The sequence below is a fragment of the Temnothorax longispinosus genome, chromosome 11, assembly GCF_030848805.1.
Source record: "Temnothorax longispinosus isolate EJ_2023e chromosome 11, Tlon_JGU_v1, whole genome shotgun sequence".
Classification (NCBI taxonomy): Eukaryota; Metazoa; Arthropoda; class Insecta; order Hymenoptera; family Formicidae; genus Temnothorax; species Temnothorax longispinosus.
Window position 1 is genome coordinate 6,727,644 of NC_092368.1, and position 70,742 is coordinate 6,798,385.

Here is a 70,742-nt window from a genome sequence, read left to right on the forward strand (position 1 = left end):
ATCCATGCGTTCGGAAAAAGGACGTTGGAACGCGATTCGGCTCCCCCCCAAGTAATCTCGGGGTGGGAAGTGGGTTTTCAAAAAATTTAATATCTCGAGAATTACGTTAGCTGGAGCGAGCCGCGGGTGTTCGTTGGACGCGGAAAGAAAAAATACGTAGATGGGGGTGGTGACCCCCTTCCCTCTCCCCCCTCGATACGGTAAATTTGGTATCTCGGAAACGGAACGAGATATGGGGAAGGAGAAACGCCATTCTCTTTGTCTTGTCGAGCCCGACAAAAAAGTATTTCACCTCCGAAGCTCTATCTCTAACCGTTTAGGAGTTATGAATTTTTTTACTTACAAACGTTTAAATTTTTTCACATCTTAAGGGGTGGCCTTTGAAAAATTGACTCCCAGTGTCTATGCCATGTGATTCCAAATGTCGAGAGATGCGTTTTAGACTCTACTTTTTTTGACATTTTTTTTTAAATTTTTTGTTCCAAGGGTTGGCCTTTGAAAAATTGGTCTCCCAGTGTTTACGCCAAACGACTTAAAACGTTGAGAGACGCGTTTTGGACCCCACTTTTTTTTACGTTTTTGGAAATTTTTTCAAAATTAAGCCCGCGCGGCGTGTTGCTTATGCGGCGTGTTGAAATCAATGTAACCGTGGCCGCTCTTAATCGGTGCGTCAAGGTGGGGACGCACGTACAAGCCCCGCCACCGCGAGATCGCCAGAGTCTGTTAGCTTTAAAGTATGCCCGAAAACAATATTTTGAACGAATGTTATAGGATATTCGATGTGACAGTGGTCTCGCATCTGTTTAAGAAACAAAAAGTTATATTCTTAAAAACTTGAAAGAAAATTCAAGATTACTTTTTGTTTGCGCGCCGCTCGATATATCGATGGAGAGAGACGATCGAGACGCTGGCGCTTTTCGGGAGTAGGGCGTATAGAAAGTGGGGAGCGTGACGAGCCGTTCCGAGAGAACAGTGGGAGCGTGTACAGTATGAGTTGGAGATCGAACACCGTAACGACAAGATGTAAATCGAGAATTAGTCTGTATATATAGAATAAACTTTATAAGAATTCGCAAGTATAATAGAACACACTCGAGTATAATTAACGAAGAATTGCGAGACCCTAATTATCCTGAGAATTGTCTCTAAACGAGAGACTCGACCTAACGGCGGAGCGGGACGGACACCAGCGGCCGGAACGCCCGGACGAGATATCATACACTTTTCTATTAAAGTTTTTAGGTTAAATTAAATTATTGTTGCGTCGAATCATTAAGTTGTCAATTAAAAGGATGCCTAATTATCTGAGAAACATTTATGTAACTTTAGTCATCGAATAGTCGAGTATTTCATACGGATTGCTGTACAAGACCTGTGCTTTTCTTAATTTTTCCGCTTCTTTTTTTTTCTCTGCTTTGATATCTATCTGTAGTAAAAATATGATAATCAGAGCGCAAGATGGAACATGAAGCATTGTTTTTTTAATGTTTAGGGTGTCGCGTTGTTGTGAAAATTAAATCGAGAAAGAACGACAGAAAACGTGGACGTTAAGGTTGAGAGACTCGTGAATTATCGGTAGAGGCTCGCTTTTACCCTTGGAGGTTCACGCGATTTACGTTTGATGGTGCCACGCGGCCGATGCTGCTGCCCCCGCGAAACTCGGCGAAACGCGAAACTCCTCCCGAGTTTTCCGCCACTGGTGGGCCATAAAGCATAAAATCGGCCATTACTCGCAAGCATTTTTGTCGTGCACGAGGGGCCACGAGCGGTAATGAGGAGGTCGCGATTGAGTCTTTCAGCCGGTGAGTAAACGTGATACGCGACGTGCTCTCGCGCGCGTGTGCTCCGCATTGGCGGGGGGGGGGGAAGGGGAGAGGGAATGGAAATGGAAAGGAAAGAGATATTGAAGTAGAAAAGGAATAGGAAAGGAATACAATGTAAATAATTGAAATTTATTTAAACCACCAATACTACCATCTACCGCACCGCCGCCGCGGCGCCGGCGCCGGCACCTTCAACGCGCGCGCGTGCGTGCATGCGTGCATTAGTTTATAGGTAAAATGTTTGATATATTTTGCTGCCGTGGCCACGTCCACCGCGATGCCAGTCGCTGCCACGTCTATAGAATTTCCGCTTCTTGCTCTTCTGCCATCTCCTTGCTGAAACAAAAAGAGAAATTTATTTTTTAATAAATATTTATTAAGAAACACAGTATTGTGACTAAAAACTATATTTATTTAATTAAAAATATGATTTAATGTAACACTACCATGTCTCGTGCCAAGTGCACGCGCAGCGCGAGACGCTCCGTGTATATTTACGCGAGCGAAGTTGCAAATATTTATTATATACTTACGTCTTTCGGATAGGGACGAAGTTAAAACCGGCGAAGCCGCCGGAGTTGCCGCAGCCGCAGCCGCCGAAGTCGTCGCCAAAGCCGATGGTGATTGTGATAGTGATGGTAATGGTGGTGGTGGGTGGTGATTGCGGTGCTGATTTTTTTTGGTGAAAAACTTTTAATTTATATAAAAATTTGTTATGAACAGGTAATCTCTTTTTAATTTTTTCGGCAGCAGTGATTTAAAACTGCAAACAATTTTGTCGAATAGTTATAACATCTCCATGTCCTTCCTCCACTAACTTACAAAGATAATCTTCGCGATCTGATCTCAAAGTTATATTATCAAGAGATTTTTTATTCTTCTTTTCACGAAATGAAATATTTGTAAGCAAATCTTTTAATAATTTTGGTTTTAAGAAATTTTCGGAGATTTGCTTAAGGAAATTAACTGATTTAGATTGTAAAAATGAATCCTTGTGTCGCGAGCTTGAAAATGGGCATTAAATGTATTAAAGAAATTTAAAACATGTTTTAAAAATGAAAAGTACGCTTTTATATCTACATTTCCCATCAAAGACAATAAGTATTTCCCAGACTTTTTTTTTTTGCTCGCATTTCATTAAGGAAATGACAAATTGTGACTAGTACTTTTAGATAATGTTTACTAGTACCAAAAACAGAAAGAAAAAAATTTTTTTTTAAATAATTATATATATATATATGACGGCGGTACAGTTTTCTGATACATATAGGCGGTTTTTCTGGTGCCGTTGTGGTTTTGCAGTGATCCTGGCCATAAAAAATTGAATTGTACATTTTTTCTGGAAAATTTGGCATTCTATAAGACCCCATTCTGCACTGAACCTATTTAAAAAAGAAAAAAATCAAAATTAAAGAAATGGCAACTGCGAATGTAAAAAAACGTGATTTTTCATTGAAAAGAAGGAGCTATTTTATTTTATTTATTTATTTTGTCAAAACAGAAGTTTTTACAGACTTATGCGTAGGTTCAGACCTTAACTAGACATGTTTTACATATGCTCAATTTTTTTTAAATCGATTTGAACCTCCGTCTTTTTGCAATTACTGCAAAACGAAGAGAAAAAAAGATTTCGAGAAAAACGCGTTTAAAGTTTCGTTCGCCGCGCACGCTAGCGCTCGACCTTTTTGGCTGTCAAATCCTAAATTTTGCGAATTTTAACACGAACCAAACGGCATTTTACTCGGAAAGGATAGTACTTTCGAAAAATGCAATTAAAAAATCGATTTTTTGACTGCTTAGTCCCCTTAAAGTTTCGTTCGCCGCGCACGTTGCCTATGGAGCGCTCGACCTTTTTGGCTGCCAAATCCTTAATTTTGCGAATTTTAACATGAACCGAACGGCATTTTACTCGGGAAGGATAGTACTTTCGAAACAAAAAATCGATTTTCTGACTGCCTAGTTTCCTTAAATAATTTTTCTGCACTACTATTGTTACGTCCTGCGGACTCCACGATATCCCTTTTTCGCGGGAATTCTTATGCGCCTAAGATAGCCCTAAGATTAGGATAAACAAGCCGAGTACGGACGGTTATCGATCGGGGTGAGGTTAGATCTCCTCGCAGTCCTTTTTTTTTATGATCAAACTACCTATTTGCTTGGGCAACTAAAAGCAACCTCTCAGATGACAAATTACTAACAGACGGGGGATATGGTGACCAGATTCTCGTCAACCTCGTCTGGCCCATAACTATAAATCCAGCGACACGACGCGCAGAAAGGAGTCTTAACTCCAGACGGGGGATGATGGGGATCTGTATTATATTGCGCGACTCACTCAAAACTGGCCGTGCGATGTTCCGACAAACAGAAACGAAACCTAATACGTGCTTTTAGAAATCTTAAGAGCACGTGGCGGAAGTTTCTGTTTGCAATAAAACTGCACTTAAAATTGAGAAGTATGGATCGTCTGTCAACATAAAAACAGGGTCGCGAGATAAGTAAGAAACCCCAATAAAAAAGAAATCGGCGATAGCCGAAAAACAAATGCGTCACTGGAAAGAACCGATGGGTTACACCCCCAATAAGACAGTGGGGCTTTAAGAGGGGGCTCACCAATGGAAAACCGGAAAAATCGATAACCGTCTCTAGCTTTCTAGGATAGGCGTAAACTCAAAATCTACCCCCTTGGGCAAGAAACATCTCGCCCAATAAGAATTCCCTTAAATAATAATTAGAAACATCCCGCCAACCAGAAATCCTTTAAACGAAAACCAGACACATCCCACACGAAATCCACCCCTTCCATCCTTCGAACCTTCCTATTTAAATCGCGACGTCGCAGGACTCGCTCTCAGAGAAATTTCCTCAGTTTCAGTCTGCATTGCTCGGTATTATAATCTGAATCTCATTCGTTTCGAGTCTCGACTCTACGTTTAGAGTCAGTGCAACAGATCCGACGGACCATCAGTCGCCCGGACTCAGCCACCGACGAGTCCAACGTCCATTTCAGAGAGAAGGTCACTCGTTTGAACTCATCAAGTAGTAAGTCCCGTAATTCTCTTGATCCTTCTTTTTCCGCGTTATCGCCCCCCCTTCTTAAACGGTCTATCGATTGTCGGATCCCCGGAAGCTTATTATTTTGGGGTCGGTCAGTGTAGGCATCAGGTTCCCAGCGGTCGTTGGCGTTGTCGTGGGCCTGACTTGCCTCCCGGCGTCTTCATCGCTGTCGTGGACTCAGCTGGTCCACTGACCTCCCTGAGCTTATGCTCGTGGGTCGGTCAGTGTAGGCATCGAGTTCCCAGCGGTCGTTGGCGTTGAGGTAGGCCTGACTTAGCTCCCGGCGTCTCGTCGCTGTCGTGGACCCAGCCTGTCCACTGACTTCTCCCCCCCTTTAAGCTCGACAATTTCCTTTTGTTCGCTTCCGACCGGGTCCGAGAGAGATCGACTAAATAAGTAAATAATTTTAGTGGACCCGAAAGTCCTACCCCCTCGAGGACAGAATCTCCGCACGATCAGGCGACAGAGAAATCGCCAGAACAAGCGGGCGCGACGGGAGGTCGAACTCCCCCGGGAGCAGCTCAACGCCGGTCCTCCGCGACTCGCCATCCCACCGCCCCTACCAGCTTTTACGGAGGAACCCGGTTGTTCGCATCAGAATCGTCCCGCTATCATCCTGCCCTATCGCCCAGTCGTCCTACTCTCTCGCCCAATTGTCGAACATCGCCCTATTTGCCGCGTGGCTCCGTTTCGCCTGGTCCCGCCTTGCGTGGTCCCCGTTAACCCCGATCCAGCCCGCTTCCTAGAACCTCCCGATTCCCCCTCCTCTTCCCGAAGTCCGTCCCCAACCTCCTCGACCGCCTCGACTCTCGATCTTGAGGAAGTAGGCGATCCTGAGATCGTAACCTTAGATTAATAAATATAGAATACATTTTAATTTTTAATTCTCATATGTTTTAACTTAATTAATTTACACACATACACAACACTTCACTAAATTCATGTAATCTCACTACTGATTCCGATTGTAATAATAGCGGGCAGGATGTTCATTATCAAGTAGGTTTTTCCTTAAAGATCTTGCCCGATCACCCCCGCACCTATGTAACACCCGCGAGAAATACACACACATGTTACACCTACATTTAATACATTTACCCTTCATCTGGATTTATTTATTATTTGTACGATTGGCTGATTTTCTTTACTCAATGTCATTAGTAAATTCTATGTTAATTTGTAATAAATGTTCTATTTATTTCTAAGATAAACTCAAATGTTTCTTTCATTAAATTGAGACCTCATCCTCAGTACCATCCACCTCTCAAAATTGCACGAGGTCCGATCCTGAGTTAAAGGGATTAAATTCTCTGACTCGAAAAGGGACCGACGATCGCACCGCTCACGAAAGGCGTCCTAACGTCTTTACAGACGTTGACCCTTTCTGAGTCATAAAAGTGCGTTCGGCTCGCGCCACGCGTCTCTGAGCGCGTACCTGTGAGCGACATTTGTAAGTATCTAGCTGCGTCCTCCCTTCCCCCGACTCCTCTGGCTAGCCTTTCCCTTGCTTCCCAGATTTTCATATCCTAATCCCGGGGTTGGACGTAACACTATCTTTAGCATCAATATTAATTAACTTTATTAATTGCGAACGAATGTCTAAAAAGTTTCGGAATCTACATATCGAACAAAAAATGTCATCCATTTTTCATTCGTTATATCAGATGTTTCATCGATAAAAATAAAAAATTTTGAATTTTTTACGTTATTTATAGATACATGATCTGTTGCAACCGGACACAAAACATTTTTGATGATATTTGTACATTTCGTTCGACCTACATTTAAGCTTCTAAAGACCTTAGGATCTTTTCCTATGTCTTGACAAAGTTTGACAGGCCCTTCTGACTCTTGAAAAGGAAGATTGTGTTCAGCAATGTATGCGGCTACTCGTATCTTCGCAAGTTTTTTTTTCTTATCAAATGTTAAGTGCTTGGTTATTTTGCGTATTCAAATCTTCGTTCGATTTGTTCGCCATGTCACTTTTTTTAGATTTTTCTTTGTGCATTTTGGATTCTGTGTCGCTGTATTTGTGTTAGACCGCCAGTAATAATAATTGTTCTATCACAGTTAGGGATGGGATATCGATAGGAAAGTATCAATATGTCGTATCGATACGTATCGTAGAACAAAGTATCGATACACCAAAAATATCGACCGTAGCGTATCGATACAGTAAATATCGAACGTATTAATATTAAAAAAAGGAAATAACCACGTAATAAATACAAAAGAAAGGAATCGCGTCGATTTAATTCCGGGGAGGAAAGGGTATTAATTGTTCAACGATAGCTGTGTTTCAAGTCCGACAAATAATCGGCGCGCAGTCTATTAGTTTCGAATATATGTATATGTATATTATATACATTTTAATTTGTTACTCTGTAACTATTAATTCCTGTACTTGCGCACGACGTACCGCGCCTGACTCTTATAGCCGTCTATTAATTCAAAAGAGGAATTTATTGAACGAAATAATTGATATTGGCGATGGGGAATTCGAATTTTATCTCTTTTATGTCTCTTTCCGCGTTTGTAGGAAGGAATCGGTTACGTAATGAAAGGAAAGCGAATGCCCGCGACATTAACACAACAGCTTTTGCGACGTGTGTATATTTATTTATAAAATTAGCGGATCTCTCCCGTCCTTATACAAAATCCTCCTCTCCTTATACACAATTTAAACCATCGATTATAAACAGCGAGCCGGGCGATTGTTGCATAATCGAAACGAGCGATTTACACAATGCGTCGTCTTCGTTCACTTTGCAATTGTAAGAGAAACTCGCGCCACAGCCAGTTGCTACATTTCTTTCCTTTTTCCTTTCCTTTATTTATTTTTTTTCTTAGCGAAGATAATTTGCCCGTTAATTATTAAACCCCGTAAAAATTCCTTATCACGCCAAACATGAAATCGTCTTACAATCGCAAGCTTCCCGTTTGATACGCCAATTTTAATACTGCACTTATACTGATAGCCGTCCTTTAAACTTTATCACTCTTACGACAAGTATACCCATGTACCGGAGTGTATTCGCTGCTCACGCAATGTCCAAAATACTATGACTAAATACAATAACTGCGGTAACACATTATACAAATATAGTATAACGTTGCGCCGATAAGTAAATATATATTATGTAAATAAAATAAGAGTTATCCACTGGTTTCGACGGAGTATACAGTTTAATATATTGCATGAACACACAAAACGAAGCTGAATTTACGAGTATATCGCAGGAATACCGCTCGATTTAAAAATACAGTTTAATAAATTGCATACACACACAAAACAAAGTTGAATTTACGGGTATATCGCAGGAATACCGCTTGATTTAAAAAAAAAGTTTAATATTTTGCATAAACACAAAACGAAGCTGAATTTACGGGTATATCGCAGGAATACCGCTCGATTTAAAAATACAATTTAATATATTGCAGAAACACACAAAACAAAGCTGAATTTACGGGTATATCGCAGGAATACCGCTTGATTAAAAAAAAAAGTTTAATATTTTGCATAAACACAAAACGAAGCTGAATTTACGGGTATATCGCAGGAATACCGCTCGATTTAAAAATACAGTTTAATATATTGCAGAAACACACAAAACAAAGCTGAATTTACGGGTATATTGCAGGAATACCGCTCAATTAAAAAAAAAAGTTTAATATATTGCATAAACACACAAAACGAAGCTGAATTTACGGGTATATCGCAGGAATACCGCTCGATTTAAAAATACAGTTTAATATATTGCATAAACACACAAAACAAAATTGAATTTACGGGTATAACCCAGGAAACCGCTCAATTAAAAAAAAAGATTAATATATTGCATAAACACACAGAACGAAGCTGAATTTACGGGTACATCGCAGGAATACCGCTCGATTTAAAAAAAAAGTTTAACATATTGCATAAACACACAAAACGAAGCTGAATTTACGGGTACATCGCAGGAATACCGCTCGATTTAAAAAAAAAGTTTAATATAGTGCATAAACACAGAAAACGAAGCTGAATTTACGGGTATATCGCAGGAATACCGCTCGATTAAAAAAAAAAGTAAGCTATATTATATTATGCACTCCAGTGGAAGACATTTTCATTTCACGAATCGTTTGCCATTACTCTTTGGTCTGTCGTCAAATTCCTTCCGTCTAATGCCTCTCTCGTATTGTCGTCTATTCAAAGGACGCGTCCCGAAAGGCAAGAACAGTAATATTACCACACTATATGAATATTTGGAACATTCACAGCCCATATCATTTATCATAAACATCATAAACAATATATTTTTATATTGTTGCGCTCACCGCGTCGCACTAGCACTCGCTCGCACTCACGCACTCGCACTCCCGAAGCTCGCGGGAATAAAAGAAACACCGCGGTTTTAAGGAAACAAACAATCTCAATGTTTATTATCTCGATACAGAAGAGTGCGGACACACGTCCGAACAGTCCAGCAACTCCAGACAAAATCTGACAATTGACAATTGATTCGTCGATTAATACATCCCGTCGTCAGGGAACGCGCTTCGGCTTGAAGCTACTCGCGAGCGAAGCAACGGGTGTCTCAGCGCGAAGGCGCAGTGCCGCAACACTATTATAAACACATGCGTGTACAGATACCCATATAGTGTGGTAGTATATGAATATTACCACACTATATGAGAATATTTGGAACATTCACAGCCCATATCATTTATCATAAACATCATAAACAATATATTTTTATATTATAAACACATGCGTGTACAGATACCCATATAGTGTGGTAGTATATGAATATTACCACACTATATGAGAATATTTGGAACATTCACAGCCCATATCCCATATAATCATACTCTGCTGCATTCGAATTTAGATACCCAGTCCGCGTAAAATAAAAGAAATTGATTGGCTAAATGTAGTAGGTCTTTTGAAACTTACATGAACCAATCTTCTAGTGGGAGGGAATTCAAAAATAGTAAATGTTGCAAATGGTCACCTGTTAATCTACTCCTATTGTCAGTCATTATATTTCCAGCTTTGGAAAATAATCGTTCGCTGGGAACGGAAGTGGCGATAATACTTAAGTATTTCATCGCTGTCTTGTAGGGCCGAATGTGGGTGCATGCTCCAGTATTTTAGTGGACTCTCATTCAGAGTAATCGTTGGTTGGTTCAGGTAACATTTGAGGTCATCGGGCATCGCATCATTGTCACGATTGGCAATCCGTTTTGATTGATCGTCAGCCGCAAGATTTTCATGAAACGCCCAAAAGTCGTCTCGTTTGGCAGTGGACAATTCAGCACACACGTTTTGCTCATTTGATTGTTGTCTAGTCGCATTAATCATTCTTGTGATTTTGTTTACAGCCTGAGAACACGCAACTTTATCAGAGAAGTCAATATTTTTGAATCGTGGATCGCAAATAGTGGTTATGGCTAAAGGCGTAACCTTTTCCATATACTCAAATTGTTTCAATAACTGTTTCATTAATTCTTGTTTGAAATGGATACCTATTTTTGTATCCGGGTTTGACGATGTCAATTTGTTTTTAATGGTGTGTACAATAGGTATAGCTTTACTTGCGGTCAGGTACATTTCGCCACATATAATATGTGTCGCATCTTCAAATGGTTTTAATAATTCCGCGAACTCTTTTGTCGTCTGCAATTCCGAAGCACTTAGCATTGGTAGTGCTAATGGTGATTGTAATAAAATTGGACTGATTATATCAGCCAATTTGATAAATCGATCAAGCATGTTCTTCGTTGAATTCCATCGCGTATCTACGTTCTGGATCAATTTAAGGGTTGATTTCATCCGTAATTCATCTGCAGCGGGCACTGAATGTTTGAAATATGTTACGATTGTTTTGATCTTCTTGCATAGATCTTTCACAATAGCGTCATCCTTAATAATATTTCCCGGTACTAAATTTAACGTATGAGCAAAACATGCCAAATATTTTTCAGCGCCAAATCCATCCACAATCGCTTTTTTCATGTTAGCTGCGTTGTCAGAAATCACTATAATTATATTTTCTTTATTTATTCGCCAGTCTGCAATAATCTGCAATAGTCATTTTTCGATATTTTCAGCTGTGTGTCTCTCTGTCAGTTCGGTCACACCGATTGTAACAGATTTATGCTGTTCGCTATTCACATAATGGGCTGTTACGCCCAAAAAACTTTTGGTGTTCAGCGTGTCCGTCCATATGTCTGTAGTAAGGAATAAATTTCGAACTTCCGAAAGACGAGTTTTCATCATGTCTGATAAAAACTCATACTTTCCCTCCATAAGAGTCGTTATTGTTTTCCTACAAGGGATTTTGTACAATCGTGAGACGGTTTGCATGAATTTTTGGAAGCCTTCTTTTTCCACCGTAGACAATGGTAAGTTATCCTTTGCGATCATATATAAGAGTTTATTAGTAATATCAGAAGCCTTCGATCCCCCGTCTAGAAGAGAAATAGAAGAGAAACGTAGTTTGCTTTGATATTTAGAATCAAACGGAACTAATTAAAAGGTGAGATTAAAATTAAAGTGTATTGCAAAAAAAATATCCTCTATGGTGAATATACGCTTAGATAAGTAGAATAAAAATAAAAATGTCTATATTTAATGTACCCAGTGAAAACAATCTAGTCAATGTTTCTGTACCATGAGTCGCAATAAAGCTTTAAAAACCAAATAGTCTGTCAATGCTGTCTGTCTCAGGAAACTCCGGATCCCAAAAGCCTTAAAAAATTTATTATTTATATTATGTAACAAAAAGTGATAATAAAATAAAATATTATACCGTCTGGTGTATTTGGTCGCTCATATTTGTATTGATGTCGCGAGCATTGATTCTTTCGTTTTTGTTCTTCTTCTTTCGATAATGACGAACTTTTATAATACTAAAAATGAAATATTATAATTACTTTTTTATGAGAAAAATATATTTACTTATTTATATTTATATTTATTTTATTTATATTTATATTTATTTTATTTATATTTATTTTATTTATATTTATTTATTTATATCCCATAACTATATTGTTAACTAGATTTTTCGCCCGCGCTTCGCGCGGGCTCAAAATCTATTCCCCTTTCCCCAAACTCACTCATTAATTAGGAGCACCTTTGATATTCTTTCTCCTCAAACCCTAACCTACATCTCTTTGAATTTTTTTTTTTAAATAAAAAATAATAGATAATATAATAGATGCAGATTAGCATATTGTCAAATATTTCAAAAACGTATAATCCCTTATATTAAAGTCTTTAAATTTTATTTTTGCTCGTGCCTCGCGCGTTTTTACCCTCCGTTGATCCACCATTATTAACTCTCTTTTATTTTCTTTTCTTTTATTTTCTTTTTTTGAAATCATCGAAAAATTAGAAAAATTTGGCACTGGTTTCAAGAAAATCAATTCTTAATAAAAAATTATCCATTAATAAAAAAATAAACTTATCCTCCAAAAATTAAAAAAATTTTGACTCCTATTTCATATATAATTCTTTAAGATTTGGTTAATTAATTCCCGAAAAATTGGAAAAATTTTGTAACCGGTTCCCAAAAAAATCGGTAACAAAAAATTATACACTTTATAGCAAACCCCAGGAAATTCTACCTTTATTTCATATACAATTTTTTGAAATTCGATCAATTAACTCCCGAGAAATTTGAAAAATTTTGTAACCGGTTTTCACAAAAATCGGTAACGAAAAATTATCTATAAAAATTATCCATAAAAAAAATTTAGTTTGATATCTCAAAATTTACGGAAATTGGAGCAGAAATCGGAAACCTTTTTATTATTAGCAATTTTTCTATAAACTCATCGTAGCCATCCTGAAAAAATTAGAAAATTTTGAAACCGGTTTCCAAAAAATTGATTGTGAAAAATTATACACATCTTTGCCATCCCCGAAAAATTAGAAAAATTTGGGCATTGTTTTTAAGAAAGTAACGAAAAATTATCTTTAAAAAAATTTAGCTAATATCTCAAAATTTGAGGAAATTAGAACAATCACGTACCTACATTTTTTTAAACAAAAATCGAAAACCTTTTTAGAAAAATTGGAAAAACTTCGTAACCGGTTTCAAGAAAATCAATTCATTAATGAAAAATTATCCATTAATAAAAAATTAAACTTATCCTCCAACAATATTAAAAAATTTTGACACGACTGCTATTTCATATATAAATCTTAAGATTTGGTCAATTAATTCCCGAAAAATTTCAAAAATTTGTAACCGGTTTCCAAAAAAATCGGTAACAAAAAATTATACATTTTATAGCAATTCCGGGGAAATTCTACCTTTATTCATATGTAATCTTTAAGATTCAATTATTTTCCGAGAAATTGGAAAAATTTTGTAACTGGTTTCCAAAAAGATCGGGTAACGAAAAATAATCACTTTATATCACTCCCCAGAAAATTCTACCTCTATTTCATATACAATTGTTTGAGATTCGGTCAATTATTTCCGAAAAAATTGGAAAATTTCTGATACCAATTTTCGGTAACAAAAAATTATACACTTTATGGCAATCCCCGGGAAAATTCTACCCCTACTTCATATAATTTTTAAGATTTGGTCATTAATTTCCGAAAATTGAAATAATTTGTAACCGGCTTTTCGGTAACGAAAAATTATACACTTTATAGCACTCCCCGGAAATTCTACCCCTGTTTCATAGATAATTCTTTTAAATTTCAGTCTCATTATATACCGAAAAAATTCGAAGCATTCGAAAAATCGGTTTCCAGAAAATCGGTAGCAAAAAGTGGCCAGATGTTTTCATCCCCGGGGAAATTCTACCCCTATTTCATATACTTTAGTAAAAATCGGTCCAAGAACGAATGAGTAGTTCGCGTACACATAAAGACAGGCAGACAGAACAGGACAGACGGACGGTACTTATATATATAGATATTGTTCTTACTTCTCTACATTCCCAGCAATCCCAGCCGTTTAATTTTGCTCTGTCAGCTTTACATCGCATGTTAAGCTGATGCTCTGAAATGTCCTTTCTTAGATGTCCTTTCTTAGAACTTATGTTAACTTTATCTTTTAATTTATTTTCCATTTGACATAATGAAAAATTCAAACGTTTTACAGGAATTTTCCTCTTACGTTTTAAACAATTTTTTACTTTAGATGCAACACTTCTTTGCATAGGACTGGCTTCTATCACTTCATCTTTATCACTATGCAATATATTAGCTGCCTTATGTTTATCTATACTTGAGGACATCATCTTTTCATTATTCTCGACTGTATAAGATGTAAGTCGAGATTGTCTCATCATCAGTCCCTTCTTTAAAGATGGTGTAATTTTTGTAAAGAGCATCGATGGACTTGGCTGTTTATTTTCGTCGGTATTTGTGTTCAATTTAATAGGACTTAAAATATCATCTAACTCCAATAATGGAATACTGTCGCTTTCATCCTTCGACATCATTTCATCCTTTGTTTTACAAGGTGTTTCAACTGCCATTTAAGATGAAAAATGGTTACGAAATCCCACATACATATATAATAATTAATCGATGAATTCAGGTATTCCTTTCACGGAGGAGCATATTTTGTAGGCGCTTAAGCAGGGCCTCAGCAAACTCTTGTATATTGCATTAAACTTATATAAAATCAAGTTATAATTGATTATTATGTTTAATTATAAGAAAAAAGTGAAAATATTATGTGTATTTAGAAATTTTTCATTTTTCGGTAAATTTTACTGTCAGAACAATATGGCAACGCTGCGCTTTTCAAAGCGCCGATTGTAAAATGTGAGTTGATAACAAAAGTGTCAATGTAAGTGTCAATTTTATTAATCAAAGAATATTGTGACATTTTCTATTTATCAAAGAGAGATTTTATAATAATAATGAGTGATAAGAAATATGAACTATAACCTGTTATGTAAAATAAATTATTTATGCGTATCTATGTTTTACCTAATTGTTAATTTTGTTTAAATTAAAATTTTGATTTATATTTTTATATTTATATATTTATCTTTATATTTATATTTTTATATTTGTATTTTTGTTTATATTTATATATTTTATTTATATTTTTTATGCAATATATATATTTTTGGATTATTTTTCTTTTTTAAAACATAATAGTTGATAATAAACCGTACGTGATGAACTGAAGTGTGACATGAGCGCACAGCTTGCAGCGTTGCCAAATAATTCCTTGAAAGTCGCCATTAAAAATATTCATCTATAAACCACATTTCAAGTCAACTTTTAACATAAATATTTTGTTTAAATATTCGGTGACTGTATTTTTATCGGCACTATCGAACGTATAGAGTTTAGCGAATATGTAGCGCAGTTAATATTTAATATCTTAACATATTTGATAAACAAATTATTGTATTGAAATGTGGAAAATAGACTTTTTCGATAACGTCACATATAAAATATCGTATTTTCAAAGTCATAATTCTTCTTTATATGTTCGGTAATGTTGTTTAATTTTTTTCTAGCGTAAAGATATGCATTTTAACTTTCTCGTACCAAAAAATCAGTTAATTCTTAAGACTTTGGTGTCATGAAAGGAATACCTTAAAATATGTTTACACAAATAATACTGAATTTTGCTGTTTTTACTGGGTAATAATAATAAATAAAAAATATTTTAAACATCCTTAAAAAATTTACTAATAAAAACTGCATACCCATAAATAATTTCTGTTTCTGAAAAGCCATGTCAATCCTAGGTTGCTTCGTCTTTATTGCAACAAAGGAAGATGTTGATGCCTCTGAATACATTGATGTGGTCGATACTGTCGATGATGTTCGAGTCGTTTGAGAATCAGGATCATCTACGATCTCGAGCTCGTCGTCCGTCTCGGTATGTTCTTGAGAGTGTTGAGACTAATATCAACATAATAAAAAATATAGTTAAAATTTCTATTTGATTAATAAATGTAGTAGTTATTCTACTATTTAAGGTGGAATTAATCTGATTCTATCTAAAGAGCCTCTAGGAGAGAGAGGCGCCAACAGGTCATGTGACCAGCCCTCCGTGATTGGCTGGCAACAATATGTAGTGAACATTGCGAGATTGCGAGGTGAGGAAAGGTTAAACCTCTTCTGTGCTTTTCTGGATTGGCGTCGCAATCTCGCAACGTCTTACTACATCTTACTACATATTGTTGCTAGCCAATTATGGAGGGCTGGTCACATCAATCCGTTGGCGCCTCTCTCTCCAGTCTTTCCTAGGGGCTCTCTAATTCTACCAAAACACATCATTGTGCATATGTCAAAATTTGAATCATCTTTTATACAAAACGTGTTATACTACCGTATTATTTTTTCTTCTTTTTGATGCTACTTTATTTCCAGGAGGGGTATTCTCTTTCTAAAGCTGCGTGTTAAAAATATCAGGATGTGAGCGCTTAAGATGGGAACGTAAATTCGAGGTGCTTCCCGCAGTTTTTACAGTCTGCGTGCAAATTCTACAGATTCCGCTTTCAGCAGATTTTATGAACCACTTCCACATTTTGCTTTTGGGAGGAGACACTGTGAAATGTAAAATTGAACAATTCGTGTTTATCTTTTCAGTGATAGAACACAATAAAAATATTCAATACTATACATAAATTTTATTAGTGAAGGATCAATGTGTGTGTGTGTGTGTGTGTGTGTGTGTGTGTGTGTGTGTGTGTGTGTGTTAAATGGATATAACAATATTTAAAGAAATAAAGAATAGTGTGTGTAATGCATGCGTACTGTTGTAGAATGTCAACGAAGACTGAAGACAAAGTTTTGGGTTAAGTGCTGGATAACGTGGACGATAGACGAGAGCTCTCTTTCTTTACTTCCCACACTTAATTTCTGTCTTAACTTAATTTTGACGTAGCAATCATGCACGTCTGTAAAATTATTAAAAACAAAAGCATTCAGGAATAATGAAAACTTACGAACGAAAATATGAGATATCACAGTAAAAACGTGTGCAAGTAGAAACTTGCACATTGCTTCCTCATAGTTTTTAAGTGTGCAAGTAGAAACCTGCACATTGCTTCCTCTATGAGAAAGCTTGTATTTTTATACATAATTATTAGTAGATATTTATTAATTTGGCTTCCTCATAGAGGAAGCAATGTGCAGGTTTCTACTTGCACACTTAAAAACTATGAGGAAGCAATGTACAAGTTTCTACTTGCACACTTTTTTTTATTGCGATAAAACTTTATTGCAACTAATATCTGTTATACTAATATCTGTTATACTCTTACAAAAATCAATTAAATAATTAATGTTTTTACTAAAAAGATCCCTACTATTTGCTCGAATATTAGCTCATTAAAACCAATTTTTTGACAAAAAATATATTTTTATGGCCTTTAATGAGAACTAATAATGTTTATTAACTAGAATTAAAGTTATTTTTACAGTTTATTTAATAATTTACGAAAAAAATTAAAAAAAATATCCGATAAAGCTCATAATTTTGTTATAATATGGAAAAAAAAGAATAATTTTTACACACTTTGAACTTTAAACCTTAATATCGTCTAAATGGACACACCCTAATGTATAACTTATACATGTAACTTTTTAAGCCGAAATCGGTAACTCCTTCACCGATCCTCGCAAAATTCAAAACAACCTTCCTTTAATGATAATCTATATAAAATTACATGTACATCTTATACACTTTTTAAGCAGAAATTGGTAATTCCTTCACCGATCCTCACCAAATTCAAGAAAAAACTAAAGAATATAATAGAATTAGAAATAACACGATATCAAAATTTGCGGAAGTTAGTTAAGGCAACCACAGACATTTCTCCAAATATTATAGACCTTTGATCGCGTATAAAGATGGGTCTAATCAACCAAATCTGAAAGAATTATATATGAAATAGGTGTAGAAAAGACTGAAGAATGTAATAGAATTAGAAATAATCCAATATCTCAAAATTTGCGGAAGTTAAAGCTACCATAGACATTTCATAACACGCGAGAAGCCGAATTCGGCAGCGGCGCCGGTATGCGGAAGCATGGCCCGCGCGTGATCTTATTATCGGTGACACGTGAACGCGTGATAGCCGTACACGCTGTCGTCGTAGGCGAACATCTCGATAGAACTTAAATTCCGAAGTAACGGCGAATTCGGAGAGAACAACATGTATAACTTATACATGTAACTTTTTAAGCAAAAATCGGTAACTCCTTCACCGATCCTCGCTAAATTTTAAAGAATTATATATGAAATAGAAGTAGAAAGGACTGAAGAATATAATAAAATTAGAAATGGCCCAATATTTCAAAATTTACAAAAGTTAGAGCAACTACGGACATTAAATCCGCACATACACACACACATACGAACATTTTTTTAAAATGCAATTTTTCGACGTTTTAGAACACTGAGCATATTAGCATCAAAAACTCAAAAAACAATCTTTTCTTTGGTTTCTTCTACCCCTATTTCATATAATTCTTTTAAATTTGATTGATTAGACCCAACTTTATGGTTGATTAGACCCAAGAAGCAAAACAAAATCAAACATCATGCGTATTATTCAATTTGTACTCTACTCACCTGGTAGGTAAACAATTAGAAGATATAAAATTGTTAACGACTGCAGAATAAATCTCTGCATAGCAAAGGCGCCCGCCGGGAGAGGCTCGCGGTGGTAGCTGGTGCACGGAAGTGACCGATGTGTTGCAGTTTGCACTAGACACTATTAGATATCGTCTATTCCTCGAAATCTTGTTGTGCACGCACAACGCACAGGTCCACCCGGGGCAACCGGTCTCCACTGTTCGGTTCACGCAGCACCTCGCGCGGTTTATAACCTAGACCTAAATGTCGCTTCGCGCTCTCCGTGAATGGTCGACGGAGAGCCCTCCTCGGAAGTTGGGATGAGCGCGTCGCTCGCTGTGCGCGAGCACGACTATCCCGCGTCGACGGGCGGATCGGTCGCGCGGAAGGCGCGGACAAGGAGCACGCACCGGAGACGGATTGACGAATAACAGCCAACGGGGGCAACGGGTACACGGCACGCAAATTGACGCGACGCAAGTTCCGCGACGCGACGCGAGACGCGAGCGATCAGCGAAGGCACGAACCTAGATCGGAATACCGGGAATACTTTAAATTTTTCTTTCTGACAAAATACGTCCGAACCGGTCCGCGCACTTGCGAATTGTAATATGGCAATGGCAGTATGGCGAACGACGTAGGCGACGCTGGCGACGTAGGCGTCAGATGCGTCGAAATAACTATTCGATATTCGGGATCTAGTATCGATACATGTAAATATCGTTGGCTGAAATATCGATATTTTCTACCGATATTTTAGCTACAAAGTATCGATATTCGCAATATCGATACAGTATCGCACAACATATTAAACAAAAAAATGAGTTAGTGCTATTATATAAGGGCTTCGCGTAACCATAATTTATAATCTTCTATGTCTAGCCATTGCGGTTTAAATATTCTTTTATGCTGTACTTCTTTCCCTTGTAAATTTTTATTACTATTTTCAGCATTTTTTAAAAGGATTTTTTATGACACGCAGAATCCGCATGCCTGAAAACATATACAATAAACAAAAAAAATTTTTATTGCATATATTGTGATGATATCATCAGGATGACATTTGGCTTATCCAAAAGGAGGAGGGTCCCTAAGGCCTGTTTTCGGCACCCCTTCAAAATTGGACCAAAATGGCTGGAATCACTTCCTTATACCCTTGGAAGTAATATTTAGTCAATTCCAGCCTAAACGGAAGTATTTAGAGTGTATACTTCAAGTATACATGGTGCATCAGCGCGCCCGTATCAAGCATTTTTTTGGAAAACTAAGCGTTTTTGAGAAAAATGTTTCAGATAAAAGTTGTATGGTTTCAAGGGGGACATAAGATGGTGTCATTGGTTTGACCTTGGATAGTCATTTGAAGGTCACGTGAATGTCGATTTCAATATTTTATATAGAACCTCCTATTTTTACATATCTTTAATTGTAGCTTATTTCGAGAGCTTTCCAAAACACTCATAACTAAGTCATTTTTCATTAAATACTTTGCGAGTTATGAGGCTTCTTACAGATAGATTTGTAGAAACGTTACTTAAGGAGATCCGAGATTGAAATCATATTATTCATTCTTGTTGATTCTCCACACGTGAACAGTAAAATCGTAAACGTAATCTTCCTTTAAGAAGCCACGTAGAGTGGGGTGTTGGATTTACGTGAGTCCCCTTGCCTGTCACTTTTTGGGGTGCTAGATTAAAAAAGTGAGTCCCCTTGCCTCTCACCTTTTGGGGTGCTTGATTAAGGTGAGTCCCCTTGCCTCTCACCTTTTGGGGTGCTTGTTAAGGTGAGTCCCCTTGCCTCTCACCTTTTGGGGTGCTTGATTAAGGTGAGTCCCCTTGCCTCTCACCTTTTGGGGTGCTTGGTTAAGGTGAGTTCCCTTGCCTCTCACCTTTTGGGGTGCTTGGTTAAGGTGAGTCTGATGAAATGACTATCCAAGGTCAAACCAATGACACCATCTTATGTCCCCCTTGAAACCATACAACTTTTATCTGAAACATTTTTCTCAATAACGCTTAGTTTTCCAAAAAATGCTTGATACGGGCGCGCTGATGCACCATGTATACTTGAAGTATACACTCTAAATACTTCCGTTTAGGCTGGAATTGACTAAATATTACTTCCAAGGGTATAAGGAAGTGATTCCAGCCATTTTGGCCCAATTTTGAAGGGGTGCCGAAAACAGGCCTTAGGGACCCTCCTCCTTTATAACGATCATCGTTAAGCCAAGCTTGCGAAAATTTTTTCTTTGATTTTTTCTTAATTTTATTGTATGTTTCCATTATTACTAAAAAATATAAATAATAGAAGCGATGAAAAATAGAAATAGAAAATAGAAATAGAAAATAGAAATAGAAAATAGAATTAAATAATAGAAAAAGTCGAATAGAAAAGATAGAAAGAAAATGGCAAAAAGATTACGAAAATAAAGAAATAAGGATAAAGAAAAATGAAAGACAGAAGTGCAGAAATATAGAGAAAAAAGAAGCAGGAAAATAAAGAAAAAAGTGGAAGAATAGAAATGAGAATTGCAAAGGTGAAAAAATTGTTTAGTACCGTGAGTCGCGAGGTTAAAGAAAAGCTCTGTGACAACGCAGTGGTCAGCACAACGAGACGCTCTTTTGCAAAAGAATGCGTGCTTTACGTAAACATTGTGCATGTTAGAAAACAAATGCAAATCGCCCACGCAGGACCGTGCCAATAGATAAGACCGCAAGGCAATCGTCTCAAGAGTAACGAGGGTGCATAAATGGATCGTATCAAATAATTTTAAGAAAAATATTTCTAAACTTTTCATTTTTTATTACTTTATTATTAACGAAAAACCAAATTTAATAAAAGAATTGAAGTCTTTTACTTGAATTATTTTACATATATTTTTATAAGTAAGATTAAGTGAAGAAATGTTTTACACACAGCAATGTGTAAAGATATTCAATGAAAGATCTATATAATCCAACATATGTTACACAAATAGAAATCACGAAATTAACGGTGCAGATTAAACAAGTTATTGCCTGAACAATTTTTTCTACAGTATTTAATTTCAGAGCTAATGGTTTCTGTAAAATTCGTCATCGTGTAACGAGAATCTTAAAAGCATTTTCAACGACTCGACGTGCTCTTGATAATCGATAATTAAATATTCTTTGGTCATTATTTTGTAAATTTCTTCTTGCAAAAGGACGCATCAAATATGTTTTAAATGGGAAACCTTCAACACCAACAACACAAAATGGTAATAAACAATTCGTATTAGGCAAAGGACAAGCTCTCGGTATAGATATGGTATTGTTTTTGTTGTAATATATTGGGGTGTACAGATTAAGCCACATAAGCTAATTTACAAACTACTTTTTTTACAGTTTTTTAAATAATTAAATCGTATAGATTTAATTCCGGGGAGGGAAGGGTATCAAAGTTCCAACGATAGCTGTGTTTCAAGTCCGACAAATAATCGGCGCACAGTTTATTAAGTTGGAATATATGTATATACGTATATACATTGTTATTCGTTACTTCTGTAACTATTAATTCTCTAGTTGCGCACCACGTACCGCGCTTGACTCGTATCGCCGTCTTTTAATTAATTTATTATACATTCTTGACAGACCTTGTTTTTAAAGTTACAGTCTTGTAATAATATATACCGTAGTCTCCAATGTCAACCCAAATGAAACGATAACGAGCATCTGCAATAGCCATTAATATAAGACTAAAATAATCCTTATAATTGTGAAAAAGAAGCAACAAACCTGCAATGTTGTTGAAGTCTTCTCGCTGCAATCTGAACAATATTTGGTTTCACTGTGTCATATATGAATTTTACGGGAGCGGTTACTAATGGATTCATTGAAATATTTACAGTTTGCAGTTTATTTGTTCTCTTGCTGATTCCTGCGGGTAAATGTAATAACTTGTTATGTGACAAATCCAAAATTTTAAGATTTTCTGCATTTTCAATCCTTGGTGGCAAACGTCCCAATATGTTGTGGCTAACACTCAGTTCCACTAAAGCGCCCAACTTCCAGATATGCTCTGATAATTCGGGAAGCTATGAATAATATTATAATAGGATCACATATTTATGATGGCAGGGTGCTATTAATCAAATATTTTTTGAAACATTTAAGACATGATAAAATCGCTTTTATCAATGATTTTGTAATATCTTAAATACACAATATATGACATACCCAATTATAACTTATATCTAAAAAAAGCAAAGTCTTTCTAATGAAAACTTGATTTAACCACGACCATCCAAATTGACTCAAGTTATTCCGTGATAGATTAAGCCGTTGAAGACAAACCAAAGTACCAAATTTCTTTGGCAAATAATCAATTTTATTACCGAATATATCAATTTTACTATTTGATATATTTATATCTGTTACATTTAGCCACCTTGTAATGTTATTAAAATTCACAAAGAGTGGATTGTAAATATCCAGATGATAAAGTATTGTTAGCATGGCTATTGCGTCTTCAATAATTTTGCGTCTTTTAAGAATAGGGCTTATGTCTTCAAAAGTTAAGCGTTTTCTCTTAACCATACCTATCATCTACATTGAAAAGAATTATTTAGATTTAAATTTGAGATTGGTAAAAAGATAATATGCAAGCTTCAAGCTTTGAAGCGCGATATTGAATATATAACGTTAATTAACATAGCTTCTCAAGTGAATAACTTAATAATAAGAATAAAAATCATATTTTTTATTATTATATGCATTGCAGTCTTACCAAAGTAAAGATATCACTATTATGCTATTATTGACAAACTAAAAATTTTGTAAATATTCTACGTGTTAGTTATAATAATAATATGCAAAAATTCCAAAAGTTTGTCGTAAATAATTTGTTTCAAATTTAAAACAACCTGACTTCGATACGCGGATCTAGCACGCGGCTGGGCTGGGTTCGAAGGAGGCGCGGAGGAACAGAAGCGAGGCGTATGCTGGCAGAATGAAAGCGTATTGTTTTTGGTAACAAAATAACAAGAGTTTATTCTATAGTAACAAAGGCTCGGGATATTTACAAAGATTTATTGTGCGCAGACTATAATGTCGTGATGCATGCGGAGGCGTGCGAGATGAACCGGCGTGGCACAATGCAAGGCGCGTGTGAGTCTGATTCTCGCGGGATGGCACTAGCGGCCGGGTACACGCGTGATGCGATCGCGGCGGATGATCGGTTCGCTGCGGGCGGCGCGAGGTAAAGCGCGGTGCGTACGGAGCGGAGCCGGTGATTTCGGAAGTTCGTGTGTCGAACCGCGTTACAAAGTTTCTCGGTACGGGCGGAGCCGGTGCTCCCGGTGTCACGGAGTGGGGCGCGTCGAAATGGCGCGAAACGCGGACGTGGCGATAAAATCACGGTGATTCCGCTCGGATGGCGGCAGGATCGATCTAGCGCGAGTCCGACCACCGAGAAGCGCTCGGTGGAAACAGAGTACGGAGCAGTACGGAGGCTTTACCCCCGAGAAAGACTGCGAGCGGCTAGATCGAGGAAACAAAGGCGCGAGTCCAACCACCGAGAAGCGCTCGGTGGAGGCAGAGTACGGTGGCTCTACCCCCGGTGGAAGGCTGCAAGCGTCTGGGCGCGAGACGGTATCCGGCGAGAAATACTCGGTGGAGACAGAGAAGCGCTCTGCCCCCGTTCGGATAGCCTTGTGGATGAGGAAGCTGGCCGGTATGGCGGCGGAACGGTCGGAGATTACGGCGCCACAGTGGGGCGAACGCCTCATTTTTCGGTCATTTGCTTATAACTTCTACATTTTTCAATGAAATGACTTGAAACTTGACATAAATAATGTACGATTATTATACATTTAATGTATAAAATCAAAATTATTTAATTAACAATTTTTCATAAAGCGCATAGATAATTTTTTTATTTTTTAAATACTTTTTAGTTTTTTTTAAGTCGGTTCTATTTTTAAAAAAATTTTTTATTTTATACTTTTTTAGTGCTTCATTAAATTAATATGAATAATTATTATCGCATATTTTCTTACTGCTTCGTACCCTGATGTTTTAGCGCGATATTTTATGTACAAAACCTTTCTGAAGAATTGCTCTATAGGACAGTAAAAACCGCATTTAAATCCGTTCAGTAGTTTTAAAGAAAATCGTAGTCATACATACATACATACACGCCGAATATATATAGAACCTTCATTTTTTGAAGTCGGTTAAAAAATAAAGTTAATTTGATTTTCAATGATAGTCTTAAACCTCGGAATGTTTAATTTTTGTGAGTTTTATAATAGAAAAGGAACTGTTTTTCTTGCTTCTCACATCTATTTCTTGAACTTAATCATCATCTACATCATTATCGCTGAAATATAATAAACATTTTGCATCTTCAGTTAATTCTTTCTTTTTATGTCCCATAATTTTTCGCAAATTAGATATTATTGGATCTGAAGGAATTATCAAATTATTAAAATATCTTCATATTTTGTATTCGCGACATTTTTCGCGAATGATTTTCTCTATATTTTCTAAAATATTTATGGTTTGCTTCATGAGCATCTTCAGATAATTGTCCTATTGGTACGATAGCATTTTTTATAATATCACTGCCATGAATCAATAACTTGTGGACTGAGACTGGCATGTAGTACCATGGGTATAATGATACAAATAATTCGGCAGTTCTAAAAGCATAGGATTCGAATTCCAACACGTTAATCCTATTACCGCTAGCGATTACTTGCAACAAAACTCCAAATCGAGTTATTAAGTTTTTATTCCTATTTGTCCTATTTCTAAACCTGTAATGGCAGCTGATAATTCTGGATTAGCAAAAAATTTTTTGGCCGTGTTGCCATCATTGGATGTACCTTTTCCTTGTTTCACGAAGTCTATCAAGAGACCTGCTTTTGTTCTGAAGGCAGTCTGTATCTCTCTTTTTCTTTGCTCGACTTTTCGTTTATGACTCTCATTCCTCGCTGACCAACATTTGATATTAATTTTATACGAAATGTGTAATAAGCATTCGAAACAGCGAATCCAACAATGTAACTGTAATTGTAATGTAATTGTAATCGTAACGGCTAGCTGTCCATTTTGACTTCAAATTCTTCGTGTTTATGAATTTTTGTTTCAATGGTTCCAACGCGATTTTGGGTAATTCAGTATCAATACATGATATTATGTGGCTTATTAAAGTCTCATAATTTGATAAATCAAGATTATTTGCACGCATACAATTAAAAAGTTGACGATTTGTTCGGAAATTTTCCATTTTGCGAGCGTGTTAAAGTATAATCTTCTATATACTTTATATATTCTATATATTTTTCACTGTATCCTGAAAAGGACGCAAAGTGAATTGTATAAAGCAACGACAAAAATCAAAACTTTCAAAATCAAAAAGTCTTTAATCGACTACTGATCGAGAAAGACTAACGAAAAGTTCTTATCTCCGCTGTTTTTATTTCCTCCTCTTTCCCTCTCCTCCCTTCCCCCTCCCCTCCCCCCTCGAGGAGAACGAATAATTTAACGTAGAGCAATCTTATTGGCCCATGGATTTACAGAATGTAAGTGGCAGTACTCCAAATACATTTATCCAATAATATTTATCATATTGCTATTATATTAATTAATGTAATTAATTGTTATAAAATAGCAATATTTAAACAAATTATATATCCTCTTTCTTATATAATTATATATCGTCTTTCTTTTATGAGAAAATAGACATCCATATTCACTCGACATGATCGAACGTCGTCCACTGAGCTATTCATGGACGACGTTTGACTATGTCGAGTGAACTTTGAGGTCAATTATCTCAAAAAGGGGGACGAAGGGGGATGAATGATCATATATGGACAAAAACTAGACACTTTGTCCTATCAAATGGCGCAGAGTAAACCTTAATCCATTCTAATCCACAAACTTTCTTCCTGTTTGAATATTGAAGTAAGAAATTTTTAATAGTCGAATATGTCGTGTATATTTATTAATATATAATAGTACTCAAATGACATAAAACTAAAATAAATATGTTTTTTGAACCCTAATAAATAAGTTCTGATAGGCATTTAACTCATATTCGCAGTTATACTTTCGACGGAGACTTTAGAAAGTAACCTATCGAATTATTAGAATTTCAGTATTCACGAAAATGTCATACTTTATCAGATCATTTTGAGGAAATAACAAAGGATAAAATCAATTATAAGCACATTTATTTATAGTTTAGGATATATATTAACATAAAATCTCATCAAAATTTAAATTATACGTTTTTCATTTTTTCGTCCAATATCCGGTTTTTGATAGATTCGCCCCACTGCCGCGATTGCGTTCGGCGGTCTTCGGTCGCGTTCGGCACCGCTCGGCGCTTTGAGACGGTTGCCGCGGTAAGTCCGTTCGCGGACTTCCTATCGTTTACAAGTATTAAATAAGGTGGGCACACCGTGCCCGTTTTCGCTCGGCGGATGGTCGGCCGGGCGGTCTCGCCTTGATGTTCGGCCGGAACGATGCGTATTACGGGGCGCATCGTTACAAATTTTTTGAAAAGTCATAAAAATTACTTAGCATACTATATTATATATACATATGTGTGTTGTCACGGCTTTTTCACTCCCGGAGCGGTCCGGGGCGTGTGCCGGATCAAAAGGGGAAAAGGAGAGAAAGGTGATAGGCCTGTCCGGTGATTCTCCCGCACCTCCGACACTCTGCGAAACGAGCTTAAGGTTGGGCGCCAGACGCGTAAATTCGTGTCCGCAAAATCGCTAATAACCAAAAGAGAGAGACGCAAAACGAAACACGTCGGGGTGCGAGAGAATCGCTAGCTCAGCCTAATAGCAGGGCGGGATTAATTAAGGGCAGCGCGATATCCGGCGGGGTGACACATAAATCATAACTTCAATCGGCTAACAAATAAAGAGTGACATTTATTGTATAATCGATTTAGAGAAAATAATAATGGCCAATTTGGCTTTCATTAATAAAGCAAGTAGATGGTTGATAACGTGGCGTCAAATTTGAATAACACAGAAAGGATAACGCGGACGCCAGAAAAGCACGGAAAATTACGCTAATTTAATAAACGCGCGGAAGGCGCCGGCATTACACAAGATAATATGAAAAGAAAACTAACTTCCCGAAGGCTTCAAATTAATAGAGCCGGCGACATCGGCAAAACATAATCGGAGTAACGTGAAATAATATTGCGTGGGCTGGCACGACATGATAGCGCGTCACGGTCGGAGCGCGTGATCGCAAGGGCTCAAGGCCGTGCAGAGATTTTGTCGCTAATAATCTTAATCTAACGCAAGGAATAATTGTAGTCTACCGCGAATAATAATCTTAATCTAATGGGAATAATATTCTTAATCTAAGGCGAATAATCTTCTTAATATAACGCGAATAACATCTGGACGTAACTAATCACTCGGGGTGATCCGTATTTTACCGTCATTTATCACGCGAATAACGTCCCAACGCCAGGAGTCAATCGGCGCGAACAATGTTCTCACGCAAATAAGATGTCGACGCGGACGATAATCTCACGCAGTTATTATCCTACGTACGTGCTCGAAAGCAAGACTCAGGCGCGAACAATACGGCAAGGCCGGTAACATCAGGACGCAATCACGGGAATAATGTCTCGGCACAACCGATACCGCGTAGATACGCTAAGTGTCCGGACGCGAATCGCGAGCGACGTAATTACCAGCGCGAACAACCGTCTGATGCAATTAATACTACCACGCGATTAATATTCGGCCGGGTGAATTACTACGCACAACGCGGCACGCGGACGTGAACGCGAAAGGCGTGAGAAATGGCGTACTCGCAATATCGAACGTCGTCATCGGCGCTTTTACCGCGATCTCCAGGAGTCGTAGATTTCGGTCGCGATCCCACGGCCACGAGACCAGTCCGGGGCCCCTCGCTTTCGCTATCGATCGCCAAATACGCCTTGTCGGCGAGTACGTAATTATCGCGAATATTCCCGAGCGAGAGCGCTACCCAGGGAGCGGTGTCGTGGCTTTACATGATTATGTTACGCGAGGCAACCTCACCGTAAGTCGATTCTCTCCCGAGGATCCTCGCCGTCGTTCCAAGGGTAGGAAGAATACAGCCCGAAATCTTATGCGCCTCAAAGGGCGACTCCGGTCGCAAGACCGAGCACAACGGTTCGCAGTTACGTGCGTCGGCGATCGAGAACGGCTCAAGAATACTCCCGAAATTTCGCTCGATGGCGGAATTGATAGCGTACCCCACCCCAGGCGTACGCGGCCCCGCGACGCTATCGCGCGGACCAATAGGGGATGAGCTCGCAGGCTCGCGGTATCTCCTCGCACAGGGCCGTTAGTCACGGCTTTTCGCAGGGCGCTCGACGGCCCTTCGTTCGCGCGGTGATTTTCCGGGATTCTTCCCGGCAGCGGACGGGACGTGATTGCCTCCGTGTTTCTCCTCTTCGGTCCGGGGATGGTGGCCATCCATCCCGGAATCTGGTCAGTAGCGTAAGGAGGGCAGGTGAGCTGATTTTTGCCCCGACGTCCCGGGGCCCTGCCTGTACGGATCCGCCCGTCGCTATGTCACGCGCCGCGCGCGTATCCTCTCGCGCTCCCCTGCGCTCGGCGGCCCGCGAGCATCATCGAAATTGGCTTGCCGTCGTCTGATTTCTCGCCTCTGTCCTTGTCGTCGACTCCGTTTTTCCGTGATTCTCAGCATCGTCTCAGGAACTCCGGTTTTCGGCTCGGTGAGGCGCCGCGCAAATGATACAAAAATAAAAAGAAGGGATTAGCATAACGCAACGCGATTAGAATAGGCCCCCTGGAGATCTCGCAGCGATTTATTGAACCGTCCTCGGGCATAAAAGGTCGCGAAACCTGCGCCTTGTGACGGCGGCGGGGCGCTGCAACGGTGCAGCGAAACTGCCACGTCACAGTGTATATATATATATATATATATATATAATATATATAGCATATTTTTAGAATATAAACCTGAAATCAGATTTCCTTAAACATGAGATAAATTGGCTGTAATAATTCGTAATTATTTTAATTTTTTATACCATTACTATATAAGCCTAATTTAGGCTTTGTAGTTATAAATATGCTATACTAGGCTTCTCCCCCCCCCCCCGCTCACGCATGTACTTTGGTATATTATATGTATATATATGTATCGATAAGCTACAAACAGTTTCTTCCAACTACAATGTCGGTAGATTTTAATATTACTCTGAGAAATTATTTTTCGTATTTATCTTTTACTTATATCTATCAATTTAACATAAATTTAACTAAAAATTTATATAATTTTGAACTTTCCTAATAATAAAGTTTATAAGTCTCAGTAAAGGCCGAATTTTTTGAAAAATAAGTATACGTTATTGTTACCGCTTAATTTTAGTTATAATTTCACTATAAAGTCGACCTTCTTACTGTTTCACATTCGGTTCTATCAGCATCAGTCTAATATAATAATATGAAACAATAATAGAATATACGACACAGTAACCTCGGGGTTCGTGACAGAACATCACCTTATATTATAAGTTTCTATAATATTAACTCTCATTGAAAGAAGATCGCAATAATATTATAACTTAAAAATCGGCAAGGATCTATTAAGAATAACTAAACTTTTTTGCAAAAGCAATAAAATAAGCAAGGTAATAAATATAAAATAATGTGCAACAGATTCCTCGATCGTTACATACATATAAAGATACATACATATAAAAGATACATACATATAAAGATACTGAAATCAGATTTTGCTCTCCCCCGCACCCTCCCCCCCATAATTCCATGCAGGTCAGTGTGCGTGGATGTGTGGCGTGGGCGAGGGGGGGGGGCTTCGCCCTCCGCACCACCCCCATGCACGGGGCGGTGTGGATGAGGTTGAAGCGTGGACAAGTGGGGCTTTGTTGTCCCCCCCGCACCACCCCCCTAGGACACGTCTTCGGCGTATTTTAGTCAACACACTAATTCTCTTAGCTTCTCGAATTGGCGATTTTGGCAAGAAATGCTTCTTCTTCTTCTTCTTCTTCTAATGGCTTCTGCACACAGGACGCGGAAACACTTGCCGCGCGGCAAGCCAAAGCTCTTGTCGCCATTTTTTTCTCCTCGGGCTTTTTGGCGCATTCCTTGCAGCATATCTCCTTGTTTTTCTCGTTGTCACTACGTTTCTCGTCGTCATCAAAGTATATCACAAAATTACCGACATTCTGATTACAATCATACTTTTCCGTGTCAAGAATTTTTCTTTTGGTCCCTGTTTTTTTTCGGGGAGCATAGTGTTCACAGTGTTCTTCTTCCATTTGGCAAATGGCTTTCTCGGCATTATTTGTCGTCTAGTTTATTAAATTAGTGTTTATTAAATTAAAAATTTATTAACATTGGAATAGTTAAAATAAAAAAGAGATTACAAAATTTATAAAATTTGTTATTTAAATTTTATCATCAGAATCTTCGTCGGGTGTGTGAAGTTGGCACCCTTTCTTTAAAATTCGATAGTTTTGATTAGTGTTTCAGCTTCTTTTCGAAGAGTATATATAGGAGTATTTTTATATTTATAAAAAGAGTTCCAGCGATTAACACTATGAAGAAAGTAATTAAAAAATGCTAACTTTACACCCAACTTTAAAACCGAATAGTTCATCTAAAGAATTTTGACGACTAGAGTTCCTGATAAAAGAAAACATTTTTCGATTTTTTTTCAAAAAACAAAAAAAATGAGAGTCTGATTTTAAGCCAGAATAGTTCTAAGTAGCTCATTTGATTTCTTTCGAAAAGTTCTCGAGTTCCTGATAAGTAAAAAATTCCAAAACTTTAGAATTATTTTAAAAGATCATCATCAAAACTTATGGAAATGACGTTCACGGCAGACCTTCGAAGTCGAATATCTTCTTAACTATTGACCGAATCGTTTTCGATTATAGAAATTTCTTTCAGAATTCTTAGAGTTCTACTAAAAAACGGAACTCTTATCAGAACGTCTAGAACTTTCAAAACAAAATTTTAATGCGGACTTACAATAGTCGAATTTCACGCGTCGCATTTTCGAAGTCGAATATCTTCTTAATTAGCCATTAAGAAGTTAATATATTATGTCTTGCTCAACATTTAGAAATTAAGTTAAAAGTACCAATACCCGGACATATATATATATGTACCTATATCTGGACACCTTTATTATTTATAAGTATAACGCGAATTAAAATTAAAGATAAAAATATTTTTTCTTGTAATTTGAAACTTTAGTTATATGGTATCCAAACGTTTATTTCCATAAATTTATATTTTTTTAAAGTTATCCAGACATAGGTACGTGTCCAGCCATTGGTACATTTACCTACTCTTAAATGTCCGGATATATAGGTACCTTTATACCTTAATTGGATCTGAAAATTAAATAATTTCCTTCCGCACGAGCCGAAATAATTAATAAGATATTTTCTTTTTTTTATTATATGCAAAATTAAAGATAAACTTTATATTATACAAATTTAGATTTTGTATTAGACATTTAATCATTTTTAAGTGGAAGTTGTTCGAATTTTTATTAGATAATTTGTATATGACAATTAAAATTAAATTCATATAATTAATTGCATCTTTAAGCTTATCGGTTAAATAAGTTTTTATAAATGATAGCGTTTCTTGTGTTTTTACTAAATATAGAATTTATTAGTATCTACAGTATATTCACGAAAGAGTACTTTTTAATGAAAAGTAGATTACAGCGGATATACTGAATAGTACTAGCTTGTGAAAATATCGTTTTGTTAATGATACCACGTAAATGTTACTTTTACAAAAGGTGAAAAAAATGGCGCTAAGTACGCTTCTATAATATACATTAATGATACGCGAGATTCACTTACGTGTACAAGCTAAACGTCTATTGTTTTCTATTTTGTATACATTGAGTATAATTATGTTTTTTTTTTTAATATTTAAAGGCGCACATTATGTCATCGGTTGAAGTTCGGCCGAAACAGTCGTTTATTATAAGTTTTAATACGATATCGTAACACGCGATTTGGCGTGAAAACGTGAGTTTTTGTTAGAGAGAGAGAAAAATTTCGAGTTTCCCGTGTACATGGATTTTTACGTAAATTTAACATTGTAATGACTTAACGCATTTTTATTTTTCGATATCCTCTTTCTATATTTGTAAAGAGTATGCAGAAGAATGGTGCACGGAAAGAACGGTTTTGCTGAAGTATCAAAAAATATAGCTAGATATAGATCTGAAAATAATTTTGTTGCATCATCAAAATAATTATGTAAAAGAATCAAACTAATTACTAAAATATCAAAATTTTTACAGCATTATCATCATACTTCAGCGACCTACTATAATTATTTTAATGGTGCAACAAAATTATTTTTAAACAGAAAACCGTTTTTTCCGTATGTGTAGATTAAGGACGTTCTCTCGTCCTTATACTAGAGAAAATCGATTTTCTTAGGATTTTCTTGAAACTGTGAATATACGTTAATTTAGGTGTGCTTTATGCGTGGTATAAATTTCAGTACCTCTTCCGGGATAAAAAATGAAGATACTGAGCCTCAAAGTTTAAAAAAAAATTTTAAATTTAATTTTTGTTAGTTTTGGCATTTTTTCCTTATAGAACTCGACGAGAGAAGCAACTTTGGTCCTCTTGGCCAACCTCGTATCTCTTACCGTTTGGCCTGGAAAACCTTTTCATTAGTAAAAGTTGAAACTTTGAGGCTCAGTATCTTGATTTTTTATCCCGGAAGAGGTACTGAAATTTATACCACACATAAAGCACACCTAAATTAACGTATATTCACAGTTTCAAGGAAATCCTAAGAAAATCGATTTTCTCTAGTATAAGAACGAGAGAACGTCCTTAAAGGTGTGCATTTCCATGATGCGTGATTAAGAAACTCTGCAAGTCTGGCTTTCGTTTGCGCTTCGCAAAATCGAATTTTGTAGGGGAGAGTGGGCACCCTTGAACCACGTTTTTTCAAATCACATTAAAAATAATTTTTAATAACTTTATTATAATATAAATGAGACTATTCGATGTTTAATATAATAAACTTTGTTTGTAAATGATTTAAGAAGTAAATTTTCATAAATATTTTGCAAAAATAATGATATTTCGAAATGTTGCGTTTTTCACAGTGGACCAAAAGCGTGGGGTCGATTGAGCCATAGTGTAGGGTACACTGTGACATGTAATGTGAAAGGTAGGGTATTCTGTGACACGTAGAAGAGATCTAATTGAAAACTGAAAACAAAGCCTCACAGCGACTCGATTACATGTGATCTGTAACTAAAGGGTGAAAAAAAGAGAAAATAATAAGCGTAGTTCTGTAAGCGTGGAACAGAAGACCCCATCAACCTGCGTCACATTGGACCCCACTGAACATCGATATAATCTCACTTTAGTAGAAACGAATATTGCCTCATAGCGACTCGATTACATGTGATCTGTAACTAAAGGGTGAAAAAAAGAGAAAATAAAAGTGTGGAGATGATTATATCGATGGAAATTATTCCATTTTATAGGAAAAAGTGTAGTTCTGTAAGCGTGGAACAGAAGACCCCATCAACCTGCGTCACATTGGACCCCACTGAACATTGATATTATTTATCGTAAATATTTCAGATACAAAACAATTAAACGCTTTTGTGCGCACTTTAGTATTGAACCTAGATCCCGACGAACGTCTTATAAATTTTTTTTTAACTGTAGAATTCTTAGAAATCCATAAATATCAAAAAGTTATGACAAGTAAAAATTTACTTTGCAAGGCTCCAATTACATATCTGCCTTTAATTAAAGTATATATGCTTATTTCGGCATAATTTTTTGATGGAAGTTATATGTTTTGAAAACGAAAGTTTTCATACCCACCGTTACTATTTTGCAGAACGTTAATACAGAAAACTCGCACTGTCACATTGGACCCCGTGGCTCAAGGGAGCCCACTCTCCTCTACTCGTAGTATCTAAAAATTTAGCTAGATACAGATCTGAAAATAATTTTGTTGGTCCATCAAAATAATTATGTAGAACTGATTGTTAAAATGTCAATTTTTTTACAGAATCATCATATTTCAGCGACTTACTATAATTATTTTAATGGTGTAACAAAATTATTTTCAGATATTAGATGTATATTTAGCTAAATTTTTAGATACTTTAGCAAAACCGTTTTTTCCGTGCACATATTTTTATCAGGGTCTAAATATCGCCAATATATATCGCTAATGTAAAATGTACATAAAAGAAGCCAGTTGTTGCCATTTGTACACACATTAATCTAATAATTCCTTCGTCTGAACGTTGTTGGAATATTATCGAATCATTAGAGAATCTTAATACCTTGAATTCGACTGATCGAGATTCAGCGGAAAGGCAAATATGTATAATATATGAGAAGCTTGAAGAAGTGCAGGATATCTCTACTGAGATTACCCGGAAAAGGAACAGACAGTATCTGAACATTTTTAATTCTTTAGGGGCTTGTGTACATAATTATGTACTAAAAAAAAGAACAAAAAAACAATTAAAAACTAAAAAAACTAAAAAAACTTTCATCAGGGACGTGTCTTTTAAGACTACCTTATAACTTGTAACATTTTACTCCAACGGGATCGATGTGTGGCCCCTAAAGGATTAAAGAAAGAGAAAGTTACGACAAATTGATTAACACAACGCGTAATGAGTTAATATTTATTTTAACTGGCTCAGTAGATTAGTGTGATTATGGCATTTAAAATTATCACGTGAACGTTATTTGTTACCTTATATATTACCTTTTGTGAATCACGGCAGAAAGAACAAAAAGTTTATGGACACACAGTTGTCTCATGTGCGCCGAACGACCGACGACACATATAGTTTGCCTAGTTCGGCAGATTGCACTGATCCCGTTTTGTGGTAGGTCACTGGTAGGCGAGAATCGGTTGTCTCAGTTCCATTTTACAACTACACGTGATTTGGACGTTCGTTCTGACCGGTTCCGTGTTTGCCTTATATCTTACACCGACGGTATCGGAGAAGACACGTCGATCATCGGAGAAGTTTCTTCAAGATCTATACAATGCTCCTAGATCTATACAATTCAAGATCTATACAATGCACTGATGCTCTTGGAACTGAATATGCAACTGGCATCGCCACTCTTCGCGCAGTGACCGATCGCTCTCCAACGTAAATTAGGTGAGAGGATGAATTCAAGCGAATGGGTATTTCAACCCCCATTGCCGTGCGGAGTCAACGTGGAGCTGCTTAATTGAAATTTCTGGCAGCAATTCTCCGAGAATAATACAGAAATGATAATTACCAAGAGCGGTCGGCACATGTTTCCGTCCGTACAAATAAATGTAAACGGTTTGGAGAAACGTGAGATATATTATGTCCTCATGGAGATAGCACCGGCCTCCGATCGCTGTCGCAATTACTGTGGATACCAGAACAGGGGCCAGAACAGCAATATGAGTGACTGGAGCTTTGCGGGGCCGGCAGAGCCGCAACAGCTTTTCGGCTATAGGAGCATCCCGAGAGTCCGGCAACGGGGAGCCACTGGATGGACAATCCGATCAGCTTCAATAAATTGAAGCTCACGAACAACATCAACGACCCCAATAATAACGTGGTATTAACATCGATGTACAAATACGTTCCTAGGATCTGGATAGTTCGTTGCTTCGATGCGAAGAACTACAACGAGCTCTTTACTCATTCAACCGCGTTGTTCGCTTTCAAGGAGACGGAATTTATCGCGGTGACGGCATACCAAAACGAGAACATCACGAAGTTGAAAATCAATAACAATTTATTCGCGAAGGGTTTTTGCGAAATGGGTCAGTCACGGTTCAAACAAAAGCATCATTTGATCGATCATCAGGCTCAATCGGATTCCAGTCCCGACGAAAGGGTCTCATTGATCTACGACTCCGAATCGAATCAGCCGAACGACTTTCCCTTAAGGGTTCCAAGCCCATTAAAGCATGCGATTATCTTTTACTTTAGCCGGGGAGTCGAAGTTGGCCGGCCTTGCAACGTGGGAGAAGCGGACGCGAATCCCGCCACCGTTGCGAGTCGATCCCCGGCGCCGGGCGTGCTTGAAACGCAGTGTCCGTGCACTGCGTTTGACACAGATGGATATCCATTCACGAAATAACTTATTACTATTTATTTTTATTTGAATTTGACACGGTTACCGGGGGTAAGTCTCGTCGAGACCGTAGACATATTCGGACGTGTTTTGTCCTGAATAATTTTTGAAGATTGCTGATGCAATCAGCGCCGAGTTTGGATTGAATCTTTCAAGTCTGTATTTATTATATTTGACTTGTTCTTGGCCGTTATGTGATCTTGAGGAGGATTAGGTGCCATAAAATTTACAAAGAAGAGGAAGGAAGAAGAAGGCTATTGGGGCTACGGCTACTCGTGGCATGAGTTTTGTGCGTCAAGAGGCGTAATCGTTTCTATACCCGATAACTAGCGCCTACTCTCGAGGAGCCAGCTACGGAGTCACTGGGTGTCTCCGCACTAACCGAGTCATCAATCTCGCATCGTGCGTGCATTGCCTGGACCATCCGAAAACCCAGGCGTGAAGATTCATTCTTAACTTCTTCATATTTATTGCGTGTTGTGGAGCAAACGGATTGACAGCCGAGAGCTTTTTAGATAACCGTAACTTTCCTTGGCTCCGAAACTCACCAGCGGTACTTGGGCCCGTATCACTACAGGCTCTTATATAGAGGCGCAGTCAGATCGCCATTGACGCCACTTGGTTACTGCAGAACGCGCTGGCCATCCGACATCAGATCTTGCGACCGAGCCGTACTGAATCGGAACAGCCTCATTGCAGCGGTTCAGCGAGACCACTGGGAGGTGTTGCAGCGCATGACTTGACTGAAAGAGGCTATATATTCGCATCACCAGACCAGTAACTGACTCTGACTCCAGGCCCAAAGAGACTCGTGCAGAGAATCAATGGCTTAAGACAGCCTGACTCCTTCGATACAAAACGACAGTGCTCGCACCACCGTAGTTTTCAGGCCATTTGAATCTTTGGATTGTAACACAGATTTGCCACTTTTTTCCTTTCTGCCACGATTTACAGAAGATTTACAAAAGGTAGTAGTTTTGCCGCTGTTCGCAACGCGGACGGGAGTGAGGCCGCCGTGGCCAGCGTGATAACCGGTAGTAGGTCCGAGAGAACGAGTACGTGTATACGCGATCGCGTACTTAACGCGTATTCTGCGAGCGACCGGTCGGTCGGCCGCGGGTTTGATACACGGCCAACCGATCACGTGCCTCCGATCACGTGCCTCCGATCACGTAATCTAACTGATCGTTTCCAGTTTCACCGGCGTGAACTTGTTTCTAGTATTAGCCACGCGAAGTAAGACCATTTCTGCTACTCAATATGTCGTTAACCTTTTAGGGGCCTGTGTACATAATTATGTAAATTAAGAAAAAAAAAAAGCAAAAAACTTTTATCAGGGACGTTTTTTAAGATTATCTTATAAATTATAACATTTTACTCCAACGGGATCGATGTGTGCTTCCTAAAGGGTTAATTTAACTAAAACAATGTTAATTTAATTATTAATTTGACTAGTCAATGGAGTTAAAATAACATCATTTGTGTTATAAAATAATAAATTTCGACACATGGTAATTAAAAAGAACAAAATGTTATTTAACTCAAGGTATTGGTTTAAATTTTATCTTTTGATATTTAATAGCGTAGGGACAATTATAGTAACTATACCATTTTTTATTTATATAGAGTATATAGACTAATGACTATATGTATAGAATACTTTGTAATTAATTGTATTTGCAAGCCGTTTTATCAGACACTGTAAATCTAAGTGTGTTATTTCTACACGCATATACGTTTAAAAATGACACATTTGACTGAAGCTTGTTTTACATGTTTTGTTGCGTGTTAAGGCTCCTGTTCACTCACTGCAGCCATCTTGGATTGATGACGTCAGAAGCGAGAAAGTCATGAAAACATATCATGAAAATTCTTGCGATTTACACTAAAATAAAAATGTTTTTTGATAAAATACCACCTGTAAACGATAAAATAGATTTGTAAAATACACCGAAACATCCCCTTTTATATAGTAATCCACATTTGTCGAAGTGAATGTTGCCTAATCAAGAACGAAAACAAGCCGTTTGACAGCTGCCGAATTGAAATAAGTATTTGCTTGCACATATTAAATCACGATAAAGTGGATATCTTCGGTGTATTTTAACACTATCACAATAATTTTAAATGTGAAAACACTGCACTAAAATGAAGAATAACGCTGTAAATCGCAAGGATAAATTAGCTTTGACGTGTCATTTTTCACGGCTTATAGTTCACAGTTTTGCCAAATGTGACGCTGTCTGTGCGAAAACGCGGAGTTGGCTCGCGAGCCAGCAGGAGCCTTAAATCAACATGTTTAATCATATTAATATGTTCAACTGTGTTAAATGGCTTTATTCAAAACGACAAGAAATGTGTAAGAAGAGCTTTAGTTAAAGTAACACAATTGGATTTGCAGTGAATTAACCGTATAGAAAAAGAATTTCGTATGATTTCATAAAATTATACTTTTTAAATGAAAGAAAGTTACGCACGTTGCACGAAATTTTCTTCAACTTATTAATACGCCATGAATGTACTCGATGCATTAAATTATGCATTTTATTCGTTGATATTGTTTACGATAATCTTATCGTCGCACCTTTAATCGATTATACGCGTACATATCGATGCTGCGAGATTTATATCAATATTACTCGTATAACGAACTCTTTCCGTGAATATATCTCCGATTTAAGGTCGATTTAGACATAACCGTGCCGTGTTCGTACCGTTTACGGACAGAAAGATTTAAACTTGTTTCACACGTAGGTATCCGGCACCGGACTACCGATGCCGGGTATCCGATCGATTTTCTTTGTTTTCACAAATCGGCTATCGGACAAACGTGTAAATGCTCCCATATTAATCCATATACTTCGCGATCGGATACCCGGCGTCAGTAGTCCAGTGTCGGATACGTGTGAAACAGGGCTTAGTCGAATTTCATCCGTTGCATCTTCGAATATCTTTGAATTCTTAACTAGTGGCCGGATCGTCACTAGTTAGTGGTAGAGTTGCAGGCGTTTTGATGGGAGTTTAAAGAAGATATTCGATTTTGAAGGTCTGCCGTGAATGTCATTTGCGTTTTGATGATGATTTTTTAAAACAATTCTAAGGTTTTGCAGTTTTTTACTTATCAAGAACTCTAGAACTTTTCGAAGGGAATCAAATGAACTACTTAGAACTATTTTGACTTTAAATTAAACTTTTTTTTTTGTTTTTTGAAAAAAATTTTAAAAAAGTTTTCTTTTATCAGGAACTCTAGTACTCGTCCAAAATGCTTCAGATGAGCTATTCAAAACTATTCGGTCTTAAAGTTGGGTGTGAAGTTAGCATTCCATTTTTTAATTGCCTTTTTCAAAGAAAACAGCAAATTGAGAGTTATCTCGCCAGTAAGTGAAAAAAATTCAGCTTAGGTGTATTTTATTCGACCCAACTGGCCAACTTTATTAAATAGCACGCTACGTTTCGACCTCGGGTTTAGGTCCTTTTCAAGCGTTTCGAGTACAATAACTATTAATTAGTTAGGCATAATGCCTGCTACGCCACATCTAAAAACTAATGATAAAAAGTATTACGACATGTAACATATATAGTTCACAATTAATAAAAATGAAGTGCTTACATAATTTGTTCGTTGATAATTAAAATATATATATAGAAGACCGTTGACACGGCATATTCGATCGTTCGTAAAGAACTTGTCGAGTCGGCGATGGTACTGTTAATGTGCGGACACGGATAACAACAAAACAGTACCGCTCAAAGCGATCAAGAAGGGGGAACAGAGTAAGAAGTGGGAAATTATGTCTTTTCTATAATACGTTCGTAGAGAGCGTTGAGCTTCTCTGTGTCTCTTTGTAAATTTATATTATCGTTGAATTTTTTTTATAAAAAACATTTCTGCTATTTCCCTCTTCTTAGTCTGTTTCTCCTTATGTAAGATTACTGGTTTATTCCAGTCGAAGTCGTGTCCATATGACATTCTGTGACAGCTAACCACGGAATGATTACTGACGTTCTTCTTTATATCATTTTTCAAAGAGTTAATCGCCGGATCTCTTTTTATAAACATAAAAATACTCTTATACTCTTTGAAAAGAAGCTGGTACTCTAATCAGAACTAAAAAATATTAAAGTAGGGGTGCAGGGCGGCAGTGTGGTCTAGTGGTAGAGCGCCAGACTCGTAATTTGAGGAACCAGGTTCGAGTCCACTAGAGCCATGAAGCATGGAATGTTTTTCCGATAGCTGCGCCCCTCCGTGCAAGATAGGCTCTTGTGTGGAGAAAACTAGGCTCCGTCTTTCGGAAATAGACGTTAAGCCGTTGGTCCAAAGGGTTAAAGTGAGAGGAGAAGGATAGTATTGGTAGTAGATTGCGAACCCTGCGGGGATATGCAATAAATTACGAATTTTACAGAAAGTAGGGGTGCGAACTTTACACAACCATCTTCGTCAGTATCTGAATTTTCATCAGACATGTCAGAGTTTGTTAGACATTGCGTTTGTCTTTTTTCTGCAGCTTGTATGTATGGTGGAATCAATAATTGTACGGCAACTGGTGATAGTTTTTAATTCTTTTTGTGGCAGACTTTTGCAAACTAGATATATATATTTGGATCAGATGTGATCATAAGACGCAAAAAACATCTTCTGTTGTTTTTGTTCGAGAGCACTTTCTCGAGAAGTCTTCTCGAAACTTTTTTATGTACTCGTTCATTGTTTCTTGGGCATCTTCAGACATTTGCCTTATCGGTAATAGAGCAGAGGCTATAATTTTCGGTCCATGAATTAATAGTGTCAGAGTAAACTGCTGCTTGATAAAATTTTTGAGCTTGCTGATAAGCCAAAGCTTATCGGACAGTTCGTCCTTGAGCACAGACATCTGTTTCTTAAACTTTTCAATCTGCTCCTCCAAAGCTCTTTTTGCCGTTTCTTTCTCCTCGGGCTTCTTGGCGCATTCATTGCGGCATATCTTTTCGTTTTTCTCGTTGTCACCACGTTTCTCGTCGTTATCAACGTATATCACAAAATTACCGACATTCTGATTACAATCATACTTTTTCGTATCAAGAATTTGAAACAACCTAGCTTTCGAAGCTCGGATCTAGCTCGCGGCTGGTCAGGGTTCGGAGTAGGCGCGGAGGAAGACACAAGACGGTTAAAATGTGAAACGTAACAAAGTTTATTCAATTAAGCGTAATTACATTGGCGTGGTCGCGGCGTCGATAGATATGTACAAAAGTTCGCGGATGCGGGTACGATAGCGGCGGTATATACAGAGGATAGCGGTGATACCAGAGAATCGCGGACGCAGTTACGATGGCGGCGATACACAGAGAATCGCAAAGTTCGCGGACGCAGTTACGATGGCGGCGATATACAGAGAATCGCGGAGTTCGCGGACGCGGTTACGATCGCGGCGATATACAGAAAGAATCGCGGCGACTTCGCGCCCGGTGGCGTAAGGATCGATCTAGCGCGAGTTCGACCACCGAGAAGCACTCGGCGGAGGCTACGAGCGGCTAGATCGAGGAAAACGGCGCGAGTCCGGCCACCGAGAAGCGCTCGGTGGAGGCAGACTACAAGCGTCGAGAGACAGAGCGGTATCCGGCGAGAAGCGCTCTGTGGAGGTAGAGAAACGCTCTACCCCCGTTTGGATAGCCTTGTGGATGAAGCTGGTTGTTTGCCGAGACGCACTCGGCGAAGGCAGAGTATGCCAGAGGCGCTCTACCTTCTTTCGGACTGGCTTTGGATAAGCGGATGCGGGAATTCAGGATCTGTGCGGTCGGTGAGACGGATGATCAGGGAATCGCAAAACGTGTTAACGCCGCCTGGCTTATATACGCGTCGCGGCGGCGTTACGGAGTAGCGGGGGTAGCGACGGCAATCGCGAGCGCCGGGACGGTGCGGCGGAACGATCGGTGATTACGGCGCGGCGGCGTCCCGACGCCGCGACGCCGCGATCGCGTTCAGCGGTCTTCGGTCGCTTTCGGCACCGCTCGGCGCGTCGAGGCGGTTGCCGCGGTAAGTCCGTTCGCGGACTTCTTAACGTTACATGCTAAAAAATACGGTGGGCACACCGTGCCCGTTCTTCGCCCTGCGGGTGATCGGCCGGGCGGTCTCGGCAGGGTGTTTATGCCGGAGCGATGCAGTTTCAGGGCATCGTTACAAATTTTTCTTCTGGTCCCCGTTTTATTTTCGGGGAGTACAGTGTTCTTCTTCCATTCGGCAAACGGCTTTCTTGCTGGTATTTTGTAAATTAGCTTTTTTCGGTTCCGGTTTATTAAAATTTTCTTATTGAAATTTGTATTGAACTAAATTATTTATATGCATACTTTGTTTGTGGATATGTACTGTCACGGCTTTTTGCACTCCCGGACCGCGCCGGGACGTGTGCCGGATCAAAAGGGGAAACGGAGAGAAAGGTGACAGGCCTCTCCGACGATTCCCTCGCACCTCCGACACTTCGCGAAACGATTTTGCTGTTGGGCGCCAGACGCGTGAATTCGCGTCTGCGAAATCGCGAAAGAAAACCGAGACGAGACGCGAGACGAAACGTGCGGATGTGCGAGGAATCGGCTAACTCGACCTAAGGGCTGGGGCGGGGGTGATGAAGGGCAGCGCGATATCCGGCGGGGTGACACACAATAATTAAGGCCACAAACTCGAGCGATTGACAAATCAAAAGTAACATTTATTCTTTCGTAATTCGCGGGTGAAATAATACATGCCAATTTGGCTTCAGTCAATCGAACAAATCAAATAATCACGATAGCGTCAGAAATAAAACAACAAAAATAATGATAGCGCGGACGCCAGAAATAAACGGAGTATTACGTTATCGTATAGTAAACGCGCAGAATGCGCTGCGATTAGATCAGAGAAATACAGTAGGATGAAACTTATAATTAATATGGAACATCGACAGTAAACGCGGAACAATCACGGAAATAGAAAATATGGTCTTGCAGGAAAGATTGCGAGAGGACGGGACGTCACGCTCGGAGCGCGTGAACGCCACGTATATATAGAGTCGCACGAGAATTCTGTCGCCAATTATCTTAAGCCTAACGCCAATGGAATCGTAGTGTAAGCTGCGGCTCAACGTATAATGAGGGCCGTACGCAACGCAATAACGCGAGAAAAATTCCGACGCGATCGCCAGGAGACGCGAAATCTTATAACTAACGCGAAAATACAGACTTAATCGAACGCGAGAAATAACCAAAGGTAACGCAAGGCATTCGGCGAATACCATACTCTGTCTTCAGTGATTTTCGTAACGCACAGAATGATACGCCGAGATACTCGAAATAGCGCGAAATATCGGAACGAACGCGAGGAAAATATATGCGGAATTAACGCGAGCAATAATAACACGCAATCCCGACGGCACTGAGCCTATCGCGAGAATGGAGTAAATCACGCGAATAACGCTCTCCCGCCAGCACGACTAATTCTTACACGCCACTACCGAAACAACGCATCCGAACATATTTATCCTTACGCGAACACTCTCCTAAGGCAATTAGCCCACATAAACGGCACGTTGACGCGATTGATGTGCCGACGCGGACGACATTCCGACTTACGCAATTTTTGGTAATTCGATACGCCGTGAACACCGTGTGCGCGAGACGCAACCGCGAGCGCGGACATTACCCGAAAACGGACTCGCATTACCGGATTTCGCCAACGAATCTATCGCGATCTCCAGAGGCTTGTTATCACGTCGTTATCGCGATTCCGCGGTCACGATACCATCCCGAGGCCCTTCGCTCTCGCTGTCGATCGCTATTCAATACTCGGTTTCAAGGAACCGTACGTGTCGCGATATTACAAACGTAATTCCGGAGGAGAGCGCGCACCGGAGGGCGGCGTCGTGGCGTTACATGTCGGTATTAAGTACTTGCGGGCAACCTCACCGATGCGATGCCTCCTCGTAGGGCTTCTCGCCGTCACCTCGTACCAAGTCGTCGCAGGACGAAACGAATACCCGACTCGGGGCGGCTATCGCGAATCTTAAAGAAACAAGCTTTTATCGTGTTCGACCTCGCCGACGGACGACCAGAGAGTCTCGCTAAATCCGCTCGATTGCGGAATCGATGTGGCACCCCCTTCCGTAGGGGCGCGCCAACCAATCGGGAGCGAGCTTGTAAGCTCGCGCGATATTTTAACGCAGGATCGTCGTAAGGTGGATCCTTCGGGGGCGCGCAACGGTCTTTCGGCGGCGTAGCGACTCCTTCAATTTGTCCCTGGGTAGCGGACTGGACTTTATTCTGGCCGGCGTGCCTCCATATTATTGGCAGCCATCGCTGCCTCACGCGCCGCACGCCTGCCGCGTTGCTCTCGCCGCCCGAGATCCCAGTGGTTTCCGCTTTCGCCCTCGCCCTTGGTTTTCCCGGACCTTTCCGCTAGGTGTATTCCCTCGAAGATTCGTCGTGGTGGGGTGAGGCGCCGCGCGTATTACGATTACATAAAAAAAAACAAGTAAAGTGTGCAAGTAGAAACCTGCACATTGCTTCCTCATAGTTTTTAAGTATGCAAGTAGAAACCTTTGCTCACAAAGCTTCCTCTATTTGTTTTGGCTTCCTCATAGAGGAAGCTTTGTGAGCAAAGGTTTCTACTTGCAAAAAACTCCAGAACTAATCAACCAAATCTTAACGAATATATGAAATAGGGGTAGAAAAGACTAAAAAATATAATAAAATTAGAAATAGATTGATTGCTCGGGGGGGTGTCAATCGTCCCGGATTTGCGATCGGTCGATGAGAATTCGCGGTTCGAAGGACCAGAGGGGCAATCCCCTCACAAGTTTAATTAGGCGAATAAAGCGAAAGCAAGCGAAAAGCGACTCACCGTATCGTTGCCCGATGGTCTTGTGGTGGCCTCGTGGCGTCCGGTCCTCCCTGTGGTGATGGAGAGCGGAAGGCGTGCAGCAGGCTAGGATGTGCAGGCACTCACGTGCCGCGGCAGGCAGGCAGGCAAAACGTGCAATACGGCAAGCAGGCGATATAGCAGGCACATGTGCAAGAGGCAAGCACTCAAGCCCGAGATTACTGAGACGACTTGTCGAGCTCCGAAATTGCGAGTTCACTCGGTTACTCCGAACTGTGCGAGCGCAAGGCGAGTGTGTGTTCTCGAGTCCACGTTTGAACAGCGAATCTTCCCACGATACTCCTCGGCTCGCGCACCTGCGAATAGCGGCCGGAGCGAGTACTCATGGTTCCAAATAATTGCGGGCCACCCGTGGGCGGGCAGCACGAGTCGGGTGAGTCGCGCGAGTGTTGCTATCTATCGCGATCCGCCAACGTCTCGCGCGAGTCACGAAAAATACGATTTTGTACGTTACTTGTACGCGCAACTTATCAGCTAATATGTACAACAGATAATGATGACGCGAACATCTGATATATACAGGCGAGCGCCAACCATTGATATCTCCAAATTTGAGGAAATTAAAGCATAAACAAACATTTCTGCAAAAATTCAAAATTTTATTTTAAAAAAACCCCTTGATTATTAGCAATTTTTATTAATTCTATATATTCTTCAGTTTTTTCTACCCCTATTTCATATATAATTCGTTAAGATTTGGTTGATTAGTTCTGGAGTTATAAAAATTTCGGTAAATTTGGCACATACATACACACATACACACATACATACACACATACCGACATTTTTTAAAATAGCGATTTAAAATAGCGATGCCATATTATTTCTAGATTCAGAATTTAAAACTGATGTTTTATACAAAGAAGCAAATGGTGTCAGAGGTCTCGTTAATGATACAAAAAGATTAGAAATAAAACTAAGAAAAGAAAACATTCAAAGAATTTCGAAAAAAAGCTTAGGGAAAATTGCAACTTGCACAGAACACTGAAAGGAACCGAAACCGGAACCGATAAGTACTGTGACGTTGCGGCCCGCCGCGCCGCTTCGTGGCAGCGCCCCGCCGCCGTCACAAGGCGCGGAAATTCGCGCCCAGGGACGAGCCAGAAAGGCGACGACGAGATCTCCAGAGGCCAAAAATTTATATCATTTCCGCGTTTTGACTATTGTTTTTTATTGCTTCCTCATAGAGGAAGCTTTGTTTTCGTAAAAAAAAATTTTTTTTGAGTTGCTTTTGCCAATGTGTTCAGAATGTTCTAAAACGTCGAAAAATCGCTATTTTAAAAAATGTCGGTATGTGTGTATGTATGTGTGTATGTGTGTATGTATGTGCCTTTCTATCAGAACTGATCAACCAAATCTGAACAAATTATATATGAAATAGGGGTAGAAAAGACTGAAGAATATAATAGAATTAATAAAAATTGTTAATAATAAAGGGGGGTTAATAATAATTACCGATTTCTGTTAAAAAAAGGTTTACCGAAATTTTTTAATTTTATTATATTCTTCAGTCTTTTTTATATTTTTATTTCATATATAATTCTTTAAGGCCGGTATTCATAGTCGGGTCTTATATCCAAGATCGTCTTAAGTATAGTCTTAAGGCGTCATCAGCCTATCAGAGGGCCGTATTAGCATCTTAAGACATCACTTCCTTTATGAGGAAGCCAAGTGCAAATTTCTAATTTGCACAATTTTTTTGAAATATTTTAAAATACAGAATTTACGTTGTATTTCTTTAAATGTTTGAATTTACGAAATTTAAAAAAGAATACTCTAAGGATTCATCCTTTTGTTATGATAAAATTCTGTTTTATTTTGCATCCAAATGTAAATATTTACAACAGTTGGATCTTACAGAAAGCTGCATTTCTGTTCCGGATTTCGTAAACTTTCTTCAGAGTTGCGGCGATTGTTTGACGCACTTACGATTAAGTAGCTGCAAATTTTTTGACAAATTAGTTCTACTAAAAATTTCAGATATGCAAAAATTTGAAAGTATACATTTTTTTTGTTATTGGATCTCAGTTATTGTACTCTGGAGGGAGAATGGACCAAGAAGTTTCGAGTCTCGAAAATTTAGAATTTCTAGAGAAATTAAACCTTGGATGGTGCTGTATAAGAGCTGAATCTCTTTGCAAAATACTGCAAAAAACTCGCCGGATGCGTGACTTAAATCTGAGGAAGTCTAGCTTGTGGGACGATGTAATACCACTACATTTAGACGCAATTACAATACAGTTAAGAAATTCGTGTCCAGACTTGGAAATAATAGATTTATCGGGCAATATTATTACATCGCGAGGTATTCATGCCCTCGCTGAATGCAAGAAATTACGAAAACTGGCAATGATGGAGATGTACATACGTGTGTGTTACATTTTCTTTTAAAACATTATTCTTTATCAAAATGTGTGTTTACATTTCTTACAAGCACCATGAAACGGTTGTTGTTTTTCTTTTTGCGATTGGAAAACCATATCTTAATAGTATGACTTTTGTTACAGGGAGGAAAGATGCACAATCGATAAGCATAGCTGGCGTAGATTGTTTTCCTCCTGTCAGTGCTTACAATTAGAAGAAGTCAATTTGATGAATTGCGATTGCGATATTTACGATGTCTATGAAGGACTGACACTGTGTAAAAACTTAAGACAATTATACTTGAGTTATGGTTATATATCTATAGTTTCGCAATTCTCGAGCAGTGTCCTAAACTGCAAACAATCTATGTTTCACCGGAGGAGTACCTCTATATGCATAATGAACATTTCATTTGCTCAGGCGAAGGAAAAATATCCACACGTGTCCATCCTCGAATATCAAAAGGGAATCACATATTATGATGATGATGAGGAATATGAAGGATGGTGAATGTAAAGGAAAGTGGCTTTTTTACCGATTTGGCTGAATTTTAACAATATATTATGTATTTTGACGTGTTAAATTGTCGCTCTCAAGTAAGACGAAAGTTATAAAGATAAAGGGTAAATGTGCATAAAAACACCTCACCTGCCAATGACCTTGACCTTGACATATGTTGTCAAGGTCACCCTCCTGAGTGACCTTCAGAAGTTTTTAGCCGTCGGTCGTTATTCGTTAAAAAGTTATTAACAAAAAAAGTTTGGAAAATATAGCAGCTATTTTGAGTATTGGAAGGCATAACGTGAAATTATTGCAATTGTTGATAAAGCGAATAAAAGTAAAAGAATCTTTTATTTTGAATTACAAAACATACAAATAACATACTATACATACAAAAGTGACCTTCAGAAGTTTTTAGCCGTCGGTCGTTATTCGTTAAAAAGTTATTAACAAAAAAAGTTTGGAAAATATAACAGCTATTTTGAGTATTGGAAGGCATAAATAACTAATATATATGTCGAAATAGTTTACGCACACTTGATGCGCGAAACGAGATGCCACATGGATTAGATGACGCGCTTTAAACAGTTGAATACTTTTAAAGCGCGTCACTAATCTACATGGATTAGATGATGCGCTTTAAAAGTATTCAACTGTTTAAAGCGCGTCATCTAACCCATGTAGGTTATTAGTGACACTCTTTAAAAGTATTCAACCGTTTAAAGCGCGCGCGTCACTAACCTACATGGGTTAGATGACACGCTTTAAACAGTTGAATACTTTTAAAGCGCGTCATCTAACCCATGTAGATTAGTGACGCGCTTTAAATAGTTAAATACTTTTAAAGCGCGTCATTTAACCCATGTGGCATCTCGTTTCGCGCGTCAAGTGTATGCGTAAACTATTTTGACATATATATTAGTTATTTATGCCTTCCAATACTCAAAATAACTGCTATATTTTTCAAACTTTTTTTGTTAATAACTTTTTAACGAATAACGACCGCCGGCAAAAAACTTCTGAAGGTCACTCAGGAAGGTGACCTTGACAACATATGTCAAGGTCAAGGTCATTGGCAAGGTGGGGTGTTTTTATGCACATTTACCAGATAAAGTACTAAAAGTGAAAATTTTCGGGTTAAGAAATATGCTATGTCGGCAGGGTACATATGTTGTTTGAAGTTGGAAGAGTAGAGAGAGAGAGAGATTGTGTTATTCTTTTTTGCGTCGATTGTAATACAATAGATTGCCGCGCATTCTACGTAGTTCTCGGAAAAAGCGCGCGAGCGGCGCCGACAACGTTGCGTCCCAGGCGGCGAAGAGCGTGTTTACCGCGCATGCTCAAGCATGTTAGGAGGGGCGCGCAGCCCGGGCGAGCGAGCATTCATTTCGCAGATTTCGTGCACGATACATCGTGCATCGTAGCTCAATTCTAAATATATTGCGTCAGCCTTTGAGCATCGAGTCGTTACGTAGTGATCTGTATATTCGTGTGTCGAGTCGTAGTAAATTCATTGCTTCGAATATCAATCAACAAAAAGAACCTGGAGACGACGATCACCTTCGAGAGAAATCCCGGGATATACGTCCCGGCGACCCATGCCGGCACGTGGAACGAAGGAAGGAAGCCATCTTTCAGGAACGTTCGAGAGAGCCCTTTCCACAGGAATCACGACCCCTTTTCGAAGTCTTCGAGGAAAAGTATTCTGTGGCGTGCTCTGTAAGACTAGCTCTAATTATTCACCGGAATTTCTCACAAGGTAACCAATCATTTCACAATCTGAGGAGAGACGTTAGAATTTCGTCTAGCGTCACGATAGGAATCCTGATCAAAGGATCCTAAGCTCATCTGAGGGTTATCCTTGCTAGTTCGAGGGAATAATAAGTTTCGCGTGTTGAGAGGAAAACATCCTCTCTTAGTTCAGGTTTGTGCACAAATAATTTCGAGTCAAATTATAATACTTAGCTCAGTATAAAGTAAAATCATTAATCGTACGGTTGCAACCATTTTCGTGAAAAGTAAAAGAAAGACTTTATTACTTATTTGTTCGATTATTTCTTTCTCATTGATTAGACAATTTTCTTATGGTTTATTATATTACTTGGCGAACATTCTTTATATTCATTTAGAATAAGTATTCAATGAAACTGCGTTCTTTGCGAGACATATATTTTATCTTGCGTTATTATCAATTATTCATTTTCGTGCGTTTCTATAAGCATTGTTTCTCCTTGATTTAATTATTCTTCTACTAAGTATTGTGTTAACTCTGACTGATCAAATATTTCGTTTCTGCTATTATGAATTAATGTGTCGATCCAAACAATAAGCTTTATGAACGATATATATATTAAGAAATTCTTATGCTTTATCTTTTGTACTGAATACCTGATTTTGCTAAAAGAGAATTATTGGTTCTAGAGAAGATTTTGATATATGGTAAATTCTAACAAGTTAAAGAAAATAGTTTATATTTAAGACTCAAAGATTGATACATTGATTCCATAACTATTTCAATTGTGTTTGAACTGAATTTATATGCTAATTGATTTGATTTATTTGTTGAACAGTCCTCTTCTGAAATTACATGCTTCTTTTTATTTTTGAATACATCAATAGAAACTCTGAGATTACGTACCAGAAATATTTCCTTTATAATTAACCTGAGTATATATCGAAGCAAGGCTTCAGTGAATTCAACTTTCTTTCATCATCAATAACAGGAAAGGACTGTACTATAATAATTATTGATTTGTTTCTTTTGTGTGTGTTTTAAACATTTTTTGTATTTTCATTATATGTTATATAATCTATGTAATAATTTGTTCACGAATACTGGGAAGGTTTTCGGGCAGTTTCCCTTCTCCTATGCAACAAATGTTGGTATTCTTTGTCTAGTTCTGCCCATTCGAGTCATTTCAAATTACTTAAATCTATTAAATGCAATCTCTCTCTCAATAAACGGATTCTTATGATTTGTTCCTTCCTCATCTAATTCTAGAGTTCAGGCTTGTGCGCGAGCTTGTGCAAACATATGTACACCAGAGAAAAGCATGTGCAGTGATGTAAAAGTGCGCAAAAATATTTAAAATAAATAAGAGTTTAGAAATAATTCTTGTATATACTATTAAAAAATATTAGAAGTGGGTGAGGGAGATCCTTCCCCCTGCACTTCCACCTCGAAAAAAATTTATCCAAACCCAAACCTATTTCTGACAAACTAAAATTTTCGTTTTGCACTTTTAATCTAGTAGAATTGCAAAAATAATTTTTCACGATAGTCTCAGTTTGCAGACCATAAGCCATGTCTGCGGTCATTCTTCCATGAAACTTATTACTTTTAAATTAAAGTGGTTTTTTTTTAATTTTGTTTCCTCGTTTTGATTTCATGTGCTTCGCGATCAATTCTATCGACAGAACTGTTTCAAAATTTCTAACTATACGGATTTGTCATTCGTAATTCTTTTTATATGATGTATATAAAACGATAAAATTATTAATTCTATCCAGGTTAACAAAATAGTATAGATATTATTATACTTGATAAATTAATCGGCGATTAATTCAACCGACAGAATTACTTAAAGTTTCTAACTATGTAATTTTGTTATTTATATATTGTCTCTATTTTCTATATATCAAACAACAAAAAATTAACAATTCTACGTTAATAAAATAGTACAGTATTATTAATAAATCAACTGGTTTTTTATGTTTTCAACTTCTGGTCTTAATTTTTTTGAAGATATAATGACTTTTAACGGTACCGGTTTCGATTCTGGTCTTATAGGCTTTATAAAGTTTCCACACGGTTTACGGTTCCGGTTCGACAAAAATACCGGTTACGGTACGGTTTTTGCCCAGATAACAAAATACCCGCAAAGTGAGCTCACAACGCGTGCACGTCGTGCGAATAATTTGCACGGCGTGCACTCATGGTGCTAGACAGATGCGTCCTCAAATGATGCTCATATGACTCGCACGCGTGAGTGCCGCATGCATGCGGGTCATATGAGCATCAATTGCTCTCACCTTATACCCTACTTTTTAATATAAATATAATATATGTACTATTACAGTTATAAAAACGTTAAATTAAAGAAGACCAAATATATATTTATTTATAAACATTTTTATTTTAAAATTTGCACACACGTGAGTGCCGCATGCGTGCGGCTCATATGAGCATCAATTGCTCTCACATATATTATACATACATATATACTCTCTAGATATATGCTCTCTAGCTATACGCTCTCATACATTTTATAAAGTTGAAACTCAATGAAATCATATCTCGATACGACAGCAATTGAAACCGACAAGTTTAAAGGATTCCGCACCAAACCACGGAAAAATGGATCCCGGTCAAATTGGCTAAAAAAATTTAGTATGATGTAGTTTATGACGTCCTGATGAAAAGTGACTATGAGCACTAAGTCCAAAAATGGACAGTTTTCGAGTTACAGAGCGTCAAACATCGGAAAAATGGGTTCATAGGCTCATGGTAGTCCTTAATGTGTGCGGTCATATTGGTGTGTGCCTGTGTGTGTGTGTGTGTGTGTGTGTGAGTAGGTGTAAATAATATCACGCGCGCGCGCAAACACACACATAATACACGCACACTCAGTCACACACACACACACACACACACACACACACACACCCACACCCACACCCACACACACACACACACACACACACACACACACACACACACTTCTGCACACACTTCTGCACGACGCATAATGCGTAAGCATAAGAAAACTGATTGGTCCATATACATGTGCATAAGAAAATCTAATCAATTTTCTTATGCTTACGCATTATGCGTTATGCAGAAGTGTGTGCTCCCCGCTTTAATAGCATGCAACAGAATACATATTTATGTAAATTTGACGATAACATTATAGTGTTATAGCAAATTCGGGCGCTTGCACTGGTGCACACTGAGTGCGCACTAAGGCTTGTTTATAATCTATTCTTATATTTAAAGTTGCTTAAATACACATTTAAAAACTTTTTAGCCAAAAAAACAATCTGTAATATTTATATGGATGCTGTACAAATCATTTTATAGACTAAGAAGTATTTAAGATGATCTGTAAATATAACAATTGATTAAGAACAAGCCTTAGTGCGCACTCAGTGTGCACTAGTGCAAGCGTCCGAATTCGCTATTAGATGGTCACAAGAGTTTGCTCCACGTCATATGCTAATCTCGAAGCATTCCGATACGTCACACGTTGCTCTGTGTTTATTAGGACGAAACGGTTAAGCGGGGAGCACACCATAAATATTATATACATTTATATAAATAATCCTACTAACCTCGCGCAACTGGCGTTGATCGATTAGCTCGATCCTCCTCCTTACGACGGCGACGAGGGGCGAATGGCGAGGCGCGGACAGGCGTGAGACCGCGCGAGCGGAAGCGTAAAAAAAAATTCACACCGCCAGACGGATAGGCAAGGCTCGAGGATAAGCCAGGAAGGCGTGGATGGCCCGTGAAGGCAGAAATGGGTACACGGAAACTATATATTATTTAAGTACTCGGATACAGAGCACGCGGAGCACGCGAAATGTTACCGCGAGGACATTCGGATCACGAAGGACGACAAATGACAATCCAGCCGCTGCTGTCAAGCGAGTCACGTTGGCGGGCGAACAATGAAAGCACGCGGGGTCGCTTAGGCGTGAGGCGTGAGATGCGCATGGATCGCGCGTGAGCGGCCGGATCACTGAGGACAAGTTTGGGTGGAGATCGAGCTTGGATGAATAAATTAACACATTTCACGATCTCATTATATATATACCCACACAATTTGCATAATTAAATAATATAATAAAACTAATAAAATGATATAATAAAATAACAATTACATTAAAATTGCTATTTTAATCGCTATGCGGGCATTTTGTTATTAAATATTATAATATAATAAATCGCGCGCGGATATTATAAATTATAATATATTCATGCGGGGTCATGTTACCTTCATGGCGTGATTATCACACCGTGCATGCACGCGAACGCATCATGCTCGCTTCACGAAGTGATTTTGGCATACGTACCCGAATTTATACGTATTTGTAACGTTTTTGCCATTTTATCTGATATTTAAATATTATTTTTGGTAATTGTTCAGATGGGGGGGACCACCTTAGATGACCTTGATATTTTAGTATGTTGTCAAGGTCACCCTCCTGAGTGACCTTCAGAAGGTTTTAGCCCGCGCTCGTTATTCGTTAAAAAGTTATTAACAAAAAATGTTTCGAAAATATAGCACTCAAGGTCATCCAAGGTGGTCCCCCCCATCTAAACAATTACCTTATTTTTATATGTAGTGCGATCTTTTACGATCAATATTATAATTCATCATCAATTATATATTAATCGTAAAAGATCGCACTATGTCATCATGTGTGTGTTCAATATGCCATCACGTGTGTGTAATCACTATCCCATCACGTGTGCGTAATCACTGTACCATCACACGTGTAATCACACGTGATGGCATAGTGCGACCTTCTATACGCGCACGTATGCCAAAATCACTTCGTGAAGCGAGCATGATGCGTTCGTGCATGCACGGTGTGATAATCACGCCGTGAAGGTAATATGACCCCGCACGAATTGTTATCTGGGTGGTTTCGGTTCCGGTCCGGTCCAGGTCCCTGTCCAAAAGAATATCCATTATTGGTTTCCTGTTTACTTCGTCCTACAAATAAGCACGCAAGACGCTATTTCTTTATGCAAGATAAACTCAAGAAGTATAGAACAAAAACTATAGTAACAGCTCACCATGAATATATCGATTTCATCGATAAAGCATAAGGGATTAATGCGATTCCGGAGAGCGATCGCCAAAATAAACACGCCGGTCGTGTGAGGTTGTTCTACTCCCGATTGCGATCTGGTACTTAACGACGCTTCTTGGCGCATTCCTTACAGCATATTTTCTCGTTTTTCTCGTTGTCACCACGTTTCTCGTCGTCATCAACGTATATCACAAAATTACCGACATTCTGATTACAATAATACTTTTTCGTGTCAAGAATTTTTTTTTGGTCCCAGTTTTTTTTCGGGGAGCACAGTGTTCTTCTTTCATTCGGTACATTTTTGCACAACATTGTTTTGAAACATCCATTCAACCTCTTCTATCTCCGACATTATAAAGAAAGCTTATATGATATATAAGATCTCTGTAAGCAATTAAAAAGTAACAATAAATAAAACAAAAACGAGTGAAATATTCAATGAACTTTGATCGACAAAATTATATATGTTTACGGTTACTCGCGCGATGGGCAGTTTGTTGACGACTGCCCTCGAAAAAGAATTTTTTTTATAAGTCAAAATCGTTATTTCGGTTTTTTGCAAAATATGGCAATGGAACTATGGCGAGTGTGAGTAAAATAGTCATTTTAAAAGAAAAGTATACACTTCTTAACTTACGTTCGTTGATTATCACGGTCGGAAAATCGAAACTCCTATCATATTCTGACTCTGACACTGGCATTGTTGCTTCAGATAGAGCTGATACTTCCAAGTTGTCGATCCAAAGAACGTATGTCGATATATGAAATTTCGGAGGCAGAATCCAAGCGTTGTCTTTTCACAAGAAGTTCATCCCAAGCTAAGGATTCAACAATTGCCGAAGCGAGATAGCTCTTTCCTCTCAGGACTTCGTGTCCTTCGAGAAGTCTCTCTTCAAGTCGTGATCGGTGTAACAATAAATTATTAGTTCCGCGAATATTTATTTATATTGTTTTTATATGTTATCTTATCCATGTTTTTTATAAACGTTTTTACATGTTTTTCTGTCTTTTGTTATTTAAGATCTTTCTGTTATATAATTTACCTTTTTTTCAAGATAGGATTACTTTTCGACGGTTAAATATGTGACGATGTATCGCCACAGAACTATAATATAATCTAAATCTGACATACATTGCAAAGAACATACTTGTGGCTGAATGACAACCGTCCATTTCGTTAATCGGTGCAAATGGAAGAGAAAGTTCATCGCTGACTAATAAATTATCACTATATACTGCGACGCTTTTTCCCCCGGTCTCGCAATCCGGTGGAGGGCTATCGAGGATTGGCAGCACGCACAACTAATTCCGACACCAAAAGATTGGGCGCCAGGTGCGACGGATCGCACCACCGTACACTAATATGTCTGACGCGATATTCCCGGCAATACCTCAGGGCGTAGGGCTCTTTCAGGGAATTCGGAGAGAGGCGTCACACAATTAATCACACTCACAAGAAAATAAATAATAATAACAAAATATATTTGGTCAGATAATATTAATATAATCGGTTTGAGTTTCTCGTATTACCGCAAAAATGTCGGATAGGCTGACGCACGAATGCCGCAACGCAATAAGTGCACGCGGTAATGTCGAATCTTTCACACTGTAACGCAACATATAAACGCAGACGAACACACGAAGCTTGACATACGAAACAATTACGATTCCGACTCAGGTATCGCGGTACCTGGCTTCAAACTCACAACGAACTTACGCCACGAGGCCGACGAACCGGCTCGCCGCACCTTCGGTTGCTCCCTCAACGCGCACCCGGGCCACTTCGATTCCGCACGACGCAAAAGTATGGGCGATCTCGCCGAGTCGACCACGCTGGCCGGCGATTGCCCCCGAACACGAAATAAGGACACGTATCGCGGACGATCCCGCGGCTTGCCACGCGAATCCCGAATTCTCTCGCAAGCACGGAGATTCCGCGGCCCCGCGCCGATCCCGTCGATCTTTCCGTCCCGCCAAACACAATATTCGCCGTCCTCGAGGGCCCGGATACGTTACTCAAATACGAGGGCGAGTGCCCTTCAAATTACATGACCACTCGCGGCTCGCCGTTACCCGCACAACTCGCTCTCGTTATCGCCACGCAAGACCTCACTCTCATTATCACTCTCGTTAATATGGCCACGACGCGACACGATTACGAACATAAACTCTATCACAATGGAACGCGACACGATTACGAATAACGCGATACAATTACTTACATGAATTCGACGAGACGCTACATAAACGCGACACGATTACTTCGAGAATATATTTCCTCGCCACGCGACTGTCGGCCGTGGCGGTGCTCGCGGGGAGGGCACTAATGGTCTCTACGCATTAGAGAGCTCACTCTCGGCAAGGCCCTGGCACTATTTCCACCCGACTCTACTTTAACGCGAGCGCAAGGTATCGCACGCCCTGACTCTGTCCACAGGTATCCTGCGGCACTCCGGTAACCAACATGTGCCATGGGCCGATGCCTCGAGCGAACCCTCTTTGTCTTAACGCGGGGACGCCAGAGTGGTGACCTTACAATGCGTCGTCCCTTCGATAGTCCGGGCAGCTCGAAACCCGGGAGATGCTTCCTTCTCGTTAGCCGGCACGACAGTGTCGGAAACGATAGCCTGCCGGGATCGCGCCGGTTCCCCGCGCCTGCGCTGTAGCGTGTCGCTCGACCGGATTGCCGATCCTAACGCTTCCTGCGCCTAGGCCGCACGTGCGCCGCTCCTTCCGGGGGCGCCACTCCAATTCCAGGGCGCTCTCGTCGGCGCCTCAGCTTCTCGCGCGCCTCCCTTTCCGGCGGCGCCGCTGCAATCACCTCCGATTCGGCGCGGGCTTTTCGATTCAACCGGCTGTCCGGGCCGCGATGATCGAGTCGGGCGGCGTTCGGGGTCAGGCTGGCCGGGCCTCGGCCCCGTCTGCCGGCATCCCCCTCGGGGTGGCGGCCCCAGGGCTGTTCCTTTCCCTGGGCCGCTCCTCGGCACCCTTGTTCAACTGGCATTTCGCTCGGGGATGATCCGGGGTCTTCCTGATCGTTATACTGCCGCTATTACGACCGAGTGCGGGGTGAACTCCGGCCGGCGACGCTCATGCACTTGCGGGGAGGTCCGGGCGATCCGACTTCCAGCCATGTCCCCTGGCCGTCTCCTTAATCCTCTGCCCTTCCTCGTTGCGGCCCCCGGCCGTTACAGATGGAGTCCGGTCACCACCGGCAATCCCTTAAAACTTAACATCTAATTAGACCAATCGATATACGCAACCGCCCTCCTCTCGCTCTAACGAGGAGGCATCCCCAAATTCCCCTCGGCCGAGCCCGTCCGGGAAGGAGACGCGACTTGTCACGTCACAATACAGTTGGATTCTCTGTAAGTGATGCTACTGCGAGTGATTGCTGCATGTCATAATCACCAAAAATTGTTGGTATGGCGCAGCTGTCTAATCGGGGATGTTTGAACGGAATCTGAAAAGAAAATAACATTTATTAACAACGAAAATAAACAGCACAAAAAAATTGATATGAAAACGTATATGAAAAAACTTACTTCTGCAATGACTTTTTCGTTTGCATCGTGTTTAACGTATTTTCTGATTATATATTTGTCCTCGAAAAGCTGTAACGATGCACCCCCAAACATGCATCGTTCTGGCAGGAACACCACGCCGAGACCACCCCGCCGACCACCCGCGGGGGTGAAGAACGGGCACGATGTGCCCAGCGTATTTTTTAATCATCTCATACGTTAGGAAGTCCGCGAATGGACTTAAACGCGGCAACCGCTTCACCGCGCCGAGCGGTGCCGAAGGCGGCCGAAGACCGCCGAACGCGATCACGGCGTCGGGGCGCCGCGATCCCCGATCGTTCCGCCGCACCGGCCCGGCGCTCGCGATCGCCGTCGCTACCCCCACCACGCCACGACGCCGCCGCGACGCGTATAAAAGCCCGGCGTCGCTGGCACAGAGCGCGATTCCCGATCATCCGTCTTCCAGACAACACCGATCCTGAATTCCCGCACAAAAGCCAGTCCGAACGTAAGGTAGAGCGCCTCCGGCATTCTCTGTCTTCGCCGAGTGTGTCTCGGCTAACGACCAGCTTCTCGCTCCTATCTGAATCACCCGAAGCCGTCCGGATACGAAGGTAGAGCGCCTCTGGCATTCTTTGTCTTCACCGAGTGTGTCTCGGCGAAGGACCAGCTTCTCATCATCCGAATCATCCGAAGCCTGTCCGGACAAGATGGTAGAGCGCCTCCGGCATTCTCTGCCCTCGTCGAGTGTGTCTCGGCCGACGACCCGCTTCCGCCGCGTTATCCACGCTTCGCGATCCATATCGCCGCCGCGCTTCGCGCCATTTTTCCGCGCTCCGGGTCGAGCCGGCCGGGAAACCGGCGCCGCCCGTGCCGATACCTGCCACCACGCGATTCGGTCCGCGCGAATACCAAAAGCAGCGGCTCCGCCCCGCACATACCGCGAGTTACCCCGCGCCGCCCGCGACCAAACCAACGTCGCCTCGCACGCATCGGCCTATTGTAAATGCCGCGAGCGTAGATTGTAAATTGTCATAGAATAAATTCAACTATTTTCTTGTAACCGAGACGCGCCTTCATTTCGCTAACCTCGCCCTCCGTCTGCTTCTCCGCACCTCCTTCGAACCCCGGCCAACCGCGAGCTCGATCCGCGCTTCGAAGACAGGTTGTTTTAATGCTTTTTGCAAATAAAATGCGAAGATTTCAATTTCAATTCGCCAGGTATCGCGGCTTCCCATCGTTTCAACATACCAGCTTTATCCGGCACTTTAAAAATAGATTTACTTCTCACATTTTTGTAATTAGATTTACACCCAGGGACGGCACACGATTATTTTGCTGCATACACTTATCCGAACATGCGTCACTTTTTTTTACACAAATGTTATAAATTAAAGGGCACACACAAATCTGAAGCATTATTAGTCCAGGAGGCAGCGACACTAATTTCTGCCCAATTTCAGCACTGCTGGTTTATCTTTTTTTTACAGCATTTGTGCTAAAATATAGCAAAATGGCCATCAGCTGTCACACCACGTGTACAGGACCTGACAATAAAGTCTGAAATATGTAAAAAATAATGGTATACTTGACTTATATCAGCAAAGCTGTCTATTTCTTTCTCGAATACTTCTGAGAGTATTGTGCAGAATATGGAGACTCGTGTAGTCTTGCGGTTATTGAGCATTGTCAAATATTCTCCACACGTCGTCGACGTAGTCCCACGGATTGCTGTATTTATTCGTTTTAAGTTTCTCTTTTATGAAACTTTTTGAAATATTAGTTTACTGTATAAAACGTAAGAAAAATGCAGTCAGCCACCTTATACATGTCATACACCCCGATGTATTAGTTTTTCTAATTCTCTTATCCAGTCTTCAATTGTCAATCACCTTTGGTAGGATTTTATGTTTCTCGTAGTACGCAACAAAATACTCTCTCTTGAAATTAGCTGCAATGTCCTGAACTGCTTGCTCACTAGATACCCTAATTGATGTTCCGTATTTATGCATCTTTTTTAGATCTCCCTCAATTGATACTATCGGGTAGTTATGAAGTTTCTCTTGACTATACTGCTCAATTAAATAGGGGATTTTAGCTTCCCCATATTGGTTAAGGTATTGTTTACCTATATTCCATATTTCCATCATGTATAGGGATGTAGATTAGGTCGTTCTTCTTTGAATGAGTCTCTGATAATATCACCAAATTGATGGTCATGAGCAGTGATTGGATCTAGAGCTTGCAACGAGATCCCCACAAGGAGAGGTTTTAAGTTCTTATATATTCGAATGGCCTCTTTCCCTAGATGGAGATAAGCTGGTTCTAATAACTTGTAAAGACTGTCAAACAAGTCTTTGGTATGGAATGGTGATCTGATATGGTGTTTATTCGTGTGCGGTATGCTACGCATGTAAACGTGTTAAAAAATGTAATCAGTTGACTTATATCAGTAAAGCTGAAATTTATTTTAAATGATAGTTTAGTGCAAAAAATATAAGAAAAACGCAGTTAGTCAGTCGTCAGAGTGTTCAAACATCTAACTGACGCGTTTAAAGATGAACGCGGCAAGCGCGGCGAGTCGCACGCATCATATCGCGCAATACTATTTCAAGGATAATTTTAATTTTCAAGATTTGTTATTGCAAAAATAATGATGACTAAAATGTCACGTTGATATAATTACGTCGTACTTTTTATTATGAATAAGTAATCACGATAATTTTTAGCTTTTACCCTCTCGTCAACTTTATGATGAAGTTGAAATGAATTGTGAAAAATGTGAAGTAAATTGGTCTTCTTTTAAGCATACTGTAATGTTTTCTATTTGAGCTAATTGTCGCGATAACTTTTATTATTAATAGAATAATACGATCAGTTCTTTATCAAAACTTGTCATTCATACGTGACATATATTTGAGATAACGAATTACATTTTGATGAATTAATAGCGAATTACATGATAATATTTTACAGTCAAGATATATGAAAAATGTAATTATGATACGTATAATCGTGTTTCATGATGTATCCTTATTTATATTATAAATTGTAAATTTTACTTCTTTTGTCTCCTTGAATAATCTAATATCAAAGGGCAACAGAAAACTATATCCATAATTATTATCATCCTTGTATATCACCCTAGTGAAAATAAAAAAATAAAAATTTGGATGCCATGATATTATACTAATATTATACATAGCACGTATAGTATATACGTTATAGTCATATAGTCCTCTATAATTGTTATCAATAAATAATATAATAAGCTATTTATTAAATGTAATCGTGTCTTTTTGCGGAATATGTCCACCACATTAAGAAAAAAGCGAAACGGAAAAGCTGAATAGGAAGCATAATAAAAGGGGGGGGGTAACTAATCACATTTAAATAATATATATATTAATATATAAAAATATATATTAGTCATTTAAAGAACGTGTGTTTCTATAAATGACTAATATATAAATGTATATAATTATAAAATAATATATTCTAAATTGCGTTACCTCCCACTGTGCTTTCTGTTCCGCTTTTCGTCGCTTTTTTCTTAATGTAGTGGACATATTCCGCGAGAAGACACGATTACATTTAATAAGTAGCTTATTACTATTAGCAAATTCGAGCGCTTGCACTAGTGCACACTGATTACGCACATAAGGCTCAGTACGTGTGCACTAGTGCAAGCTTCCGAATTCGCTATATATTATTGATAACGATTATCAAGGGTCGTCAATATTAATATTTACAGTAAAATTTACAATTTAAAGCCATATATGGATTATAACTTTTTACTTTTCGTGGCTAAATTTACGTCATTTACTGTTATTAAGTTGTTTCTGTGAGCAAATGTAGAATAGGTGAAAGCATCACCTATGAGATTCCTTAAGAATTCTTTTACTGATTTTATTGTTTTGTCATATATTTTGCAGTCGTTGGGCAGCTGTAAGCCGCCCTTCCGTGCGAGACGTTGTAATACTTTTTTCGATTAAAAGGCCGTAATCCTTTGAACGTCTGTAAAAAATAGATAAAATAGATAAAATAGATTTACTTGTAGAAATAAAAAATACCCTTATAGAAATTTAATACTGTAAGTGATTATTTGGCTAATAATTAATTACTTATTTCGAGTACTATTTTCGTATTAAAAGCACTGTTTTTAATGCTTTTAATACTCAATAAGTAATTAATCACTATAGCCAAATAATCACTTACAGTATTAAATTTCTGTAAGGGTAGAAGATCGTAAATAAGTAAGAAATTCACTTTTGGCCACGTACGCTTTCTTCTCATGTTATTAATAATTAGTTAATCATTGTTTGAGACCGGGAGTGAATAGAGCATGCATAACTTTCGCACGATTCTTCAGCGATCGTTATGGCCTGAGTCGTTGAGCAAATTACATATTCTCGAACGTTCCTTAACTTTCTCGTGACAAATACAATTGTCAATATCGCGTTGAAGCCATGAGACGACCGCGTGCGCTCGGGAAAGACAACTCAGGTCATAAATACTTTCGCATAGAAACAAAACGTCGACCGACAAACAAAACGCCGATCGACAAAGTCACCGTCGCGCTCGCGGGAGAAACGATGACGTAGACTACCGAAAGCCTATCGCGCTGCCTGAATTTTCGCGCTCGGCTTTGCCATTGGCAATTAGCGAAGAGGAGGCCCCCCTTCTCGCGACAAGGAAAATCCGTTGCGACGAACGAATCTCTAGCCCCGGACACACTCGTCTTTCGACCGTAAAACCGCTCGCTGTATTCGCTTCACCGCCTAGATTTCTACCCGATCGTTGTTAATACGAACTCGATAGTGAAACCGCTTGTGTGCTCACCCGCTTCTCGGGACCACATCCGAGAACCTGAAACCAGTAAACTGTACATTTTTGTAAATAATTGTAAATATATATAGTGTTTCTTTATACCAAAACTTTCCGCTGTCTAAATCTCGCTGAACGACCTTGCCATCTCGCGCTCCTCTATCCGATCCACTCGCGCTCGCGAACAATCATGTTCGCTTTAATATAAAACAATTTAAATAAACAGGGCTGGCGAACAAGCAAGGTCTTTGTGCTTAAATTATTATATTGTTGCGCTCCGCGATCTCTCTGTCACTCGCGTTTGCGCCGCGTACTCCCGGATTTGCGTAAAGAAAGAAACTCTTTCTTACACTTAAGAATCTCAGGTTTATTAGAGAAAATACAAAGGAGGATTCGAGAACAGGACCGTGCCGTTCGAATCTCCAGATAAATCTGACAGGCGATAAATAAAAAATTGCAAAGAGTCCCGTTGTCAAGGGACGCGCTTCGGTTTGAAGCTACTCATGAGCGAAGTTCAGGCTTCTTGTGAGCGAAGTTCAACGGGTGTCTCAGCACGGGCGCAACAATATTACAAATTCCAAACATATATATTGCGACGATTATTCTCTCGGTCTCGCCAGCCGAATGGGCGTCGCCGCAAATTATCACAAAACTTTTACTAAATTTATCCTCACTAAATCTCAATTCCTACCGGACAGTAGCTCGACCATTATCCGAAAGATCGATGGGCGCCAGGTGCGAATACGCGCACCACGTTACTCAAAATCTCACGCTAAAGCCGAAATGTAACGTATCTCAGGTGTGAATCCTACAGGCAATCGCTGTTTTTGATCTCAGAGAGGAGGAAAGGGAGCGCAGCGCAATCACACAAGAAATAAATCAGAGTAGGTTAACAATAGAAAATATTTTTAACAAAGAAAGAAATAAAGACAGATCATAGGGAATAATCAGGAGGTTTTTGCGGGAACTGAAAAATGTCGCGATACGACTCATTAACGAGGTGAATAACGCAACGGCGAATTACCGCGAAGGTACATTACCGTGAGTGATATCGCCAGATACTCCAACGGTACGGATAATAACGCGAGAGCTTGAACGCGACCGGTCTGATCGAATCCCTTAACGCGGGACGAAATATATTAGCGCGGAACGAATTACATGAACGCGAAACAAGATACAATACCGCAGCACGAGATACATTAACGCGGGACGATACATTAACCCTTAACATACACACTACTTATTTGAGACATAAAATACACACTGGGTCATTTTGACCCAGCGCTACTTTGCGTAATTACCACAAACGGGGGATCGATTTTTTTTGGCTGAAATTAAAAGGGTGCATTCTTGCAACACTCAAAATGAATGTGAGATTGTTTGTGAAGGGTTATTAATAAAGCTTTATGGTTCAAAAATTCAAAATATGGTTTATAAACCAAAAAATTGCTATTTTTTACGAAATATTCAATAACTACGTATTATGGCAATAGCCGTGTTTAATGTGAACCAGTGATGTTCGTTGTATGTATGTGGGGCCCTGAGAAGGGCTGTTTGTGTTCTGATATGGCCCTGAAAATGGCTGTTTGGTTGCGCCTGTGTGACAGGCGTTCGCCCCAGATGATGTCGGTACGGTTCGCGTGCGGTGGAGCGGTTGCTGCGGTTCCCACAAGCCGGGCTTTTTCCAAGCCGGAGGTGTACCGGACGGCGTGTAGGAGCCTCGTCTCTCGATGTCCTGCTCGTCGGTTTGTGTGGCCTGCGTGCTGGCGGGCCTCGTGACGCTCGCTTGGACTCCGTTCTCGACGGTCGGTGTCTCCCACTCGCTGTCGGTTTGCGTCTCCGTGTCGCTAGCACGGGGCCGTACTTGGAGGCCTCGGTGTACTCTGGCCGGGGGAACGGTCTGCGTCCCCTGATTGCGGTGATCTCCTGGCGGCAGCGGTGAAAGCGATGGAGGCACGGTCCAGCGAGGCGAGGTGTATTGTCTGATGCGTATGTCCTTCGTTGTCAAAAGACTTTGTGGAAGCCTAGTGAGTGGCCACGGCGGCGATTCGAGGCGAATCAACCTCCACGCTACAGGGCTGATGTTCTGGGGCTGCTCCGGCTGTTTCGGCGGCAGCGATGGGCGTGAAGTTGGCGGCCTGGTCTGATTCCGTCGGCGCAGTATCTCTGGTATCAAAAGCTGAGCTCTCGTATGGTGGCTTCCTTACGGGAGCCTGGGGAAAAATTGCTCGATGATGCCTTCGCTGCTGACCTTTATATACAGGTGCTTGCTGAACTTTAAACGCGAGAAAGCTTAGTCGCCTGGTGGTGAAAGCCCTTGTTAGGCATTTTTTTCTCGGTGTTTTGATCGTGCGGATGGCACGTGCTCGTCGCGCGTTCGGCGCGCGTACGACCGGTTGCCGTTCCGGCTCAACTTGGCCTGTATAACTGGTTGCCGAGTCCAGAATCGAACGCGCTTTTCCCCTTAAACAAGAGCCCAATGCGATGGTCCTCGACGCATCGCTCCATTAATTTGCGCGAGCGATAATCTCGATTTGGGAGAAAAACTCCTGCAACGGGACCGAACAGTCATAAACGTCGGGCTTAAGTTTGAACCAGAGCTCCGCGCGCATGTCGTTCATGCCCGTAATCACGCCCCGCGCCTCCGTACTCTCTTACGCGTCGTTCACTCCCGAATTCGCGGCATAGGTCGCGGGATTCGCGCGCACGTCACTCGCCCCCGGAAGCGCAAAACGCGTCCCTGAATCTCCGGACGCTCTATTATTGGAGGAACTTCGTCGTGGCCTGTGGTAGGGTCTCGTCCCGCGTTCTCTTTCTCGAGGGGGCCGCTGACGAAGCCATCTCGCTCGTCTCTCTGCTTATCTCAATGAACGTTCGTCCAATCCCGGACGAGCCCCCAAAATGTTGCACTCAGGCTGGTTCCGCACACTTACTCCACACTCCCACACTCGCTCGCGCGTTTACTCGCCACCCGCGGAATAAGGGAACACAAGTTTAGTAAGGAAAGGATGGTTTATTGCGAATGTTTACAATTGCGGAATGCGAACCGAAACGTCCACTCGAGTTTCAGTACGAAGGAAATTTGACAGGCGATAATAAATCAATAATCCATAAGTGTCCCATTGTTAAGGGACCGGTACCGGTCTAGATCACCGGTCGGATTTTCGTAGCCGAAACTACTCCCAGTTGGGTCTCCTGTAGACCCAGCACTGGTTTGCCGCACACATCACACACACTTCACACATTCCTACTCATTTTTCTCTGAAACACACATGCCGTAAATCTGCTCAGACTCTCATATCTTTCCTTACACTCCAACACATTGCTTACATTCACTCCGCCATCCTCACTCACACTGACTCCCCATTCGCTCAAGTTCCTAACATCCTCATACATTTGACACTCAACCAGCACATGCTTCCAGTCCTTGCTCCCCCCCCCCTCCCCACTCAGCACCACACATACAGCTTTCGATCTCAGACAATCCCCTTTTATACAAAAACTCATTCAAACTGACGTGGCCCGTCAGGATATACCCGAGCCATAAGCTCGGTTCAAATCCCGGACATCCCTCGGCAAACCTCACACTCTGTATGAAGCCATATGTCACACGTCCTTTTACACTGTTGTCCCATCTACTCTGCCATCTCTCATACAACCTAGCACTCATCAGTTCCAAACTCTCATCCACACCTCTCGCACCTTACTTCCTTTTCACTCACAATATCATCTTCATTCTTATATCATTCTTAATTCTCGCATTCATACCTTTTCTCACACATTCCAGATCCCACGGAAGACCACCCATCAATACCTGCATGGCTTCCGTGGAGACCGTTCTGCACACATTCAAACAGGCGCTCATCGCCACTCTCTGGCATCTATTGATTGCCTCACACGCGTACCCATATTTCATGGTTTTGTACCACACGTTCGCATCATACATACATGACACACGCAGCAAACAGTCCCTTATATAACACACGCCAAGCTCTCTTTCGCAATCCTTATTCGCTCCTCATCACTCGTCTCAACTTACCCACCATACTCACACACTTTTGTCTCATACACTCCAGGTGCGGCTTAAAGTTCATTCGTTCGCCCATTCATACACCCAGATACCTCACACACTTAATATACCTCACATGCTTCCCATTCACACTAACGCTCGGGTGTCTCGTTTCCGACATATTATTTTTCAGGAGCATCATCACCGTTTTGCTTTCTGATACTTTCACACCGACACTCGCACCCCATTCGCTCACTATCCTTATCCACTCGTTCCCCATTCTCTTCAGATCCGCCCGGCTCTGTCCTTCGACAGGCACGAACAGATCATCGGCATACGCCGTTGCCTTGCATCCTCGTCCGCGGAGTTCCCACAGGAGTCCGTTCATCTGCAGATCCCAAATGATTGGGCCGCCGATGGAAAAAATTTCCCGGAAATCAGTTCCCGGAAAAAATCTCTCCGGAAAAAATCTCCCCATCAAAAAATCTCCCCCGGAAAATATCTCCCCCGGAAAAAATTTCCGTGCCCAGCAAAAACCGAGGTGCCACATGGGTTTTCAACTTTCCACGTGTGAAAAGCCCACGCACGTACTTTGCAAGGCACACTATGTGTATAGTTTAATGATATGGAGCTCCCCGCAGGGGGGCGGAATCTACTTCCTCCACGCATACACTTTTCGCGCGAGGCGAGGTGCCACATGGGTTTACAACTTTCCACGTGTGAAAAGCCCACGCATATACTTTGCAAGACAACTTTTCTCAAGAAGTTTAACGCAACCAGCAAAGCGCAAATAAATTAAAAAAGTCGTCGTGACTAAAAACAAAGACAATAAATACATAACTCATGATAATTTAATACAACGAAAGATTGACAGCAACATTCCTCAGGATTTTCAACGCATCCAACAAAGCGCAATTAACGTAATACAATTGGCGTAACTAACAACAAAGATAAATAACACATAATTCATAACACATTTTTATAATGACAGATTGGCAGCGACATTCTTCAAATATTGTAACACATCCTGTCGGTTGTAGGCTGCAACGAGACTCTTCAATCGCGCATCGTTGTCTTTGTAGCGCTTGTTTCTATTATTCGCAGGAGCGTGAGCATTCGCGCGCACAATGTGAGCTTCGACGAGACCCTGCTCTGCTTGAAGCAACTCAATCATTTTCCACAGTACGAGATGCGAACCATTTGCTCTCCGATTTAGTGCATGGTGCCATCCTTTCACTGCATTGTTGGTACGAGCAACAGCCACCATCACTGAGGAGTAGTGGTTCCACAAAGAAATATCAAACATTGCGCCGCGTCGTACTTTACGACGACCTAACACGCCAACCCAAGTGTGCTCAAAATAATCGAGGAAACCTCTCAAATCTTTCTCATTATCCGTGAAAAATTTCGACTGCAGCAAAGTATCGTACATGTAAGTGACATCGCAGGAAGGAACGAATGCCAATGCGAATAACATTCGCAAATTACGAGCTACGCGGCTGCTCTCGCTGTACAATGGCGTAAGGTCGTGATCTTGTATACTACGCCAAAGTGCTTGACCGAAATGGAATAAACACCCTTTGATTTCACACTCGGGAAATTCTAGTGTAACGGCTTTTAAAAATGCCATCTCAAAATCCGACATTACATTTTTTGGGGCCACCCCGGGAATAGCATCCCGAGAAAAAATAATTTTGACTAATCATATATAATTGTATATGATTATGTATAGAATCATAAATGAATATATATGAGTATATTTATGATCATGTATATTTACATCTTGCTCCTTGTATGATTATATATGGATCCATATATGATTAGATCTGACCATTCTCATGCTGATATGACTAATATATTCTAATTTGTATGAGTAGGTACAGATTCATGTATGATTAGACCTAATCAAGCCTGACTCATACCAGACTGTATATGAATTCATATACGACTATATTTAAATCTATGTATGATTCTATTTAATCATGACTGGCTAATATGAACTCGCATCTGACTATATGTAAATCTATATATAACTAGATATATATCCATATATAATTGTGCGTATTTAGATCTGACCATTTCTATGCTGATATGACTAATATATTCTAATTCGTATGAGTAGGTACAGATTCATATATGATTAGACCTAATCAAGCCTGACTTATACCTGACTGTATATGAATTCATGTATGACTATATGATATATATATCAAAACCTTATCAAAACCGTATGTAAGCAAATGACGTAAAATATTATTGAATTCTATATTTGTTATGTATTTACCTAAGAGCTCATAGCTTTTTGATCTCATATTCCATTGTACATTACATTATTAGCATTACGTTCCCGTTCAATGGCACGGACTTTTCAAAATTAGTACTCCTTGAGCAATAACTAGATTATTGACAATTTCTTGACCCAAGTGTTTATTACCATGCACACATTTTGCAATAAATCCGTTATAATTCTCGAAGGAAAAGCTGACGTCGCCTATAATGGACCCCACCTTTCGGCGCATAGTGTCAAATGTATAAGTTGATGAGTATTACACGTTAATTCTCTGTCACCGTACAGTTTTTCAAATTGTTTTACAAATAATTTAAGTAAAATATCTGATTGTTTAAGATCAAACTGTGTAATTTGATTTTGAAGTAAATTAAACAATGCTATAACTAACATCATCCAGTGCTGCAAATATTTATCAGGCAAATGATCAATAAGAGCTATAAGAGAATAAAATAACAAAAAATTGTAATTTTCGGATGCATTATAAAATTGATCATATGTTAAAGGTCTTGATAATCGACAAAATGATTGAAGTGGTCGTATACTTGTGATAAAATTATCAATATCTTTACTCTTTTTTTTTTTAATATTCCAAGGACCTATTTTATCAAACTACAATTTAATAAGTTGTTTTACTATCCCAAGAAGAACTGAGTGCATGAACTCAGGTAAAACACATGTTCCAATATTAATCAGCGGCACACAAAACAATCTACTACTACGGAAAAAACTACGGAAAACTATAATTTTTAATCCAATTATTTGTTACATTTTTGTAGAATTAAATTATATTGTTAGAAAACTATATATCTATGTCTGACACCTTCCGTACATCTGCTAACAATAAGTGTAACATATGTAGTACAATACGAAACGTCTTTATTAATTAACGTTGTAGCATGGTACGTAAGGTGACTGACTCAAGATCCAGGGGTTCC

At 39.6% G+C, this 70,742-nt stretch overlaps 1 protein-coding gene and 1 pseudogene across 4 annotated transcripts; one reads left to right on the forward strand and one right to left on the reverse strand.

Annotated features, from left to right (window-relative positions):
• Nucleotides 1-8,377: 8,377 nt before the first annotated feature.
• LOC139822073 (zinc finger BED domain-containing protein 4-like) lies at nucleotides 8,378-19,245 on the reverse strand. 4 transcript variants are annotated; one of them, XR_011734440.1, is made up of 7 exons: nucleotides 18,446-19,245; nucleotides 16,196-16,413; nucleotides 15,567-15,765; nucleotides 13,818-14,365; nucleotides 11,678-11,777; nucleotides 11,506-11,616; nucleotides 10,884-11,336 (listed from the first exon to the last, which is right to left on the reverse strand). XR_011734440.1 is itself a non-coding variant. In XM_071793603.1 (7 exons), the coding sequence occupies exons 3-6, from the start codon at nucleotides 15,658-15,660 to the stop codon at nucleotides 11,558-11,560; spliced, it is 801 nt and encodes a 266-aa protein (XP_071649704.1). In that variant the 5' UTR covers nucleotides 15,661-15,765; nucleotides 16,196-16,413; nucleotides 18,446-19,245; the 3' UTR covers nucleotides 10,884-11,336; nucleotides 11,539-11,557. The 4 variants fall into 4 exon arrangements, 3 of the variants coding, with proteins under 3 accessions (XP_071649703.1, XP_071649702.1, XP_071649704.1); XM_071793603.1 differs by having other exon boundaries at nucleotides 11,539-11,616; XM_071793602.1 differs by lacking the exons at nucleotides 11,506-11,616; nucleotides 11,678-11,777; nucleotides 13,818-14,365 and adding an exon at nucleotides 16,624-16,766 and having other exon boundaries at nucleotides 8,378-11,336; nucleotides 18,446-19,235.
• A 4,343-nt stretch (nucleotides 19,246-23,588) lies between these two features.
• On the forward strand, nucleotides 23,589-36,592 carry LOC139822279 (T-box transcription factor TBX2b-like; annotated as a pseudogene).
• Nucleotides 36,593-70,742: the final 34,150 nt, after the last annotated feature.

Excerpts from the sequence above, each read along its gene's own strand:
- LOC139822073 (XM_071793601.1), bottom strand. The coding sequence starts at position 10,881 with ATGAAAAAAGCGATTGTGGATGGATTTGGCGCTGAAAAATATTTGGCA.